A 50,556-nucleotide genomic window follows, 5' to 3' on the forward strand; every position below is an offset into this window, starting at 1 on the left:
TTTGATTTGCATTTCCCTTATGACTAAAGATGTTGAACATTTCTTTAGGTGTTTCTAAGCCATTCGGCATTCCTCAGCTGTGAATTCTTTGTTTGGCACTGAACCCCATTTTTTAATAGGGTTATTTGTCTCCCTGCAGTCTAACTTCTTGAGTTCTTTGTATATTTTGGATATAAGCCTCTATCTGTTGTAGGATTGGTAAAGATCTTTCCCAATCTGTTGCTTGCTGTAATAAACACAATCTTGCATATAATTAGTGTACCCTATTTTTTAAAAAGGATGAGAAGTGAATACTGCACATGAACTATGTATGAGCTACAAGAATTGGTGATTGTTGTCAGAAAGAATTCTAAATATGTGATAGGAGGCTGATAAAATTTCCCCATTTTGTGTTTCAGGCCATGGGACTATGTATAAAGGATTTTTGAGTATTTATTTCTGAATTATTATTTATAATAATATCTGGATATTAAAGATGTAGACAAAGTATACTGCATATGTTTTAAAATGCAGTGACATACATTCCTATGTGTAATTAGTATGAACTATGTATGCACAGGCTGCAAGCACTGGTGGTGATTATTGTTAGAAAGAGTTCCTAATCTATGACAGGAAGCTGGTCAAATCTGGTTGTAAATGTACGTTAAGTGTGAATCTTCTTCTCCAGCAACAATAAAAACAACCCAGGGAATCCTCTATTTCCAGTAATAAACACATTATGCTCTCTCGTTTCTAATCAAGCCGAACTAGGATAAATAATACAGCCCAGAGATTAGGGTTACATGATATCATGGAGAGCTGTGAGCTTCTCCATCCTAAGGCAAACTTGTGCTATGGCTCTCCAGGGGACTGGCTACCTAAATGAGTGCCCTGCTCTATCAAGCCAACATAAACATGGCTGGGAACAGGGCAGGGCTTTTATGGTTATCTGTCCCTAGAGACCTTGTTTGCTGGGAAAGGCAGTCTCACTACAGTGACCATTTGCTTGAGAGTCCCAGTTTCAGTGGCCTCTCACAGAGGGAACAGACTGGAGCCACTTGCCAGCTGACTAGGCTTCCCAAATGCAGGAGGTCTTCCAGGTAATGGGAACAGAAAGACAAACACTCTCCCAGGATCCTGATTTGTGTAGCTAAGCTTTAGCAGAGGTCACTGCTTCTCCCTTTAATTTGCCATCTTTTGAATGCAACTGTATTTTCCTGGGACAGCTTTGGAAGTTGGTCTGCTCTCCCATCTCCAGTGAACGTGTCAATCACTTCCACTCCCTCTCTCTCTCATTGAAATTCCATCCCCATCACTCATTGTTTTGCCTTCCATTTCCCATTTATTTAACCCAGTGTTTGTATGGTAAGGAGGAGGGAGTCAAGAAAAAAGTTGGGAGGAAAGAAAAGAGAAGTGAGATTTAGAAGAGAGATGGAGAACTTGCAAGTCCATTTGAAAAAAAAAAACATTTTTTACTTTATACTTTGTGTGTACAAGTGCTTTATCTGTGTACTACTTGTGTGCTTATTGACTGCAGAGGCCAGAAAAGAACATTAGATTCTCTGGAACACTGGAGTAATAGACCGTTTTAAGTTGATGTGTAGGAGACAGGAATTGAACCCGGGTCCTCTGGAAGAGTAGCCAGTGCTCTTAACTGCTCAGCCACCTCTCATGCCCTCAACAAGTCCTGTTTTCAAACTCCAAGCTTTCAGGCTAATAGCACCAAGTGACACACAGGGGACTGAGACCGGAGGTTGGCTATGTACCTAGAACTTTGCTTGATGTAGCTTCCTTGTCCATTCGTATTCCTTTACCTCGTTGTTATGAACCAACATTTTTACCTGCTCCCATTGTAATGTGACAAGTGTTTATTGAGAACACACTAAATACTGAATACTGTGTTAGGTGTTGACCAAGAATTGTCATACCTAATTCTCACAAAAGCACTCCCAGGTGCGAATGATCATTTACTCTGGAAAGGAGGAGCCAGTCCAAAGAGTGGATTGACTGGATGACTCAGATAGCAGCTGTTCTTCCTACTGGGCCCAATTTCCAATTAGAGAGTCTTTGAATGTTTCCTGTGGTGGAAAATTCTTTCTCTGGGAGCAGTTTTCATTTTTTTTTTTAGAAGAGCCATAATTGGTAGGAACAGAGTGTAAGAGATTAGATTGAGAAATGCCATGTTTGGGTAAAGAACAGGTACAGACATAAGGAAGGGGCCTGCCTCTCATGTAGGCCAGAGTACAACTTCCCTAGAGTGTCCTGAGTTGATATTGTGGGCCCTCAGGAGTTTCGTAAGGCTTGCTACGGATATTAATAGAACATCATATTTGAAATGTGGCAGGAATTTAGAAATTATCTTACTCAATCACAATCCTTCACTAAAGAGACTGCATGAACTCGGTAAGATCATCTAGTGTCAGAGTGAAAATCGTAGTTCATGGCCACCAAATTTCAACCTGTAACTCAGTAATACATTTGTGTGGGGTTCAGTAAGGCTGTTCTTGTGCTTTTCACCACATCCTTTGTCATTGTCCTAGTTAGGGTTTCATTGCTGTGAAGAGACAACATGACCAAGGAAACTCTTATAAAGAAAACATTAAATTGGGGCTAGCTTACAGTTTCAGAGGTTTAGTCCACTATCATCGTGGCAGGAAGCATAGCAGCCTGCAGGCAGACATGGTGTTGGAGGAGAAGCTGAGAGTTCTACACCTTGATCCAAAGGCAGCCAGGAGACTCTTCCACAGGCAGCCAGTGGAAGGGTGTTTTCTGCACTGGGTGGAGCTTGAGCATAGGACCTTAAAGTCCAATCCCACCATAGTGATGCACTTCTTCCAACAAGGCCACACATACTCCAAAAAGGCCTCACCTCTTAATAGTAATCACCACAGCCATCCTCTGAAGGAACATAACATTAGATAGAAGAGTAATTCTTTTTCTCTGTCCTCTTTGTCTGTTCTCTCTCTCTCTCTCTCTCTCTCTCTCTCTCTCTCTCTCTCTCTCTCACATACAGTTTCTCATATAACCTGTGGATTTACATTCACTATGTAATTGAGGCTGACCTTGGTCTCTTGCTACTCTGTCCTCCATCTCCAAAGTGCTGGGATTATATAGTGTCTCTGTGTTACCATGTCCACTTGGACAGTTCTTCAACACCCCTGCCCCCAACAAAGCCCATGATTGACAACATTGTGATGTGTTGCCCTAGGACTTGGTGACCCTGCTTCCCTAGATGGACCTTGGGGTTAAGAAGGCACGCAAACAATGACTCAGATTCTGGAAGTCAGGTGAAAAGCATAAGCAGACTTGTTTATTGCTATAGTAGAGAGTGCCTTTATACCCTCTGCCCATGTTCCCACTCTGGCACCAGCCGATTGGCTGCCCTTGGTGGTCACATGCTCTGTTTTTGATCATCTCCAGGTGTGGGTGTCAGGCAGGCTCTGGGATTTAATGTGGAAGTGGCTGCTGCGCATGCATGGGCCACTGTGTGTGTGTGTGGGGCAGTTGGGGGATGGAGGGGCACTAGTCAGAACATGCTCACTCACTCCTCCTACAGTAATGCATACTTGCAGGAGTCACAGTGGTAGGTCTTATGTTAAACACTGTTACCACAATGAGATAACAAGGGAATCAGGGAGAAAACTCTTGGAGGTGGTGGATACGTTTGTTGTATTGACTTTGTGATGCTAATGTCTAGCATGGGGACTGACATCTAGTTGTGTGCATGATTGTATCTCTTTGTGTTCGAATCATACATAACTGAATTAGGCAAAGAAAAGGTATCTTATATCATCAACAGCTATGTTCATCACCCTTGGAAAACATATGAGGGAAAAGATAATGAGTTAGCCCAGTAACCTCAGGTTAGATTGGCATCATATTCTTTTACTCTTTTTCCTTCCAGAAGAGACATGGAATCTTTGAAAACCAATGAACCTGTACTTACGTTTGAATTCAGGTGAAGAGGAGAGAGCGACTTCAGAAGGATCTGACTTTAAGTCTGGATTCCACCTCCCCCATTCACTGTGAGACTTGGGAAAGTTTACATAACTAACTCCCTATTTTCTTGGAAAAATGGTCCTCTTAATTGTTCTTTATTATATAAGTATATCTTAGCATAGGATCATAGTAAGTCCCCAGTAAATGCCACTTTTAAATGTAATATTAAAAAACTCAACTCACAGGTTTCTCAAACTTTTACCTTCTTTTCTTAACTCAGTCTTATGTGTCCCACATTACACTTCGATCCACCTCTTACTTCACCTGTAGGTATGACAGATATTTTCATTCACTTAATTTCCCAGCTCAACCATACACTTTTTGGTACTTTTCTGCTTTGGGACTTTCTTCAAAAGACACACTGAAAGAACCAGGGTAAGTCTTCAATAACATAGGAGTTCCACCTTAATTAAACATCTTAATCCATCCTTTGTCTAGGTAATTCCCCAAGACATATTTTAAAGTAGTGTTTAATACTCATTATTTACAGTAGTGACCTTGGTAATAACTATATGGAATATTCTACCTTCTGTGTCACTAATTTTGCTTTTTCTTCTTGTTTTCTGGAACCACATCTGGCTCTACTGCTCTTGAGTCCGAGTTTCAGATTGTTCTATGCATACCTAGCTCAAGATGCCAAGTATTTCTTATGTAAGACACTGCCTCATGTTTAAGTGATTCTCCTATGTTTGTAGATTTTTCTGAAGACCGTAGGCTAAAGACTAGCAGAGTGTACCGGTCATCACACAAAGTGAGATTCACTAATTTGTGGTGACTGAGGAGAACATATCAAAGGACTCAGTGTTTCTAAAGAAGAGATGTGATTGCATTTATAATGTGTGGTCTCTTATCTGTTATTCATTTGATGGTTTTGAAAGCAGAGGTTGTTCATCTGCCACATCCTTAGAATATGGGAGTCCGTGTAGCTAGAGATCAGTATGGTAACACATGGGCTGAAGAAACTAGAGCTTAGGTTGATTGGGACACCTATTAAAATTGGGCTGCTACAGTTAATTTCAGTATATTTACCTATACTGTATATCTATAACTATGTACATTTAACATGCTAGAGTTTTTCATGGTTTTGAGTTCAAGTTTTGGCTTTCCCTTCAGAGTTCAGCTGCCTTTAGGAACACCTTCTCTGTGTGTCAGATTTTCATGTCTTGGTTAGGTAAGAATCTCTAGATGGGAGCTGGAGAGAGAGCTCAGCAGTCAAAGGCACTGGCTACTTTTCCAGAGAACTGGAGTTCAGTAACTGACACTTACATGTATCCTATCTGTAACTTCTGCCCCAGGGGATCAGATGTCCTTTTCTGGTGTCAGAGAGCATTGAGTACATGTGGTGCAAAGATATTTATGAAGGCAAAACATTCATACATATAAAATAAAATAATAAATTTCAGAGATGATAATGGGTGAATAGGTAAAAAATAGAAAGGCATCTCTATATTACAGAGGACAGTCTGTTCTTTTTTTCCCAAATTCTACTGATTTAAATTTTAATATCACAAAAAATATCATCACAAATATATCTAGAAAAATGTATGTTCAGATATCTGGAGGCCATGTGCCATCCAAGTTTATCTAAAATGTTAGACATAAAAATGTCAAATGATTTTCCCACATCCACATGATGATTATTTTTATTACTCCAATCAGAAAGATCTTGTTAAACATTACATGATATTTACAACAATAAAGTTTGTTTAGAATTTTTTGTTTCTGATTTTGGTCTTGGAAATGAAGCCCATTTTAAAGCTATAGGTAGAAAATTGCCAAGAAAGTGCATAACTTACCTGAGGGTGTGAAATGACTGAAGCACCTTGCTGTCCTGTTGTCGGTTCATCCTGACTGCTACCTGACCCTTACAATCCTTCCTGAGATTATGCAGCTACCACCCTTCATGAGAGCTCTAAGAGGCTGTAACATGGGCCTGGTGTAACTGCAGCAGACTACTGGAACTTGGTATTTCAGACCCAATATCATCCTTTGGGACTTATTTTTATAAGCCTTAAAAATATATTTTTCTTTAACCTGCCATATTCAAACTTCTTCTTTCCACATTAATGATATATAATAGATATTTTACATTATTTTAAATGATTTTTTATTGTGGCAGATACATACTACATAAATCTCGGCATTTTAAGCATTATGCGTACATCAAATATATTAACATTATTTTGTAGGTGTCATTAATAACCTAATCTAAGAACATTTTCATCATCCACTCAATACAAAGGAATATTCTACATAAGTTCATTCAACATCTTTATAGTTGTGCAACCCATACCTGGCAGGCCCTTTGCACTGTTGGTAAAGAGGACTGGGGGAAATCACTCATGTCTCCCAACATTACTTATGAACATTAAAACAGTAAAAATAATACTGAACATTTTAAGATAAATTATTATGTTGTTTGATACCTAAGTCAAGAATCAGACAATATCTTATGTTATACATTTAAGAGATTTGACAGCTACAGGACACAATACAAAGAGGACACAATCAAGGATATGTAAGAGACTAAAAAATTTAAATCTCCCCTCTTCATATGAGAAGAAGCAGCTACTCTGTCATGCTGAACAGTTTGTTGCCCTCCACCAGGACAGAGTTAATCACTTACCACAAACACAAAGACGTCCATGCTAGCACACAGCAGAGAGAAAGCAGGATTTGTAATAGGCAGAGGAAATAGATGGCAGATGTTAAACAGGAAGCAATATAACATGGTGGTAAAGCAAATGTATTCAATTATCCAATTTAATTTAAAATCTTGGCACAGAACATTCAAGAAAGTTTCTTCACTCATTAAAGCCTTTGTCACATGTTGTGGCAGGCAACAGTGGTATCTTCCTTGGGAAAAGAACAAGATCACAGAAAGTCTGAAAAGCACTTAATGCAGGGACTGGAACACGTTACATGATACATTCATGAGCCATATTATTTAGAGCTCATATATGTTCCTGGGTAGTGAATAATAGCATTGAAATGAGTGAGGAAACCCTTGGCTACCATACTGTCAGCTCCATGTTTCACAATTCAGAAGTTAAACATTACAGATGGCGTTACAACAAAGGAAGTAGGAATAAAAAAAGTTGCTAGTAATTTCAACATATCTCATTCAAATCACAAACCAACAATTAGTTTAAATCACAAATCCTAGTTGTTTCATTTAGCATTATCAATGGGTCTCATTTTATAGCACAAGCTTTAAAACACATGATAGATTATTTCACATTGTATCCATGATGAAGATAAACCATACTTTAGTTCACTGTCCCATTCAGGTTAAAGCACTAATGTGCTTTTGGGTGACTGGAGTTAGGTGGGTGTGATGAATTATTAATTATTATATTAAGCCATGTAGGACAAGGGTGATAGAATGGTAAGGGTCACGTGTTTCCTCCAGCTTCAATGTCCTTGTCACAGCTGATCTTGAACATAGCCAGCACCCGTGTTCTGATCTGTTTGGTCTTAGCACCGTAGATGATGGGATTGATCACGGGAGGCAGCAGCAGGTAGACGTCGCCCATGAGAACATGCACAATGGGATCCAGGCTGTTTCCAAAACGGTGCACTACTGACAGGCCAATGAGTGGGACATAGAAAGCCAGGACTACACCAATGTGTGACACACAGGTTCCAAATGCCTTAGCTCGCTCAGACTTGGAAGGCAATTGCAGAACTGTTCGTATAATCAGGAAATAGGACAAGGAGATGAACATGACATCTACACCCATGACTAGCAGAATGGCAGTTAGACCATAGACTACATTGGGCAATGTGTCTGTATAGGCCAACTTCATCACATCCTGGTGGACACAATAGGAGTGGGAGAGCACATTGGAGTGGCAGAAGGCCAGTCGCTTGATCAGCAGTGGGAGTGGGAAAAAGAATAGGGATCCCCGGACCAGAGCCACCATGCCGATTTGGACTGTTACTGTATTGTTGAGCACAGCAGCGTGACGCAGTGGGTGGCAGATAGCCACATACCGGTCAAAGGCCATGGCCAGCAAGATGGTAGATTCAATTGCTGAGAGAGCGTGAATGAAGAACATCTGGGCGAGACAGGCATCAAAAGTAATCTCCCGGGAGTCAAACCAAAAGAGGGCGAGAATCTTGGGCATTGTAGAGGTGGACAAAGCCAGATCAATAGCTGCCAGCATGCAGAGAAAAAGATACATGGGCGCATGCAGGCTCCGCTCTGTCCTCACGATGAAGACCACAATGCAATTTCCAAACAATGCTACAGCGTACATGGAAAGTAGGGGGAAGCCAAACCAAAAGTGAGCTTCCTCCAGTCCTGGAATACCGATAAGCATGAAGGTGGCGTGAGTGAAGTTGCAGGAGCTCATCGCTGACACCAAGTGGGGCGGACTGGAAGAGGGAGAGGCCACAGGGACAGCCTGCAAGGACATGGAGCAGAATCAGAGAGTCCCTGGAACTTAGTGGTGTTAGCAGTCCCTCCCTTCTCACTCTTTCTCCACCCACACTCCAGCTCCTGCATAAGCTACAAGGCTCTCTGTTCCCACTGGAAGAAATGTGAGTGCTCCAAATTCTTTAACTACTATTACTAAGGTACATTTAAAAAATTTCAAAATAAAGCTTTGGGAGAAAAATACTTATCTCCAAAATGTGGCTTCCTCCATATTTCCTCAGAAATCTCTTCTCATCCCTACCGTCATTGTCTGGATATTAGGTACTCCCCTTCTCATAAAATCAAGGTCTTAACTCTCTTTTCAGATAAAGACGTCCTCCTTCCCCCTCTCTCCCCATTTCTTCTCCTCTGATGTCCCCATCTTTCACTGACACCACTTTTATTTCCATTTTTCTTCCTTCATATTTTCTCTTTCCCCCTCTCTTTTTATATTAATTGGAATTTCAGAAATATTCACTTTCACCACAGTGCAATCTGTGAGATGCAGTTATGAGAACCCTTCTGTTTGACTTTACATGGCTTGCCTAGGGTATGAGATAGGTAAGTAACAGATACATCAGAGCACTGTGGTAAAGGCTTGCAAAGGAATTCACTGACTGCAGGGAATGACAAAGACAGAGCAGTCGTCCTGGAAAAGATGGCCTTTACATCTCAATCTTGAAGCAGGAGCAGAACTAGGCAGACAGAAGAGGGCATAAAGGATCTTCCAAGGTAGAGAAAATAATTTTCAAACATTCAGGATTCTAGGTCCTTGGTTCTAAGGTTGGCAAAGGGGAGGGAGAAACCCAATAGCAACTCAGAAAGCAAAATGAAGCAGCTCCCTCTAATCATGGTTTTGCAGATGGAGGTGCTGACGAGATTCACCACCTCCTACGGGTCCTAGCGATTCCTATGGAATCCACACGATTCCTATGACAGCTCTTTGTTCCTGGTCACAGACATCTTTATGCTGGAAGTCACCTCCAAGGCTATTTCTTTGGCCCCTAGTTTGCAGTGTGTGTGTGTGTGTGTGTGTGTGTGTGTGTGTGTGTGTGTGTGTGTGTGTGTGTGTGTGTAAGCCCTGATTCGGGAAGAGGTATTACTGATTTTTACTATAATTCTGAGAGTTTTCCTAGGAACTTGTGCCGATAAATCATTCATATGAGGAGTTATTTCTTCTTCTTTTGTGTAGCATAACTTGTTTTGTTTTAACCCCATATCCCACCCACACACCTGAGCTCTCTGTCAAACACTTCCCCTGAGAAGCTCCCTCACGTCCTATTTTCAGAGCTGGTTAACATCAGGAGTGACCGGCCTGGCTCTGAGCATTTGGAGCTTTGCTGCTAAGAAGTGGAAGATGCAGGTGTCTTTGTTGACAGTATCCAGGGTATCCAGATTAATTTGTTTATCTTTCCCAGGATTGCACTCCCCTTCTAACCAAGGTCTTTAATAAAGCTTGTCCATGCTCTTTGCCTTAATGGAGAGAGTTTAGAGAACAATAAAATGAGAGCCTTTTAAAACTAGGTTGTCCCTATTTTGGATAAACAAAGACAAACAGATTAAGGACACAGAAATTACAAAATCCGTATCACTGATCTTGATTTTCGCCACCCGTATGGTTTGCATTAAGGTAAAGGAATAGTTTCTTACTGATAGTGAATTCCAAACCTGGCTACATTCTCCTATCAGAGAAAGCTGCATTCTTCAATGAGATGTAAGATGGCTTTTACCTTGAATCCGTTCATTCGTCTTTGTGTCTGTCATAAACAGCTCATGGGAAAGAATGCAAACATCTTAACAAAGGGCTGTATGTGGTATGGGGCAAAGCTAAGCAACTTTCCCTGGACAAAGACCATGTTACATGGCCACTGGACCCTAGAGAAATGGGGAAAATATGAGAAGAAGGTAGACTGGAAGGGTAACAAGAGGCAAAAATCACATTTCATGTTCTTAAGAACTTTGGTGTCACTGATACATTTAAGGGTCTGTCTCATCTACAGAGTCAGACACTTTCCTACTCCACTGCTCTGCAGAGTACCTGTGCAGCCTTTCTGGTACTTAAAGCACAGAACTAGATTCTGTTCTGTTTTGTGTTATTTTAAAGCAGGTAAAACAACTCTTTAAAAAGGCTACATAAAAAATTAGTGTACAAACATTAATATAAGCAATAAAATAGCAAGATTGTAGCATATGATAGCAGTCTAATATATTTCCCTAATGATAATAATGAAGTATCAGAATTTGGTCTTCCAAAACCATTTTTATTCACAATAGCACCAAAGATAATGCATTTAGCAAAAGACCAGACAAAAAATGTATACATTGTAGTCTTCAAACCATTACTGAAAGAAATTAAACACAATATTTAACGAATGGAATGATACCTAGTGCTCACGGATTTCAACACAAAACTGTGTTAAGATTACAGCTCTTCCCTAAGGTGATATGCAGATTTATTGTAATTGCTATTGAAGCTTTTTTAGGCAATCTAAACATTAGTTTTTTAAAGTTAACAAAGTAAAAGTATGATATTTTCATAGAAATGTTATTGTATGTTGTTTTACTTACCATGCTCTTGCTGATCCCCTCAACACCCTCAAATATTTTCTCCTCTGCTCCATGTCATATAAATTGCATAACCCTTTTCTATCTTATTTTAAAATCTCTTTCCTCTCCTCTGGTAGTTCCCTTCCTACTTTCAACACCACACACATGCACACACACACACACACACACACACACACACACACACACACACACACACACACACACACACACACCTAGACTGCATATGAGAGCATTTCCCATTCTGAGTCTAGTCTACTTTACTTAACATAAAGATCTCCAGTTCTATCTATTTTCCTGTAGATTGTATTGTTTCACTCTTTATAGTTGAACACAATTCTGTTACATACAACCCATCTTTCTAGAAATCATCAGGTAAGGCTCTGGGGCTCGCCTTAGAATGAAGCATGCAGGTGGGGTCTTCATGGACCCTTAATGTGGCAGGATCTTTGTGCTGCCAGACCCTTGGTAAGAGAGCACTCACCTGGAAATTGTGTTGTTCTGCTCCAGGAGGGCAGCTGGATCTGGCTTTCACTTTCTGGAACAGACCTCTTTATTATGCTACTCAGGAGGCTCAGGGAACAAGCTGCTGGAACACCAGCTGATGCTCTAGGGATCTGGCAGGCAGAGGAGTGAAATGCTCATGTCTACTTGTGTGCTTCTCTCACCAGCTTCCCATTTTTATGTCTAAGAAAGCAATCACAAAGGACCAAGGTCTCTGCTCCTATTCTCACAATGACACATGTGAGTCTCTTGATAACAAACATGTGTTCCCACTCCTCTAAGCTGATCTAATTTCCACAGTCAGCCACAAGGTTAGTGTTTCCTCATTTGATCTGCTAGACACAGCAGGCAAGGTGTATGAATAGTCATGATTATTGAACTCTTGGAGTTCACATCAGGCTTATAATCTAAGTAGGTACCTTAAAATGTAGCCTCACAGCTCAAAATAGGTCCATTCACATCTCCATAACTCTCTCCTACTTCTCTTTCAGTTTAAGCATAGCCCCTTATATAATGAAGTCATGTTTTATTATGCCCGTGACATGAGTAAAGACAGCCCTTTGGTCTATATCATACAGTGATAATATTAGATGGAGAATCTCATGCACTGTCTATTCATTCACATTCAACAGGTGTTTGCCAAGAGCCCGTAATTTTATAAGTAAAATAGAGGAAATTCCAAGGGTTATAAAGAATCCTTTTGATGAGATAGACAGAAACAAAATTAAATTAACATATTAACTAAATAGAAGGCTAGACAGTCATAACGATAAAAACAATGAAGAGGATAAGGAACATATTAATCTCAGGAGGAAGTAGGTGAGGCTGCCTGGTGGAGAGATACTTGAAGAGAGAAGAAGATATATTCATGTAAATATCAGGCGAAGACTGTTTCAGGAAGAAGGAACAGAGATGGCAAGTAAGTTTCTCAAGGAACAAGTATGTCCAGTGCTTAGGAACAAGGCAGGCAGTGTACTTGAATAGAGAGAAGAGGAAGGGCGAGAGGTTGGGATAAAGGAGGATTCTGTGAACTGCCCATATAGGAACTTATAGCATTAATCACTTTACATTCTTCCCTCAGACTGGGTGAGCTGAAGATCCTTCTATAGAACTAGATATAATTCTACAGACTAGTCACCACTACATGGGCTTGATTTTATTGATCAGTATTGTCTATTCTGTTTATTTTTAGGGGCGTTACACTTCAAACCTTTAAAACCTATCTAAAGTACCATATTCTCCAATAAGCAGTATTTCTAAGCTTAATTTCTTTTTCAGTGACATGTGCACTCCTTCAGAACTGGCCATGTATGTCTTTATCTTTGGTTGATATTTACCTTGTCTGATCTCCTATTCTTTCTAGGTTTGCCTCAAATATATCTCATCTTGTTATTGCCATTCTAAAAACAGAAACATGATTATTGCCTTGTTAATTATGTATCAAGACTTATGACATATCTATAATTAAGAATGTATTCATTCACTTATTGCTTAAAAGAATGTACTTTAATACTGGTTTTATGTAGACATCATATTGTTCTTAGAGAACACAGAGATGAATATAATTAAGTCACTGCCCTGAGATGCTGAAGTAACATCTAACACATCTTGACATAATAAGGCATAATAGCAAAATCAGTGATTTTAATGAGGACTTGATCAGAAATTTTAATCTAACCAGGAGTGAGTTCAAGAAAGAGGTCTTTAAAAAATAATTCAAACAAATGAGTATGGGTATTTGTATGTCTGTGTGCCTTGTGTCTGCAGAAGGCATTAGGTCCCCCTGGAACTAGAGTTACAGATGGTTGTAAGCTGTCATGTGGGTGCTGGGAATTAAACCCTAGTCCTCGGGAGAGTATTCAGTGTTCTTACTTGTTAAGCCATCTCTCCATGCCCCATCCCCAGAAGAGGATTTTTAAGCAGAGATAAGTCATAGCAGAAGGAAACAGAATTCTTTAAGTAGAGAGGTGGTGCTGGAGCAATACAAAGAGAAAAGAGAAAATGAGACGGCAGATCGATGTGATTTAAAGATAGGTTTTATTCAGTTGGCTTAGGAGAATGAACAAGGACATCAGAACTGTGTATATTAAATTACATTTCTACAAGTTGTTGGAAGGATGCATTCCAGGAAGATAAGATTAGATGTGCTCATGAATTTAAACTTAAATGGTATACTTTTTCCTTATCTTCTGTAGTTAACTCTTTAACCCATCTTGTCTAATTTTCCTTCTACATGTAATGTTCATGTGACTGTTATTACCTGCTTTCTAGGAAACTAGAGGACAGAGCATATTTGCTCTGCAAGTTACCCATTCTTAGAGTCAAGTTGCCCATTTGTAATTGTGGGAGCTCACAAGTTTCTAGGGATTGACAGTAGGGTTCACCACAAGTGAATGTGTAGATGTAAGCATGGGGGATATCTAGAAGTGTCATGAAAATCAGCGTCTGGCCTTTGAGATTGAGATTCTTTCTTATCCCCATTAAAATGATTCTCATTAGGATGAAATAGAATAAAAAGATATGGATGGAAGGGGAGGGTAGAATGGGAGGATCAAATGTGGAGGGGGAGGGGAGAAGGGATTATGGGAGACATAGCTAAAATTAAGGTACACTTGAGGGATAGTATGAACACCTAATATAGTAGAAACTTCCTAAAACATACATGCATGAGAGTGATCTAGATGAAATGACCAAATAATGGGCAGGCAGAGTCCCACCTGGCCATAATTAATAAAATAATAAAAATGTTCTTTAATATTTTGATATTATAATTACATCATTTTTCATTTTTCTTTCTTTTTCCAAAATCCCCATATGTATCCCTTCTTGCTCTCTTTCAAATACATGACCTATTTTTCATTAGTTGTTATAATATGTATATTTACATGTATATATATTGTACAGGTATAGGATGTATATAAATATATACATATGCATATATACATTTATAAGTGTATGATGTATAGGTATATGATATGTATGTAATGTTTAGGTATAGGTATAGGTACATGATGCATATGTATATGTGTATGATATATAGGTATAGATGTATATGTGTATGTGTATATAATGTATATTCCTAAATGCATGAATCCAACCAGCTCAATTGTACGCTGTTACAAATCTATGTTTTCAGGGCTGACCATTTGGTATTGGCTAGGGTGTACTCTTCTCCAATTTTAACTCCTTATGGGTTATTACTGTATGAAGAGCATGATCTGTGAGGTTCAGAGAACAGAAAGGGGTGGAAATAAACAGGAACTGGCATTTTTTCAAAATATAAATCATTCACACAGATGGTTCCATAACTATTTTTTTGCTTTTAATTCATGTTTATTAAGGAATATACAAGGGAAGTTTTATGTTGGAAAGGAGATAGAGATAAAAGGCTGCACAAAATTAGGGTAAAATGGTACCAAGCCAAATGATCAAAGGAAGGCATCTTGTATAGCATCCTTCAAAATGAGAAGCTTCATGAATAAATGTCTTGGAAACTGAGAAGGTTATTATGTACTTGTGTATCATCTGAATTCTTATATCGTTTAAGGTCTTATTAATTTATTTGTATATTAGTTCAACTGAGGTTGAAAGATAGTATAGAACTAGGTATGGTGGTACACACACCTGTAATTCCAGCTACTTCTAAGGTTGAGGTAAGTTCAGTGTTACCATGGGGTATATTGTGCAACTACTTAAAAACCAAACCAAACCAAAGCCATCAATACGAAGGAAAATATAAAAATACAGGGAGCCAGACACTATTAATAGAAGTGTAAAAACAAGACAACAGTGAATAAGACGCGAATTTAGTCTTGAGAACCGAGTGCAGAGCCCGTGTGGAAAACTCTGTTGAAATAGAATCTGAAGAGGATTATCATGAGAAATGAGCACATCCGGTTATGCTCTTGCATCCGGGTCGGGGAACAGGCAGATTGATGGGGTCAGGGATCCCCTAAATAAATCACCTCTCTTCTAAGTGAGGGGGTGATGATAGTGAATGCTATCATAGGTGGAGATAACAGCTTGTGCAAAAGCTTGAAGTGACAGAATACTTGGGATAAAATAAATGTAAGGTTCTCATCGGGCTTGGAGTACTATACAGAAGATAAAAATTTCTAAGAAGTAAATGGAGGCAGGACACCCAGAGATACAAATTCCTTATCCCCCCAAAACCATATCTTGTGACGGGGAAACAAAAACAAAACAAAACAAAAAATCCCCACCCACTCCCCGGTAATAGGTTAGGTTTTGAAAGTGCTAGGAATTAAATACAAAGAAGGTAAGGATTGGGGTAGATACTGTCAGGAGCTGAGGGAGAAATATTATTGTTATGATTATTATTCCTATAATGTTAGTGGTCCTGCAGTAAGGTACACTTAAATAAGAACCTCTATGAAGACAGGATGTAAGCTAAGCAGTAGATCTCTGGGAGAAAAACGTCACAGGCAGAAAAATGTTGAGTGTGAAATGGAATGCTGTGTAATGACCCAATGATATAAGAAGACATCAGGAGACTAATGTAGATTTATTAGGGTGATTGAAAGGACACTGGGGAAGAGAACTGCGATAGTGGTGGAGACTCAGAGCATATGGAGGACCTTACATGCTACTATAATTTTTCCTCTCGAGCACACAGAACCAATGAAAGTGTGTTAACAGGAAGTGATGTGATCTGCCACATGTACTAGAATAATTACTCTATGCACAAAGGAAGACGCTCCAGAAACTATTCACAGATGATTTTGGGTTCATGGTGATGACTAGTATCCTGGATGTGGCAGTGGAAGCTATGTAAGTGGTTGGATTCTAAATTTGTTGATAAACAGGTAAATGTGGAACAGGAGTAAAAGCAAGGCATAAGAGTTAACTACAAGTATTTCATCTCAGCAATTTGGGAAATAGAATTTCTAGATAAGCACATATTTTTATTGATGGGGCTATTAAGATTATCTAAGATGATTGTGAGACATCTGGATGCAAACATTGATACATATTGGATGATTGCTGACTACAAATATTAACTTGTGTTTGTTCAGTATCGATGGTATTTAATGTCATAATACAATATGAAGTGACCAGCAAAAGAATCACAAAAGGAAGAAGAGGCACAAGAACAAAGCTCTGGTATGTCTCGACACATGGAAATCAAGACAAGCAATCATTAAAAGAAAGGGTGATGTTCCTTCCTGAAGCTGTAAGTTGTAAAAATCCCAGTGTTAGGGATAGGATACCTCTTTTCTAGTTATTGGTAAATGGTGTCCCAGAGACCTCAAAATAGTGCAGGCTACTGTCACTGCTGTTAGAAGACGCCAAAACTTGATGGCAAAACCCTATTTCTGAAGATACCAACTCTTCAGTAATAGGACTTAGAGAAATAAAGCTGGTACTGACCTAGAAGCTTCCCCCTGCTGGGTGCTTTTCATAGTGCCAGAAGATGCCATCCAGGCTGCTAGGGGCAAAAGTCATTGTTCACCTTACCCAGCTGTGAACACCACAAGCTGCAATAATGATAGAACTTGCAAAATATACTCATGGGTGAAATCGTGGTAAAGAGTTTTTGGGGTGACCACCTTTTTTATATGTGCTTTAAGGCCAACTCCACGAGGTTTAGTTATGTCTGATGTAAATTTGACCAAGAACTCATGGTTGGGAAGACCATAGGTCCTAGGATTAAACTATTACTATCATTTTGCCAAATGGACATAGTATCAAACTATCAAACTACCTTCTAAATACACATCTCTAGACAGATAGAAGCTGTCAGTCTGCATCAGATAAGTTTCTTTGAACAGTAGATGGCAGATAGTTAGAAAATGCTGCCTACTTTTCCACAAAGGAATGATGTAATATGAAATTAATATGAAAATGTAACCGTTATGATGAGATAAGAATAAAAGGGTTATTGATAAAGTTAGAAAAACACCAGCTTAGAACAAACAGTGTGGAGGAAGAGGAACTCTAGACATAAGGCTATATATTGCTTCCCATTTATATGTCAGTGTCTCCTCATCTGTGAAATAAAGGGGCTAAAATAACTGACATTCAAGATGTAGTCTAGCATTACTTGACAACATGGCCTAAAACAGGCCTTCTAGCTCTAGGCTTTTATGATTCTATATTTCTTTAGACTGGAGAACTTTTATCACAGCTTTACGTATCTGCTTGGTCTTCACACTGTAGATGATGGGGTTCATGACAGGAGGGATCAGCAGGTAGGTGTTAGCAATCATGGTATGTACATAGGGTGGAGCTCGTTTCCCAAATCTGTGAACAAAGGACAAACTGATCAATGGAATATAGAATACAGCTACAGCCCCGATATGGGAGATACATGTGCTGAAGGATTTCTTCCTCTCCTCTGGGGATGCAATGCTGAGGACAGTTCTGATGATCAGGACATAGGAAAGGAGAATAAGGATTGAGTCCACACCAACAGTAGAGATCATGGCAGTCAGTCCAACCACATTGTTGATCCTGGTGTCTGTGCACGAGAGCTTCATGACATCGGGGTGGAAACAGTAGGAGTGGTGGAGCACGTGGCTACTGCAGAAGGTTAATCTTTTAAGAAGTGCAACCATTGGTGTCAACGTTACAGTCCCTCTGATGACAATTGCCACCCCAATTTGAGCTATTCTGGAGTCAGTTAAAATAGTGGCATACCTAAGAGGGTTGGAGATGGCCACATAGCGATCATAAGCCATAGCCAGTAGCACAGAGGATTCCATGACAGTGAAGAGCTTAATGAAGAACATCTGTGACAAGCAGGCATTGAAGCTAATCTCCCTGGCATTGAACCAGAATATCCCCAGCATGGTGACCATGGTGGATATGGAGAGCCCAAGGTCAGTGGTGGACAGCATGGAGAGGAAGTAATACATGGGCTCATGGAGGCTGGGCTGAGAGATAATGGCGAAGAGAATCAGACTGTTCCCTGACAAGGCAGTTGCATAGAGAAAGCAGAAGGGAATGGAGATCCAGGTGTGCAAGGCTTCCAGCCCGGGCACCCCAGTGAGCAGGAAAACGATGGAGGAAGCTGTGGTGTTCTGGAAGGTTGACATGCCAGATTGAAATTACAGAAGAGAGCTAAGACAAAAAAAGCTGTATTTCTTTGTGTATTCTCTTTATAAATAATCTCATCCAACATACATTGGATCAAAGATGAGCATCTATACAATATATAAAAAACAGAAATGACACCTTTAAATTGATAAAAATGTGTATAATATCAAGTGCTGCAAAATATTTTTCATTCTTGAAAGAAATGTCTCAACCCACAATTTTTCACCTTTGAGGCTTTCTGCTGCTGGCTGTCTATGTCTGTGTGATCTGTCCTTTTAATCTCCCAGCTGTAGATGGCACAGGAACACTAGTATCCACTTGACATAACATGTTAACACAGTCAACTATTTTTTTCTAGATTTTTGAATGACTAGTTCTTCACAATAGATTCTCTGCATGTCTTTTTGTGGAAACATACTGCCTGGGAGAAATAAAGAAATGTCTCTGTCTTGTTCTGCAGAGGAAGACGAATCTTCATTGAAAACAAATCAAACTTTTCTCTTCCTGAGTAGAAAATTTAGACTAGGCAGACAGGTATGCATGAATTTGAAATGGAGGTTTGGGGATAAACAGATTAAGTCTGTGGTTGGAGAGGGCTCGATGAGAAGTGGTCAGTTTGAGGTAGGTCCTTTGGTGGAAAAGGAAGGTATTAAGTGACAGACAGAAAGCATAGTATGTGAAGGGGTAAAGAGGGTTATCTAACTAAATCCAGAACACACGTATGCACACAGACACACAGACACACAGACACACACACACACACACACACTCACAAAGTTTCACTGTAATGGTCATCCTAGGAAACCTTACTAAACATAAATTGGGAAAATAATTGACATTTTTGGAGTTTTAGAAGAAAAAAGGCAAAAGTTATTTGAATTGAATATAGTTTGGGACTCTGATGTTTTCAGTAGTGAGTGTCCTCAGGGGACTAATGAAATTAATGTCGAAATGTATGATCATGCAAAGGAAAAGAATTAAGCATTGATATTGATGTAGTATATACTTCTAAACAGGTGCAAGAGTATATTCTAACTACTGTAACCACCCCCAAATGATAACAAATTGAGGTGGTAGATATGTATATATGAAATTAACTTGATTTGATCATTCCAGAATATCTATCTATCTATCTATCTATCTATCTATCTATCTATCTATCTATCTATTTATCTATCTATCTATCTATCTATCTATCTATCTATCTTTCTATTTATCTATCTATCCATCCATCCATTCATCCATCCATCTATCCATTCATCTATCTATCCATCTATCTGGAAATATCCATTGTATTTTATAAATATATACAATTATGATTTGTAATTTAAAAGAGAATTTTTTTAAAAAACTAGAATTTTAGAAATCAAAGAAAGTCAAGAAAGAAAGAAGAGCATCATCATAATGTGGCCATTCAATAGACTGGTAGAATAAGCAGTGAACATTTTTTGTGCATTGTCTGCATCGAAATGAAGAATGCTAAGACTTTTTAAATGCCATAAGAAAGACAATTGAGCAACCATTATCTTGCCATATATCCTCCTCTGATCTTGCCTCTCAGTCTCAGGGATATTTCTCAACTAACACTCATTTGCATACCTCTGTATTAGAAACTAAAGGATAACACAAAATCTTCCTTTGAAGAGTTCACAACTAAGAGAGGGTGAAATATCAGAGGGACTTTTGAGTAACTCCAAAGTGTAGTTGCACAACAGTGAACAATAGTGGCTAGGAATGCAGTGTCACCATGGATGCCTGTTACCTCCGGCCACCATGTCTTTTATTTCGCCTAGAATGTCTAAGTTGATATTTTTTAATCATTAAGTTTTGGGAAGTTTTGCAAAAGATGACTTTAAAAAGGCAAACTACTATGTGAATAATTTCTCTTTCATCCTGATTTCTTAGTAACTTGTTTAGCAATAATTTAATTTATTCATGCCCAGTTTTCTTTCCTCTTGATAATTTCCTCCTTCCTTTCTTGATGAAAGACGATAAACAAAGCAAACCGTGCAGTTTGACCTGATCCATATTTGATCTGGCAGCAGAGAATTCAAGTTGCCTGCTTTGCCTCAGTCTCACCTGGGCCATTCATCGCTCTTGGGCCAGAACTTTTTTATAATTTCTTTTTAGCCATGCTAGACCAAGAGCAGACTTGCTACCCCTTTTTACAGTCAGGAACTCTTTATAAGCCGTTGACCATCTGTCATAAACCTTTAGGTCAGTCAATAGTACGTATGTACTGGGTGCTCACAGAGTTGCTAGCTACTAAGGCATGAAGCAAATCTGGAATGATTGTGTCTGAGCTCTCCAAAGACATTGTCATAGACCACATACCCTATACTTGTAAGTCTCAAAGCATCTTCTGTAATACGAGTCTAGTGATTCTTATCAACACAGAAAATTGACTGCTTTTGAACGTAACTGGCACATTAGACACTGTATAGGTACAGTAAGAACCACAGGGTCATAGATGAAGAAATGGGGGGCTAATTGCAGAGTGCACTAAGGTAGGGGATATCTAAGAGATAGGTTATAGAAAGTACAGGGCCAAGTATCTGTGTTCTGTGTATGTGAATGGGTCTGGTTTAGGTGTTGAAAGGAATTAATTCTAGCAGATAGCAACAAAGTAGATGATTTATAATTAAACTTTTGGTGGTTAGATGTGAGTTTACAGGAGTGAAAACAGGATAAGTGTGCTCTGGACATAGAGAACATGAGAGGCGATAGGAGTAACAGATAATTATAGGAAAACCAAGAAAATGGATCCTTAGTGTGAGTATCCCTTAACGGAGGGAAAAAATGAGTGTATGAAAACAAGTATCTTGAATTTCTTCGAAAGGATAATGTGGTATATTTTGCAATGCAAAGCATCAAGAGCCAGGCATTTTCAAATATTTTATGAATAAGTAAACAAGCCACTGTCCATTTCTTCTAATTTAACTCCAACAGCATTCCTTTCCTTCTTTAGCCTTGTGCTCAGTGCCACTGGGTCCAATTCACAAGTTCCACCTCAACTCGTTAATGGAAGCTTTCCACACTTTAGTGTAGAGACTTTCAACATACTCATCTCAACTGGGACCCATCACTACCTGCCATTATTATCCACAGTGCTGAGGTAACATAGGGACCAGTCATAAATAGCATCTCTTCTTCGGTTTCCTTTTGGGTAATTTACAGTGAGCAAAGCAGAGTTTGAAAAACAATATGTTTTGGTTTCTTTTTCCTTCACCCTTGGTAACAAGTAAGATATTTCTCCACTGAGAACTCTCAGAAAATCTTTCAACTCAGTGACTAATGTATTTCTAAATATTCTGCATAAATTCCAGATAAGTTTTTCTCCCACTTACTCTTCCCTGATACTTTCTTTTTTCAGTTCCTTCATTGACGGTTTCTCTGATAGATTAATTCTTTCCACCATTTATTAGAGAGTACTGTTTCCTACCTTATAAATTGTGGTGCTGTAGAAAGTTTGGCTTTACTTATCCCTTCCTGAAGTCCATATCCTCTCCTAGAGATGACCTCTTTACGACCATGGTTTTAAGTAACACACATACATCCATTGGACTCATGCACCTACTTTCTAATGACAGCATTTCCTAATTTTGTATTTCAAAAGTTATCAGAAAGGTGGAAGGGTTAAACATGAAGGCAGTGGTGAGATGTGTACCAGGCTGAGGTGCTAAAATCTGCAATTTAGAGGAACTCAAGTCGCAGTTTAGAGAACCAATAAAAGCTCTTTGCTTCCGGTGGTTATAAAAAGCAAATAAAACATCTATTTTTGAGAGGCGTCATCTCAGTCCTCAGACACTACAACCTCCAGATGAGCCCAACAGAATGCATTTCCTTCTCCGTTTCCCATTTCTTCCACTTATCTGCCAATGGAATTAAGGTCTAACAATCATCTGATTAAAATTACTCATTTCCCTTCTCTCACCCCTCAGCCACATCTGTCTTTCCAGTCAAATACTCATTCAGTCATTTATTTATTTTACTATTTACTTCTCAGATGTCCGAGATGCCAGTTGGTACTCCGAGGTTATATTTTATCATACTTTTTGTTACATTAAAAAATTTGCATGCTCATTTCAGAAAATAACAGTACACCATATTTTCCAGGAATTATTCTGTATCTATTTTCTTCCTTTCACCAAGACAAGCTTTTACTATGTAGCCCAAGCTGGCTTGTAATTCACAATCCTATTGCCTTGGTCTCCTGAGCGTTGAGATTACAAGTATTCTTCTTTGTTTCTGCCTCTTTCAAACCATTCTCAGACCTGTCAGATTCACTTTCTTTAAGTCACACACAACGTCATTCTTTCTCATGTGGACTTTTCTATTAGACAACATGCTTTTGTGTTCACAGTAATATTGTAGCCTGTGTCTGCCTTTAGCTGATGATTTAGACCAACTCGGTGTCATCAGTGTGCTCCAAGCTGTTGCTGATGGTCGGTAGTGTGTGGCGGGCAAGGGTTGGATCTGTATTCAGACAATCCTTTGGAAGCCTCGTCAGCAATACAAATTATTCATCCTGTTAAATGCCTTTGTCAGATCAGCAAGCATTACTGTGCTAGTCTTAAGTTCCCACTATAGCGACATATAGCAGGCACTAATAGATTTACTTTAAAGCTACATTTTAGTGAAAAAAATACCCAGAACCAAATGTGAGAGGTTATGAAACATGCTCAGCATGACAGATACCAGTGAGAGCCATAGCCAGCATTCTGTCCCCAGGGTGTTAGTCCCAGTGTTCATACTCTTAATAGGTCTTACTTCACTGAAACCTATAAGCTTGTAAACTTCAATATAGTTTACTTATATGTAGGGCTAGATGTAAACTGACTAATAGAGCTCTGGCTTGCAAAAAAATGTTCACAACAGGTAATTTCTCTTCTTACTTTTATTTTTAAATTAAATTTATTTTCATTTACATTTTTTTTGAGACAGAGTCTCACGTATCACAGGTTGACTTTGAGCTAAGTATGTGGCCAACGGTCATCCTGAGCTCCTAGTCCTCCTATCTTCATCTTTCTAATGCTGGTATTTGCAAGCATGTAGCACTATGATGAGCTGCAAGCTTCTATCTTTTGCGTGAGTCATTGGATTTAGAAATGAGGTTAACTTATCGTGAGTAATGTATCAGCACACCCATTAAAGCGTTTGACTAAAGACAGGTGATGTGTCCCTGCCCAGCCCTCCAGCAGGCAGAACAAAGCGCTCATTCCCTGTAGACTTCCTGGGAATCCATAATTCAAAAATTTCCCATTCCCTTCAGTCCTCGATCCCATTATCTTATCTAATTCTGCACACCACAGTGCTAAGATAGTACAGCTCATTCGGAGGTAGGAGCTTCCACTGAACAAAATTTTACTCACAGAGCCCATCCAGCAGCAGTGAGTCCCTCTCAGGCTAACTCTGATGGTGGAGGGAGCTTCAGATTCCAGAGGAGGGTCCAGCTTAAGGTGAGATTTATGCAGCTTGTTTGGAGATCAGCACGGAGCCCAGGGACTAGTTCCCAGGGCAGTGCTAATTCACTGTGCCTCTAGGGTGTGGACACTCCCAGAGGACTTCACTTGCCTGATACAAGCTTTTTATATCTCTCGCAGGATGTGATTATGCGTACATGCTTTATGAGCTGTTGTAAAGTTTTGTCTTTGAGCTATTTCATTGGAAAGCTTTTTTAAATTAAAGCTTTATTGAGATATAGCACACCTATTATATAATTGACTCATTTATAATGTATAACTCAATAGTTTTAAAGAAAAAAAAATCACAGAATTATGCAGGAACCATCACCACAATCCAATTTAGGGAAACTTCACCACCTCAAAAATGCCATAACCATTAGCAAGCCATTGAGGTGAATTTGAAATTGAAATAGCATATGCTTAAAACATCTCCTGCTATGAGAATATGTTTACTTCGTTCTGCAATGTTTTAACCCCCTAGAGTCTGGCGTTATTCACAGCAACACTGGATCATTGGCTTACTGGGAATGCACTAGTGAAGTAGCTACCTCTTAAGATTAGGAAATAACTTGTACATTCATCCACGCGTATAGATTTCATAATGACACTGTATGTTCTAACTATTCTGGAAGTCCTAGAAATTAGTAAAAAGAAAAGAACATAGACCCACTGCCTAAACTTCTAATTTAGAAGAGAGACAGGCTAACAGTCACATGATAATCAGCATCAAAATTCTCTTAGAAGCAGGTGCTTTGTATACACAGTGGTAAAACATCTCAGTCCTTAATTTAGGCACACAGCAAATAAATACCTTTTTGTTTACTTTTCCATACTTTTACCTGCTTTCTTATTTTGATACCTGAAGTGGCAAGGTGAGGGAATAACTAGGATGATTTTGGGGGCATGTGTACTGTGTTTAAATCACGGGAGTATTATGTTAAGGGATCAGGGGAGGTAGGAGTTGTCTTTGGTTAGTGATGCCATCTACGGTGAGCTGACCACTGACGCCCTCAGTACTTACTACGCATTATTCACGGATTGGTTATACACATGGCTTCTTTAGTTGTTCCTGCAGTCCTACCAACTCAGGGCCATTTCTGGATTTATAGATCCTTAAGTTATTCCTGATTTCCCTCTCTTACAGCCTGCATCCATTACACTGACAAATTCTATCGAGAGTTGCGGACGTCGGTAGAATCTGGTCATTTTTCATCTTCTCCCCAAGTGCCACGTCTACCAAGTCTTCTGCTGTTCTACTAGCATAACATCAGCTGCCTCGTCGCCCTTTTCTATTTGCTTCCCACCAAGTATTTTCACCACCAAAATGTATTGTTCTGAGGTACTTTAGTTTTCTAAGGTTATAAAAACAACAATAATAAACCTGGGCATTATAAGTCTAAGATACTGTGCCAAGGGTTTGTGGACAGAATAATATCTCCCAAAGAGGGCCGTATTTTAATACTTAGAATCTGAATTGATATTTTACATGTCAAAGGGAGCTTTGCATATGTGATGAAAGCTAAAAGCTTTTAGATGAAGTTGTTTGGGTTGACTCCATATTTTCACATGCATCCTTATAAACGAAGAACTGAAGAGAAGGCTGCATACAAAGGGCTTGCCACCCTCTTTGCTGCCTTTGGAGATCACAAAAGGAGTACGAAAGTCAAGAGCAGTAGACAGTAGACAGACTTGAGTGGGACCTAATACTTGTTTCAAAATTCCCTTACAAAGTAGCCCCTCCCCCACCCCAGGATGGGGCCTCACTGTGTGTCTTTGACTGACCTGGAATTTGCTAGGTAGACTACATTATCTTCAAAGCATAGAGATTCAGCTTCCTCTGTCTCCTGAGTGTTGGGATTAAGAGTGTATGCCATCTTGCGTGACTACAGTGGCAGGATTCTTTATGGCATTTTCATATATACTTAGTCTTTGTGTATCTTCACCCCCATCCTCACCCCCATCTCTCTGCCTCTATACTTCTCAGATCTTCCTCCCACCCTGTTCCCCTTCTTCTGGGTCCTTGTCCCACTTGTTTCATTACCTTCTCTACTACTGTCTCTTAAAGCCAACTTTTTCCTTCTCCTCATGGTCTCTTTGTAGTTTCTCAAGTTCTATAAACACGTGCGGTGCGGTCAATTAAATAAATTGTGTGCGTGTGTTGTGTTGTGTGTGTGTTGTGTGTTTTGTGGGTGTGTGTGTTTGTTGTGTGTGTGGTGTGTGTGTTTGTGTGTGTGTGTGTGTGTGTGTGTGTATGGTATGTGTGTATGTGTGTGGTGTGTGTGTGTGTGTGTGTGGTGTGTGTGTGTGTGTGTGTGTGTGTGTGTGTGTGTGTGTGTGTGTGTGTGTGTGTGTGTATGTGTGTGTGTGTGTGTGTGTGTTACAGAGAGTTGCTTGGGAACTTTGAAGGTGTTTTCTCTAGCAGATTGGGCAGATTCTAAATCTCTGATTATCTTCCCTCGAGTCTCAGAAAAAAATCAGGAAAAATTATGTTTGTGTTCACATGGCTGAGATTTCTCTCCCAGAAAAATGGACTTACAGTAGTGCTAGCATGTGGCACCCACATGTAACACCAGTGTACATACATATATACCTTAGTATACAGACTTCAAAATAGGGCTCATCTTGTTTTCTTACCAGCTTAACAAAACTGTCAATGGTAATTTTATTAAGATTTCTGAAAACAGATCACAAGGCTCATCAATAAACTGACCAGAAAACATTTTATATTAGCATCAATATTGTTGAACTTGGGAAGCATATACGTCTGTAAGATCTTTAGGCTTCATATTGTATTTCTTTTTTATTATATTATTATTAATTATTTTTATTTAAATTATTTTATTTATTTACATTCCGGTCTACTCCCCCTCAGTCCCATAGTTCCTCATCCCATTCCTACTATGCCTTGCCTCTGAGAAGGTGTTACCCCCACCCCACCAGGCCTCCCCCTTTCCTGGGGCCTCAAGTCTCTTGATGATTAAGCATATCTTCTCCCACTGAGGCCAGACCAGATACATCTTTGCTACATATGTGCTAGGGGCCTGGGACCCGCCAGAGGTTTGGACCAGCCCGGGTAAGCTCCTAGTTGGTCGCTCAGTCTCTGAGAGCTATGTGGTGTCTGGGTTAGTTGAGACTGCTGGTTTTCCTATGGGGTCACTCTCCCTTTCAGCTTCTTCAATCCTTCGCCTAATTCAACCATAGGAGGTCCCTGATTTCAGTCCAATAGTTTGGGTGTAAGATTCTGCTTCTGTCTCAGTCTGCTGCTGTTAGGGGCTTTCAGAGGTCAGCCATGCCAGGCTCTTGTCCATAAGCACATCATAGTATTGTCAGGCTTTGGTGTCCCCCATGAGATAGATCCTGAGATGGGCTGGCCATTGGACCGTCTTTCCTGCCGTTTCTTCTTCTTCTTCTTCTTCTTTTTTTTTTTCTGTCTCTGTACTTCTTTTAGACAGAAACAACTCTGGGTCAGGAATTTTGACTGTGGGTTAGTAACCCTGTCCCTCCACTTGGGACCCTGTCTGTCTACAGGAGGTGGACACTTCGAGTTCCCTTTGTCCAGTGTTGGTCGTTTTAGCTAAGGTTACCCCCATTGAGTCCTGAGAATGTCTCACTTCCTGGGCCTCTGGTACTCTGTACAGGGTCACCCCCACCTCCCCCTCCCTGAGGCTGCTTGTTTCCATGTATTCTCTTGGCCCACTTGGCTTCACTCCTCTATCCTCCCCCACATCCGATCCTGCTCTCCTTTTCCCCTCCTTTCTCCCACTGTGAGCCTCCCTCCCTCCGCATCCCTTCATTATTTCCTTCCTACTTGTAAGTGAGGTTAAAGCTTCCTCACTTGGATATTTCTTCTTCTTACACTTCTTCAGTGTGTAGGTTTGTCCTAGGTATCCTTTGAGTTTTGACTAATATCTGCTTATCAGTGAATACATGCCATGCATGTCCTTTTGGGTCTGAGTTATCTCACTCAGGGTGATATTTTCTCATTCCATCCATTTGCCTGCAAAATTCATGATGTCCTCATTTTTAATAGCTGAATAGTATTGCATTGTGTAAATGGACCACATTTTCTGTATCCATCCTTAATTTGAGGGACATCTGGGTTGTTTCCAGCTTCTAGCTGTTACAAATAAGGCTGCTATGAACATGGGGGAGCACATATCTTGTGTTACAGTGGAGCATCTTTTGGGTATATGCCCAAGAGCTGGGTCTTCAGGTAGAACTATTTCTAATTTTCTGAGGAAGTGCTGTAGTACAAAGCAATAGTGATAAAAACTGCATGATATTGATACAGAGATAGACAAGTCAATCTAGGGAATTGAATTGAAGGCACAGAAGTAAACCAGTTAGACACTTGATCTTTGACAAAGAAGCAAAATGTACAGTGGAAAAAAAGAAAGCATTTTCAATAAATGGTGCTGGTCTAACTGGCTGTCTTTATGTAAGAAAATGAAACTAGATCCATATTTATCACCTTACACAAAGCTCAAGTCCAAGTGGATAAAGGACCTCAACATAAAACCAGATAAATAAAAACCTGAATAAAACCTGAATCTAATAGAAAAGAAAGTAGGGAAGAGCCTCGAACTCATTGGCACAGTGGAAATTTTTCTGAACCAGTGACTCAGGCGCTAAGATCAACAAGTGATAAATGGGACTGCATGAAACTGAAAAGCTTCTGTAAGGCAAAAGACACCATCATATTATGTTTCTTAAATTTGGTAACTTGAACTGGAAAGTCAGAATTCAATATGAGAAAAATGTTCTGTCTGGTTCTGAAATAAATCCCCTGTACTTAGTGTCAACATTTTACTGCAGTAAAATATTCTTGCCTATCAATTCAGTGAAATTTTTTAACTTACAATGTGCAATATTTTGTTGCTGTGTTACAGTGGGCTAAGCATTGTTATATAATGCTTGTATAAACTTTAAGAGATGGGATTTTCTAGCCTTTATTATTGTTTTAAATTGCCCATATATTCCATTTTTAAAAGTTTATTGAAAGAAAAATACCAAAACCTGCAGGCTATATTTTATGCACAGGAACACTGAATGCAGTATTATTTACAGTAGTTAAAATATAAGTAAAATTTTCAGTATATGGAATATATAAACTATTTATAGCTAGTCTTCTTCCAACATTAAGCTTCATGCATGTAACTGCTCACATGGATGGCTATGATAGACCAGAAAATAAGGGTCATATTCCAAAGTTCCTAAGGTAAATTGAACAATCTCAATTTAACGTGTCCAAATTGTAGGACTAAAGCAACAGCAGTGAATGGTAGAAATTGGTTATTGCAACAAAACTTTCTCCATTTAGTCCATCGTTTTAAGAAAACATCACAGTTCTATATCCCTTCCCAGCACCATGATCTGAGAGCACCACATTGTATCTATTTCCTGTGCCTGGCCATGTTGAATGATTAGAGGATTTCCTACCCTATTGTTCTGGCCAGCAGTGACCATGCAGTCCTTGTGTCTATAGAAACAAAGTCCACTTTCCCTTCGTCTTATGACCTTCTAGTGGTATTCCTAAAATTTTCATCTCTTTCCTCTGTTATGATCAAGCTTTGTGTATTCAAGTAGCAGAGTTTATTTTCCATTACAGAATCTGCTTAGCTTCTATTACTTAACCCTATTACTACTGATGCCCAAAATATACTGGTCGCACCTCGTGTTTTATATTGAAAAGATACCGAGGGTATAAAAGTGAACATAGCAGATACCTCCCCAGTGTTTGAAACAAACAAACAAAAAATTAAAACAAAAACAAAAACAAAAAAGAGATCAAAAGGTTACAAGGCTAGGACTTTGAGGACCCTAGGATGACAAAGAATTGAAAAGTCATGTTTGAACCAAACCTTAGCCGAACTTGGATGCTGGCTCTGCATCAGCTCCTATAACACCAGAGGGAGCCAGACTCCCAGGTGCTCTGAAACACCCAGGATCACAAGAGAGGCCACAACATCTGCCCCAACACTGGCCCCAACACCTGGAGTAACTGGGTCTCCAGGATCCAGGGAAACAGGAATCCCCACCCAGCCAGGGGTACGGGTCCCTTCTTGTCTGAACCAGTGCCCTGAGCAGACATTGGGTGCTGGCTTGCACCTAGTCCCACAACATACAGAGGAAGCCTGACTTTTTTAATTTAATAAAAAGTAAAGCTAATATGAACATAGTGAAAAGAAAAGAAAACAGTCATGTATAGGTCATATTTGTCTTCATATGATGGTGGCTTTATCTCTTGGAATCATGCAGTTCTTGAGAGTACATGATACATTTTTCACCTCAAAAGTCAGGAACACAGTATCTGGCATACAGTAGGCAATAAATAATATTTACTAAATTGCCATATTGAGAGCTATAGTCATAAAATAATAGTAATAGTGATTTTATAACATGTTTTGAGTGAATTGAATATGCTGTGTGTCCAACCTTCTCATGCATGAGTATTAGAACACCTCATGTGTCCACAGTCACATGAGAGGTGACATATCAATTGTAGGTAAAGGCTGTCTGGTTTCAAATATTTTGCGTCACTAACTAATGTAGTGTTTGTGACATATAATTATCATGCATATTCCTTGACATTTTTGTTCAACAGTATCATATACTTGGACTATATTAACACATTGTCCTCTCCTGCTCTCTGTCTCCCTTCTAGTGGTCCTCCTTCATTTCTTAGTTTCCCTTCTACTTTTCTATTTACTTGTTTCATCTATCTATCTATCTATCTATCTATCTATCTATCTATCTATCTATCTATCTATCTATCTATCTACCTACCTCTCTCTCTCTATCTACCTACCTATCTATCTCTCTCTCTATCTATCAATCACCTATCCATCTCTCATCTATCATCATTTATATATCCATTGATTAATTGTCTATCTATTATTACCTTTCTATACAGTTTGTATCTATATATATCATTCTTGGCTCAGATTACTTTTCTTAACAAGATAAACCTCAATTTCATTCATTCATTTTTCAGAAAATGACATCATTTCACTCTTCTTTAGGGCAGAATAAAGCTCCTTTGTGCATAGAAACAGGCAACATTCTCTGTTCCTTTTATTCTGTTAATGGTCACCAAATCAAGTCCATGACTTGACTTTTATGTTTAGGGATGAAAGAGCAGGAGGCACTGCAGTCCGTGTACTTAGGTTCCGTTGAGCATACCTAGAAGTGATGAAGCTGGACATGTGGTAGCTCTGTTTTTCTTGAGGACCTCCATACTGATTTCCATAGTTTTTTTTTTTTTCTTGGTTCTTTTTTTTCGGAGCTGGGGACCGAACCCAGGGCCTTGCGCTTCCTAGGCAAGAGCTCTACCACTGAGCCAAATCCCCAACCCCACTGATTTCCATAGTTTGTTGTACCCATTTACATTACCACTGGCAGAGTATAAACTTTCATTTTCCTCAGTATCCTTGCCAGTATTTATTGTTGTTTGATTTTAAGTAACAGCCAATCTGACAATGAGGTGGAATCACAGTCTAGTTCTGATTCACACTTTCCCATGGCAAAGGATGCTGGGGAATTTTTTTTGAATACTGGAATGTATTCAAAATATTCAAGTCATGAGACAGGCTGTAAAATAGAGGATTATCTGGTCAAAATGAATACTAATCAGTCTCTCCTTTGTCTGGGTATATACTAATGTTATTTCTTTAACTACTAAATAGTTTCATTCTTCGACATTCATATAGAAATAGATCTTGGCATTCTTATGACTGTGTCCCATATCCTACAACTGTGCTCATAGACCAGGATTATTGTCTTCAGCAGGGCAGTAAGATTTTATATTAATGTCCTGTAACAGTCTAGGCACCTCCTTTTACTTCAGTATCTTGGAAGCAACTATTTTGAACTGTGCATTTTTCCCATGGAGTGTCATACATTTCTTGGCACGTTTATCAAAAGCTTAAAAAATGCCTTTCCATCTGTTGAAGTGCTTTCTAGGGAAGGAGTGTTTCTGCTAGTCAAGATGATGCCCAAAAAGGAGAGCATATTTTCTTAGGTTCATGATGAACTAGATAAATAAAGAACATGTTTTTCTAGTCTTTCCCAGGGATCTAGACAAAAGAGGGATGTGAAGAAGGTTTTTGAAAATATCTTTGCTGCAGCTACTTTATTCAAAGGAGATATCCTTTTGAATAGTAGGTATCTTTTCAAAATAATATTCTCTATTTTAAAGTCACTGGATTCCCTAGCTACTATTAAGTGTTAGAGTCTTTAGTATCAACACAAAATCCCAAATCTACTTTTAAACAAGAGGTATTTGTTGTCATATAGGACATTCTCGATAATGGTAAAATCTTAATACAGTTTAGGAAAAGTTCTCAGATCGTCTTTGATAAATAGGCAAGTGATGCACAAAGAACTCACAGAATGCTGTAGTTTTCTTTTAGTTCGTTTTTTTTTAAAGTAAGTTGTTAGTTTCTTTGCCTCTGTGCACATGATCCACAATTTCTAAGGGTACTGAATACACAGGGAAAGATTTGAAATCTGAATCAAATAACTACACTTGGCTTCAGTGATCATAGTCACTCAGCAGCTCCTCTTCTGCATGCTTTCTATGTCTTAGGATGGTGAATGAAAGCTTATCAAACTCACGGTCAGTCAATCAAACCATTTCTCCTGGGCTTTGGCCCTATGCAGAGCTTTGTCCTTGGGAATCACGTCACTTCTGAATGAGCTTGGAAAGTGTAACGCGTCTACAGGATCTTTGAAGAAGTAAGAATAAAGTTAGACTAAAACCAAATATAATTATCAATTTGTTATTTGGAATACAAAGGGTTAGTAGGACAGAGCTACACAGAGTTCTCTCCTAGGAATTCAACTTTCTGCTGGGCAAAGTGCTCTCATCAGACAACCTCTGGATTCCTCATAAAACCTCCTCCTCTCAAGCCTTACAGTGTTCCCATTGCAAGTTTTTTTTTTCTCTTCTTGGGTTCTAGAAACTCAGAACCATTTTGGAGCCAGTGTCAGAAGTCAGGGCTGATATTGATCCTTTCTAGAAGAATCTCTTGGCCTGTAAGTTTTGGGATTAGCCTCTCTTTCTCCTCTCCTCTCTCCTCTCCTCTCCTCTCCTCTCCTCTCCTCTCTCCTCTCCTCTCCTCTCCTCTCCTCTCCACTCCTCTCCTCCCTTCTCCTTAATTCTCCTTCATTCTTCTTTTCTTTACTCTCTGATGAGCCTTTAAAGACAAGTCAACATGGTTAATGCCTCCCTCCTGGACTCATTTTGAAAATTCTATGCATGATGTCACTGTTTGAGAACACTGAAGACTTTAGGAATCCATTGGGTAATGTAAATTCTTAAGATTATTTATAAAAACTTATGTAGTTTAGAGGAATTGGTTAATATAAACCCATCAGTACTTAGCAACAGATAAAGTATAACAAGTTAATATGTTGGTTTAACATAAAATGTAACATTTAGAATAATTACTTCAAATATAGACTGTAATTGTAAATAACTATTGATTCATTTCACAAGTAAGGCTGTAAAAAGGAAACTATGAATTGCAAGAAAATGGATGGAACTGGAAAACGTTCTACTAAGTGAAGCAGCCTCAACTCAGAAAGACAAATACCACATTCTCCCTCATAGGTGTATCTAGCCTTCAATTTTTAAGCATGCATATCCAGGTGGAAGTAAATATAAAGGAAAAGAAACATGAAAGGAATCCACGTGACTGAGTAAAAACAACTTTAAGGGACAGAATGGAGAAGACAATGAAGGAAAATAGAAAGACCAAAGGGTACAGAGGAAAGTGACCAGTATGGTGAGGGGAGAGGGAAGCAACTGAAATGCAGAACATGTTTGAAGACCCCATATACAGCTCTGTCACTTTGCAAGGTTTAAAAATTACAATCAGCTGTAAGGGTTCTTTGGTAGAATTTTTGGGATAGCTTATGTATACTATCATATCATCTGCCAATAATAATACTTTGACTTCTTCCTTTCCAATTTGGACCTCCCTAACCTCCTTTAGTTGTCTTATTGCTTTAGCTAAGATTTTAACTATTATATTGCAGAGATACAGAAAAGTGGACAGTCTTGCCTTGTCCCTGATTTTAGTGGAATTGCTTTAATTTTCTCTCCATTTAATTTGACGTTGGCTATTGGTTTTCTTATATTGACTTTATAACATTTGGGTATGTGCCTTGTATCCCTGATCTCTCCAAGACTTTTATCATGAAGGGGTGCTGGATTTCATCAAAGGGATTTTCAACATCTAATGACATCATGTAGTTTTTTCATTTCAGTTTGACGAATATAGTGAACCATTCTTGCATCCCTAAGATGAAGCCTACTTGATCAATGTGGATGATATTTTTGATGTGTTTTTGGATTTGGTTTGTGGGTAGTTTATTGAGTGATTTTGCATCAGTGTTCATAAGGGAAACTGGTCTGAAGTTTTCTTTCTTTGTTGAGTCTTTGTGTGGTTTAATCATCAGGGTGAAAATAGTCTATCTACTTGATGCTCCTGGTAGTCAAATTATAGGGATATTTAACTCATAGTCTTTGTCTGGGAGGATCATCAGTGTGGGTGAGAGTTTTTTATTATGCCTAGGGATAGTTATTTCAGGGATTAAGAGAGGGCTTGGTGCTTAAGAGCACTTACTACTCTTTGGTTTCTAGTATCCACACTAGGCAGTTCACAAACATGCATAACTCTAGTGCATAGAAATTTACACAGGCACTCATACATACACAGAAATAAAATACATAAGATTTAAAAATAATAGCTGTTTGATGTTTGCTCATTTGTTTTAGAGGTGGATTAGGAATCAGTAACTTACACTCCTCTTATTACAAATACTCAAATAAGTTTACATACATTTATTTCCAAATGAGGGTCTCTTTCTTACACACAGGGAGAGAAGAGGGAGAGAGAGAGGGAGAGGGAAAGAGGAGGGTAGAAGAAGGGGACAGAGGGGTAAGGGAGAGGGAAAAAGAGAGAAAGAGAGGAGGGAGAGAAAGAGAGGGAGGGAGGGAAAGAGGGAGGGAGGGAGGGAGGGAGGGAGAGGGGAGGGGAGGAGGGAGAGGGGGAGGGAGAGGGAGAGGGAGAGGGAGAGGGGGAGAGGTGTTGGGAATGTTGAATTGAGAGGCAATGGCAACCAAAACAAAATCTGTAGGTTTTAGAGTCCTGGACCTTAACTGAAAGATAAGGTTGACATTTTTACTTACAACACTTCATGGAAGAATTGAGACAAGAGCCTATCAATGCATCCATGCTTGTAGTGCTTGGCATTTGCAAAATGATGAAAGTGGCTGGAGTCACAGGACCCGTGGGGGAAAAGATAAGATAATAAATCTAAAAGAAGTAAATCTGAGAGCAGAGTACTAGAAGTTTAGGAGGGTTTAGGAAATAAAGCAAAAGAAACCAATTCTTTTCTTTTGTCAAGGCCACCAAGGTGAAAATGACTGAGGGACCTATTTCTTTAGACCTAAACCTCAAAGTCATGGAGGATGCTCCAAAAGACATCTAATAGTGAATGAATTTCTTTTGAAAAATAGTAAAGGCCAAATTACTCACTTATTTATATGTTATGATTCCCCAGAAAGAGACAGAGAGACTTGTGGTTAGATCTGAACTATCCTGTAGGGGTCCCAGCTAGGTGCTGAGAGTAGGCAGTGGGAACTTTAAGAGGTGGGCCATAGCAAGAGGCATTTAGTTCTTACTGACATGCTCTCGAGACTCATCATGGGATAATTTTTCCCCTTTTGATTTTTTTTTTTTTTTTTATGAAATGCTTCTACCATGTTGAGCTGCCATGGGACGAAAATAACAGAAATGCTTAGCTCCAGACTGAAACATCTAAAACAGCCCAGGCAAACCTTGCTTCTTCATAAGCCTAATGGAAAGGCTTCCAGTTTGGATCATTTCCTGTTTTTCTCTACTCTAACATCACAGACATGGCCCTCAAATGTCACACCTTTAGTTGATTCTTCCACTCAAGTCTAGATTCATGCCGTTTCTGTGTTTTTGTTCTCAGGCTCATCTTCAGGCTTTAATGTTGTGACACACCTGATTTTAACTCATATATATATATATATATATATATATATATATATATCACATTGTAATCATGTGTATCAGTGAATGGAAGGGGCAGACATTTATATTAAAATCAAGCATCCTGAAGAGAAAACTATGGCATAAGAAAGTTTGAGAAGCAAATAAAGTAGTGTGCTCAATCCTTCAGTTTTATGTGCCTAAACACAGAAAAAGGAGACTCCTTCTTACTCTAACATTAATATTTCTTTGTAAAGTAGAAAAATCATGATGTTTGCTAAGGCAGTTCTGCATCAGTGATTTTTCCATAAGCTTCCAATGAGTTGTTAGATCTTGGCAAGGTCATCTTTTTAAATCATCCTTCTGCAGGCAGAATTTTCCTTAAACATAATTAGATTTCTGATTATTACCTGTGTAAACAACCCTTTTCCTTCTATCAACCAGGGTGTGTGTGTGTGTGTGTGTGTGTGTGTGTGTGTGTGTGTGTGTGTCGCTTTAAAGTTTTTCTTTTATGTATGTTGGTGTTCTGCCTCCATGTATGTCTAGTATGAGGGTGTCATGTACTCTGGAGCCAGAATTATAGAGAGTTGTCAAATGCCATGTGGATGGTGGGAATTAAATCTAGGTCCTTTGGAAGAGTAGCCAGTGCTCTTAACTGCTGAGCCATCTCTCTTGCCCCTTATTATAGGTTTTGTTCTTTGTACTTGTTTGTGTGTGTGCACGCGTGTGTGCTTGCATGAGTGTACAGATGTGCTCATGCATGTACTATGGCTGTGGAAGGAGGTCAACTTGCTGAAGTAGGTTATCTTTTTATACCCTGTGGGTTCTTGGCATTGAACTTAGGTCAACAGGCTTGGCTTCACTTGCCTTTCCCACTCAGCCATCTTGCCAGCCCTCATTACCAAATTTAGTCTACGTTTTAATGTAAGAACACAGATGCCCATGCATAATATAATTCAGATCTGACAGCTTGGGTGTCTATACAGATATTAGTGCTGTTTCTTCCTCAAATTCACCTGTGTTCAGCTTGATATGTAACACATAAGTGGACCTTTCCATTGAAGATGACAGACAAGAACTATTTCTTCATTGTTTCTAAATTGCCTGATATGTAGCAGAAAATGGAAGCATTTATTTTTTCTATCATTACAGGATGTGTGCCTTTTCCCCTAAGATATCTTCTTCCTTCAGTCACCATGCCATCCTTCAACCAGAGCACTGCCTACCCACCAGTCTTCTTCCTCACTGGCATTCCTGGTCTTGAGACTTCTCACACCTGGCTTTCCATCCCTTTCTGTTGTTTGTATGCCATTGCCATCTCTGGGAACAGCATGATCCTCTTTATCATCATCACTGAGTCAAGCCTCCATGAACCCATGTACTATTTCCTGTCCATGCTCTCCTTCACAGACCTGGGTCTGTGCCTTTCCACATTGGTAACTGTGTTGGGCATCTTCTGGTTTAATGTTCGAGAAATTAGCTTTGACGCATGCATTGGCCAAATGTTCTTTATCCATGGCTTCACATTCATGGAATCCTCAGTCCTCTTGGTGATGGCCTTTGACCGATTTATTGCCATCTGTAACCCTCTGAGGTATGCTATGATCTTAACCAATTCACGAATCACTGCCGTGGGTTTTGCAATCATAATTAGAGGAACCACAGCTCTTGTTCCTTTACTACTGCTCCTCAAGCGTCTGTCTTTTTGTCGTAGCCGTGTGCTCCACCATTCCTACTGCTTCCATCCTGATGTGATGAAGCTTTCATGCTCAGATACCAGGGTCAACAGTGCCTTTGGCTTGGCCATTGTCATTTCTACTGCAGGCTTGGACTCTGTCTTGATCCTGCTCTCTTATGTTCTAATCATTCATTCTGTACTTTGCATTGCATCCAAGGAGGAGCGGAAAAAGGCATTTGGTACCTGTGTCTCCCATCTCAGTGCCGTTGCCATTTTCTACATCCCTATGATCAGCCTGTCATTGGTGCACAGATTTGGAAAGCATGCCCCTCCCTTTGTGCATACTCTAATTGCCAATGTGTATCTGCTCATTCCTCCTGTAATGAACCCCATAATCTACAGCGTGAAAACCAAACAAATTCGCAAGGCCATGCTTAAAGTATTCTTTGTTAAGCCATCTTAGGAAAGTTTTAAAGTTTTTTTTTTTTTTTTAAAGAGAGTCTCCCTTGAATTTCTGTTTTATTATTCACTTGAGTGATTTAACACCATAGCTTGAAAGAACCTGCTAATAAATACATTTCATTTATTCTAGTGTTGTAAGTTCCTGCCTGCAGAGTTGGTTGCCTAATGACAGAGATATCATGTTGTCTAGTTATCATGCAATCGTGACATTTGTACCTGTTATAACATGCTAAAGCATGTTTATGGTCATTGGTAAATTGATTTGAGTCCTCCAGATTATATAACTATTAATGGCTCATATAATAAAGACCCTAAAATATGTTTCAATAATTGTGTAATTTACATAGTACCTTTAAAATGATAATTATTGCCAATCATATATTCAGAGTTGAATAAGATGTAAAAGTAGAATCACTGAAGAATGGATGAGAAAAAGTGATTGAAATGAGTTCTTTTCTAGTTCTCTAAGGAAGCTTTGTGATCTCTTTGTAAAATGCAAGACCTAGCAATGTATTGTCTAAAATGTACCCCAGGAAACCGTCCCCTGATTTGATCATTACACAGTGCAGTTATACATCGAAACTAAAGTTCTGTCACATAATTGTACAGTTATTCCAGCTTAATCTAAAATTTAAAAATAATATAAGACATTAAAATCCTAACTATACTAATTTTATCATTATGCACTGAGTACATTTACTGAATGATCACCCTGTACTCCAGAATATTTTTTCACATTTCATTTGTCCAGGTATATTTTGAACACTGTCCCAATATATTTAAGAAAACAGACCGTTTAGTCTCAAACACATTTAGATGATAAATCTTGTTCTTCTAATATGAATATATAGCTGTATATTTTAGTTAATTTAAATTCACCAGATTTTCATTTTAGACTTCAGTCAACCTGCTTTTAAGAATGAGGATTTTGTTATATATAGAAAGCAATGAAATATACAACTCACACAAAAACTTGAAACATTGAAAAACAATGTTACACCACATTAGCATGAACTGCTCATTCCTTGTCATCCCTGATGCTACCATGTAAGACAAAGGGAAACAAAATGTCATATAAGGGAGTCAGGAAACCTCAGATATGTGGAATGTGAGCTTCAGTATTCTTCTTTTTTTTATTGGATACTTTTAAATTTACATTTTAAATGTTATTCCCTTTCCCAGTTTCCTGTCCATAAGCCCCCTATCCTATTCCCCTCCCTTCTACTATGAGGGTGTTCCCTCTCCCCAATCACCCCCCTTCCTACCCTGACATTCCTCTACACTGGGGAATGACAAGGGATGAGCAGCTCATGCTAACATGGTGTAACATTGTTTTTCAATATGTTTCAGCCTTGGCAGGACCAAGGGCTTCTCCTCCCATTGGTGTCCAGCAAGACCATCCTCTGCTACATATGCAGCTAGAGCTATGGGTATGTCCATGTGTACTCTTTGGATAGTGGTTTAGTCCCTGGGAGCTCTGGTTGGTTGGTATTGTTGCAAACCCCTTCAGCTCATTCAAACCTTTCTCTAATTCCACCAATGGGGACCCCATTCTCAGAATATCTTAATTAAAAATAATTAATGGAAACAAATAGTTTGTGATAAAGCACTGATTTTTACATCTAGTTCTTGATGGAGAAAGACTATGTTCTGTTCTCTGTATCAATCTAGTGCAAAACTCTAGAATATGTTAAATCCTTAAAGTGACTTCTTGAAAAAGTTAATAAAGATTGTTTGCTGTCTATGGAGCAGTAATGACAGAAACATCTTTCTAAAGGTTATAGGGCAATGGACTCAAAGCAGCTATGCTTCCCTGCATAATACCTACACAAGATCAAGACACTCAGAATTGCATTCTAGAATAGATGGGGAGGGGGGTTTTACAAATGAGCATTTATATGACGATTCTCTGACGCTGGAAGAAAGAATTGTAGTACTATTTCTTCATGGAAGCCGAAGGAACTCACAATGAGGATGAGGGAAAGGAAACCATAAAGTAGAATGAGCCCCTGGGAGCTTCATCCTCCGGGATCCACATCATCTCCATCTGGGGTTTTCTGATGAAGAGATTTCAGAAAGCCCGAGACAGCTCTCCCCATAAATGTTCTGTATCCCTGTGCAGAAGAACTCAGCATCTCAGCCGGCTCCAAGAGAAAGGCACAAAAGAACAATCTGTGTAATTGTAAGTACAGCTGTTGCATTCAGGAAAACAATAGACTTTACCTCTGCTGTTTCTCATGAGAATAAAAAGACTTTATTAGCCTCATGGAGGTCTTCTGGGTTCCTAAGGAAACCTAGAAAAATCAGAAATCTGTAACTTTGGGCCATCTATTCTATTTCAGTGAGTTTAGTGGTGATACAGTACAATCGTCTTGCTTCACAAAGGAGATTAGAGCACCATTACAATTTTGAGTTTTCTGGGTGGTTTAAGAACATTCAAAACTGCCATCTAAAACTGGCTGCCACTCCTTCACTATGTGCACTGCTCCAACATTGTCATCTTCATTGGCTATTCTTGTACACCTCCCATATTCTGTTTGACTGTTATCACATTGATTCTTCACAAATGGTACCATGTTAACACCCACATACCATTGCTGACCTACCAAAATTCATAAAAGTGGAAGGTTATGTACTCATTTGGAGAACTCAGTCTAGTTGAAGGCAGAGTTTTATGGGACCTAGGGTTGCCCAGGATTCTAACAATTTTGCTGCATCATTGGGCAAAGAAAAGACAATTCAAATTAGTTAAGCATAGGAACTTTGGTACTGAGTTAAAGTTTAGCTGAGATGTCATCATCTTAGTATAAGTAGGCCATTTAATAAAGGGTTGGACAGAGAGGGGGGTTTATCATGCAGTACAAACCAGGGTCATCCATAAACAATCCCAAAAGTTTTACACACACACACACACACACACACACACACACACACACACACACAAAGACACAAAAACACACACATGGAAGGGGAGACGTACATAATACATACATACAGACACACACATGGAAGGGGAGATATACATATATATATACATACACACACATACATATAGGGTTGAGACTATGAATAAACTCCATGAATCACATAAAACTTTCTGGTAGAGAGCATGGGGATATAGCTCAGTTGGTAGCCTTCACCACCCCCTAGTTTTGACCCACAACACTGCATAAATGAGGTAAAGAGGGATGAAATGTCATACCCTTGCATTTCCAGTGTTGTAGAGTTGAAGGCAGGAGGATCTGAAATTTAAGGTCATTCTTGTCTACACAGAGAGTTCGATACCTGCATAAAATATATGAGACCCTGTCTCACTTAGGAGGGACCTGAAGAGACAGCTCAGTGAGTAAGAGATGTTGTTATGCAAGCATGTAGATGGAAGTTTGAATCTCCAGTACCCATGTAAAATGCCAGCACTATGGCCAACAGATAGGGAGTTTGTGGAGGCTTCCTAGCTGACAGTCTTGTCCCATGATCAGTGAGAATTCTTGTCTGGGGAGAATAAGATGAAAAGTGCTAGAGATTACACCTGAAGTGTTTGTTCCCCTGTCAAATGTATGTGCACCCCCCATATGTGAATACATTTACACAGACAGACACACACAGAGACAGACAGACAATCAGACACACACACACACACACACACAAACACACACACACACACACACACATCTTCTAAGTAATGCAATCTGAATGAGAACTTTTGAAGTACAGGAGAGAGGAGGTGCCAAAGGTCATACACTGAGGTCCTGAGCTAAGTTCAGAATTACTGGTCAGTTCTTTAAATATTTAGACTATATAAATGTTAACCTTACACTATTTTGTTTTCATTTGTTATAATATGATGGAAGGCATTAATGAATAATGAGAGCCTGAAGAGATGGCTCAGTGGCTAAAAGGAGAGTCCAAGTTTGTTTTTTCAGCATCAATGGTAAGGGGCTCACAACAGTCTCTAACTCCAATTCCAGGGTGTTCAATGGCTTTGGCCTCTGTAGACACCCGCACTAGCCTATACAACCCCACCTTTTATAGACAGACATTTAAAAATAAGATGTATCTTTTCAAAAGAATATAAATGATTAATAAGCAAGGTGTCCACCTACCACCAACTTATTTTATTTAGAGAGGTATATTTTCAGATAGTGTGTCTATCAAACAATAGAATAAACTTTAATCTGTATGTACGAATCTAAAAGAATATACATAACTCAGAGGAAATGTTTTCTTGTGATTTGACCTTGTCAAGGTGATGCCACTGAGTGTTTCCATAAGCAGAAATTTATGTTGAATTTATCAATAACTCTATGGGTCAGATGGAGAGTCTAAAGAGCTTAGCCCCATTTAGAAAAGAGAAAGCTACACCATTTAAGTAAAGTACTTCAGAATGCAGGAGTTTGGTCAAGTAAGGGAAACCTCAGGTTGAGCTTGTCAGAGTTTGAGCTTTCCCAGTTTGGGAAAATGATTTTAGCAGTGTGATACTGAGTGTGACTTCATGCTGAGGGCAGGTGAATAGGGGGAGTGTGCAGGCCTGTTTGCAAAGACTCCACTGGCACCAGTGGGGAGAAAGTCGGGAAACTGGCACCGCAAGGCAAGAAATTACTTTCAGCAACATTTCTATTCTTCTTGATGCAAATACTTTATAAAGTGGTGATCATGGAATGAGAGGAAAAATATGCTCAATAAATGGTCACTATATGTACATACATATACATATATGCACATAAAAATTAATGAAAAAGGAGGCTATGGATTTGACAGAGGGGTATAAAGGAAGGTTTGGAGGAAATAAAGGGAAAGGCAAAATGATACAATTATGTTATAATTTTAAAAAGAAATAATAAAAAAGGGTTTAGAGAGTTGGCGGCTCCATTACTTGTGGCAGAATTCTCAGAGGACTGAGTCCAGTGATCTAATCAATCACAGGAGTTTTTGGAGAGAAGGTGAAGCTACAGAGGGTTCTCGTTTTGTATTTGAAGAGGTACAAAATCATGTTGTGAGAGAACCTCATGCATGAGCCCGAAGGTGGCACTGAGGATGCACGAGTCTCCTCCTCCACCCATCAGCCAGCAAGAGACTAGAGACCTCAAATTTATACCACAAATTCTGCTTTCTGAGATCCTGAGTTGAGGAGACAGTTTTGCTACACTCCAACACAGATAATTGTAAGGAATGTACGTTGTTTCAAACCACTGAAGTCTTAATACTTTAAAATGTAGCCAGACAGAGGTCATGCTATGCAGCAGAGTGCTTCATGTCAGTTGAGGCCAGATTTCTTTTTTTTTTAATTCTAGATATTTTTATTAACAATTATGGGCATACCATTGCATTATTATTCTTTAAGCCTGATTTTATCTTTTTGAAAAGACTGTAAAAATCTTTAGTTATAAAAAGGTTTACTCTTACTTTTTTCTTTTTTCTTTTTCTTCCATTTTTATTAAATTGGGTATTTCTTATTTACATTTTAAATGTGATTCCCTTTCCCGGATTCCTATCCATCAGCCTCCTAACCCCTCCCTCTACTTCTATATGGGGGTTCTTCTCCCCATCCACCCCCATTACTGCCCCCCTAATCCCCTACACTGGGGGTCCAACCTTGGCAGGACCAAGGGCTTCCCCTTCCACTGGTGCCCCAACAAGGTTATTCACTGCTACCTATGCAGTTGGAGTCCAGGGTCAGTCCATGAATTTCTACTTCATGAACCATTGTTGTAGAAAGACAGGCAACATGCTGTGAGTGGTAAAGGAAAGACATTACAAGGAGCAGGATGATGGAGGGAAGTATTTTAGAGTGGAATATAGATTGCTGAGGAAATTGGCATTATTGTACAGATTTTTGTTATGGTATGTTTTTCTTTTCCCCTCCTCCCCTCTCTTTCCCCCTCCCTCCCACCAACCCACACTCTTACCTTCTTTCCATTCCTTTCTTGTTTTCTTTCTTTTCTTTTTCTGGAGCTGAGACAGACCCCCAGAGCTCCACACTAACTATATAATGTTCTCCCAATGAACCACATCTCTTGCCCTCCTTAACTTTTTCACTATGGCAAGGAAGTCAAACTTTATCTGGTCTCCTTGTCACCCCCTTCTAAAATACATAACCCTATTGCTCCCTCTTATGTTTTCATATGCTTCCAAAAACTGATTCCACATGAAAAAGAAAACTCATGGTTTATGCCTTTCTGAGTCTGACTTAATTCACCTAGCATATTATGTTTGTATAAAATTCATCCTTATATAATTCTTCATTTCATGACTTTGTTTCTCTAAGGGAATGGTCTTCCTCTCCAGTTGTTCCTCCAGTTTTCCTACTCCATTTGTAATAAACCATCATTTGTAACAGCTATTGTCTTCCAGGAATGTTTACCAGTGAAGTGACCCACTTTGTACTGGATATATCATCATTAAATATATACTATCATTGTAGGACTCTCAACTAAAAATACGGAAGTTTGAACTCAATATGTCAACCTCAGAGAACACCACAGCTTCCTCCATCGTTTTCCTGCTCACTGGGGTGCCCGGGCTGGAAGCCTTGCACACCTGGATCTCCATTCCCTTCTGCTTTCTCTATGCAACGGCCCTGTCAGGGAACAGCCTGATTCTCTTCGCCATTATCTCTCAGCCCAGCCTCCACGAGCCCATGTATTACTTCCTCTCCATGCTGTCCACCACTGACCTTGGGCTCTCCATATCCACCATGGTCACCATGCTGGGGATATTCTGGTTCAATGCCAGGGAGATCAGCTTCAATGCCTGCTTGTCACAGATGTTCTTCATTCAACTCTTCACTGTCATGGAATCCTCAGTGTTGCTGGCTATGGCTTATGATCGCTATGTGGCCATCACCAACCCTCTTAGGTATGCTTCAGTCTTAACTGACCTTAAAATAGTAGTAATTGGAGTAGCAATCATCACCCGTGGAACCCTAATCCAGACTCCCCTTGCAGTGCTTCTGAAAAGACTGTCCTACTGTAGAAGCCATGTGCTCCACCACTCCTACTGCTTCCACCCCGATATCATGAAGCTCTCGTGCACAGACACCAGGATCAACAGTGCAGTTGGGCTCACTGCCCTGATCTCCACTGCTGGAGTTGACTCTGTCTTCATTGTCCTTTCCTATGTCCTGATCATTAGAACTGTGCTCAGCATTGCTTCCCCAGAAGAGAGGAAGAAAGCCTTCAGCACGTGTATCTCCCATATTGGGGCTGTGGCTGTGTTCTATATTCCACTGCTCAGTCTGTCCTTTGTCCACAGATTTGGGAGACGAGCTCCACCATATGTGCATACTCTGATTGCCAACGCCTACCTGCTGATCCCTCCTGTCATGAACCCCATCATCTACAGTGTGAAGACCAAGCAGATCTGGAAGGCTGTGCTGAGAGTTCTCTCTTCCAGCATGGCAAAGAGCTAGATGGCTGTTTCATATGGCACTTTGTGGAAAAAGAAAGTGACCTTTAAGGAGGTTATAATGCTGAGATACATTGTAACATTTTCACATTGGTAGTTATCAAAGTGATAGATTTGGTTGGCAGAAGGAATGTCTGAGCCAAAAGAGACTAATGTAAACTCCAGATTTTCAAAATATCAGTGTTCCCTAAAAATATCATGATAGAACTGTCTTTCTTCCTTCTTAATGGAAGATTTCAATGATACTGATATCCAACTCTTTTCTCTAGTGACAGAAATGCCATCACTTCTATTCATAAGTGGAAATAAAATATAACATCATTCCAAATTACAAAATGTTATCACCCAAATATACCATGGCAACCATCATTGTTCATTATTACTTAATTGGACAAATATCTCTGATTCTCAAATCTCTTATTGAACAGGTAGTATCATCAGGGATCTAACGTATTTGGTCAATCATAACTTCATCTCTTCAGAGAAGATATTTTGTGAAGGTCACTGATGAAAAGTAACTTTTAGTTCTGACTCTTGTATATAGTTTATATCCTAACATCGTGTGTGGGGCTGGGCCTCTGCATTTGCAGTGCTGCTCAGTTGCAGGCAAGAGGACCAGAAGGTCAGGTCATTTTGGTCATTTTGAGACATCAAAGATAATTAATGTTTTTTTGAGGGATAATCTTTACAACAAAGACATATTTATATTTATGAAGAAACAAACAGGAATGTTTTAATGTGCGTTTTTGTACTTGTCTTGGATCTTTCTTAAGGCAAAGTGTAGGTTGCTAATGAGTATATTTCTCACTCTTTAGACTGGAAGATAGAAATCACACTCTTGATGAAAGAGGAATTATTTCATTCAACACAATAGACAGCAGGCATTTAAGGGCAAAAATGCAAAGGGGATGGAAGTAATAAAAGTCACAACTGTGACAGTTCTTGTATCTAGTTGTTTTAGAAGCAAAGTTGAGATATTAGCATCCTTAGGATCTTTTGATAGTTACCCAGGAGCTAAGGTTACATCCTGCAATTCTATGTTATTGACAGGTTCATCCTGGTACTTCAGGGACTTAGATAATGGGTCATCTAGGGTCAATCCCTAACGTCAGAAGAAGGGATATTCCCTAGTTAAAGCCCATTTGTCAGAAGTAAGAAGAAGATTTCTCATGGATGTGAACTCCAGTTGTTGTAAGGAAATAGGAAGGACACTTCTCCTTTCCTCTTACTAGACAACTAGAGGAAGGCCTTTTATATAAAGAAGCTTTTGAAATAAATTCATACTTAAAATCTTTAGTATTTGAATACATACATAGCATAGATTAGAGAGCCTATTCGTACAAATTATGCCACTTCATATTCATAGCAACCATGTCAGAAAGAGAAGCACGTGAGACTATTTTTGTGTTTTTTCTTTGTTTTTATTGAAAATATTTTTAACATATACCTTCATTATGGTTTTATCCCCCTCGACTCCTCTCAGATCATTCCATTCCCCACCCCCAAACTCCAGCCTTCTTTCTCTATCTCTTTAGAAAACAAACAGGGAAACAAAAACAGCAAGCAAGCCAGAAAAAACAAAGTAAAACCAGGAAGCACAAGAAATGGACACACACACACACACACACACACACACACACACACACACACACACACACCAGAAACAAAAAATTCTTATAAAAATACAAAATCAGAAACCATAAATCAGTTAAACGTATTAGTAAAATATCAGTAAAACAAGCCCTCCCCCAAAAAACAAAGCCCAAAGAAAGTAATATGAGACAGAAGTCTACAAAAAGATCATTGAGTTCATATTTTTGTTGCCTGTCTCCTAGTGGGTATGTGGGTATGATGCCTACCCTTATGTGGGCTTAATACATCAAGTGAGTTCCATTTCAGAAAACTAACTTTTCCTTTGTGTGTGTGTATCATATGAAATGAGGTTTTAGGTTAGAATGGAGTCTTATGTATGCTTCCTCTCTTGGTGATGGGACCCCCTCCGGTTTGAACCTGTGTAGGCCCTGTGCACTCAGTCTCTGAGTTCATATGTGCATTGCCCTGTTAGTGTCAGTGGACATTATTTCCTTGGTGGCATCCATCCCCTCTGTGTCATCTCCTGCATAGCTCCCTGAACCCTGAGGGGAAGGTTTTGATAAAGACATCCCACTTAGGACTGACTGTTCCAAAGCCTCCTACTCTCAGCACACTATCCAGCTGTGGATCCCTGTGCTAATTACCATCTGCTGCAGGAAGAATTTTCTTGATGATGGCTGAGTGAAGCACTGATCTAGGAGTACAGCAGGATGCCGTTTTATTGCTGTGTTCCTTTAGAAAATCAATAGTATTTGAATATTTCCCAGGTCCATGGCCTATCTAAGTCTCAGGTTCCTGGGAATTCCTGTATTTTGTCACACAAGTTTTGCTTTAAAATAAGTTTAAATTTAAAAAAGCATTTTAGAGAAATTGAGTGTATATTGCTCGACAGCCATTTTCCTGACCATTCATGCTTTTGCATCAGTAAAGGACTCTTTATGCATTAAGACACCAATGTGAATGCGTTAGTGTTTATCACTAGATATCCTTATGTGTGTGTTTAACTTAATTATCTACCCTTTTCAATTTTAGAATGACATCAAGACTAAATCTAACCTCTTGCTCATATGTTTTCAGAAGATTACTAAGTTAACTTTCACTCACATGCAACTTTATTGTTGTTGTACACAAACCTTCCTGTAGTACCTGTTTTGTCTGTTACAAGCATTAACAATTCTGATATGAAAATAATTATTGAATGAATAGAAGCATTAATGAGTCCAATGAAAATATATTAAAAGCAAGAATTCTTTTTGTAGATAAAAAGTAATATTAATAAATTAAAGGTAAGAACCGATATCAAAAAATTTTCTCAATCTCAAATTTCTTTGCAATGTGGGTATGTGCATGTACAAAAACTAGGGAGAACCAGCTGTCAGTTAACTAAATATCAGCCAAGCTTTCTGAAATGGAAATTCAAAGAACCTGTACAGGTGATACTGCCCCACTGATTTTTCTCATCAGCTTCCAATGAGTTGCTTTTCTCTTGAGCTCATTAAGTTGTCCTTCTGTAGGCAGAATTTCCCTAAAACAGAATCAGGCTCTCAACTATTACCTGCATAAACAAAACTTTTTCTTTTATCACCATTAAAGTCTAAATGTTTAGATTTTTCTACCCAATGGTAACAAGTATTTGTTCAATCACAAGTACTTTACATTATTCCCATTCATGTTTATGTCTTATTGTCCTATTTTCATTTACATAAGAACTTATAAATCAGAATGTCCTTCAGAATTTTTGGTCTCAGAAGCTGAGAAGTAGGGAAAAGCAGGGAAAACTACCTCATGTGCTGGCTTATTGTTTCCCAGAGATATCCTGCCTGCTCTCTGATTGTCAAAGAACTGGGTTATATTTTCCACTGTTTACTTAATCTCTTCTTTTAAATGTGTGTGCGTAAATACACTGAGGCCTAGAGAGAAGGCAGTGTGGACTTCTTTGCTTTGAGAGCATGAGACTCTTCACAGAGGTCACTTTATTCCTTTTCCAGGAAAAGCCATGCTTTCCCTTGAAGCACTGGGTCAGGATCTAGTTCTCCAATGAGCCTAAGTTGTGAGGTAAGTAGCAGAGGTTGGAAGTTTTTCTGTTCTCTGTTGTTAAAAGTTGTTTGCCTTTCCCCCAAGGGCATCCACTTCTTTCTGTGGCTATGCCATCCTTCAACTAGAGCAGTGCCCTCCCACCACTCATTCTTCCCCACTGGCATTCTAGGTCTTGAGATCTCCCACAAATGGACTTCTGTCTCTTTCTGCATGACATTATTACCTTTGGGAATGGCATAGTCTTCTTTATCATCATCACTGAGTCAAGCCCCCAGGAACCCATGTCCTATTTCCTGTTCATGCTGTCCTTCTCCAACCTGGGTCTGTGCCTTTCTGTGTTAGTCATTTTGTTGGTCACCATCTGGTCTGTTGTTTGAGAAATTAGCCTTTTAAAAACAATATTTAGGGCTGTAGAAATGGCTCAGTGGTTAAGAGCACTGGCTGGTCTTCCAGAGACCCTGAGTTCAGATCCCAGCAACCACATGGTGGCTCACAACCATTTGTAATGAGATCTGATGCCCTCTTCTGGTGTGTCTGTAGATAGCTACAGTGTGCTTATAATCAATCAATCAATCAATCTTTAAAAAACAATATTTAATTCTTGAAAATTTGTATAGTTATATAATGCTATTTGATCACACCCATCTAGCACTACCTCCTCTTGACATCCCTTAGTGCCCCACTTACTCCTAAGTTTGGAAAGATCTAAGAGATGGCTGAGGACAAATGTCATGAAAGGGGACTTGTGGATAGGACATGCTGTTACACAATCAACTCATAGGAAGTATGGTTACATACACAAAACTTGCATAGATCAAGCAAGTCAAACTTGCAATATGAATGAGAAAAGAGCTCAAGGAAGTCATTTTAATGCCTGTATTGGCCAAATATTGTTATTCATGTCTTCACATTCATGGAATCTTCAGTTTGCCTAGTGATAGCCTTTGACCTCTTCACTGTCATCTGCAACTCACTGAGGTATGTCATGATCTCAATAGTTCACAATCATTGCAGTGGGTTTTGCACATGTAGTCATGAGTATGACAGCTCCTGTTCTTTGACTCCTACTCTTCAAGCATCTGTGTTTTTCTTGTAGCCACATTCTTCCTCATTCTTATGTTCAGATCATCCACTCTGTGCTCTGCAGTGCATCCAGGGAGGGGTGGGAAAAGATCTGTGATACTTGCTTATCCCATCTCAGTGCTGCTGCCATCCCTTACAGTAACGTAGTCTCTGTCTGGTGCAGAGATTTGGGAAGCAAGATGCCCCCTTTCTGAACATCCCATTGTTGGTGTTTATCTCTTATCCTTCACAAATGAATCTTATAATTTAACAACATGATAGACATAAAAATCAAAGCCCCTG

At 39.2% G+C, this 50,556-nt stretch overlaps 4 protein-coding genes across 5 annotated transcripts; 2 read left to right on the plus strand and 2 right to left on the minus strand.

The window, feature by feature from the left end:
* Nucleotides 1-6,061: 6,061 nt before the first annotated feature.
* Nucleotides 6,062-24,045, minus strand: LOC116891808 (olfactory receptor 51E2). 2 transcript variants are annotated; one of them, XM_032893164.1, is made up of 3 exons: nt 23,899-24,045; nt 11,448-11,580; nt 6,062-8,387 (listed from the first exon to the last, which is right to left on the minus strand). In XM_032893164.1, the coding sequence occupies exon 3, from the start codon at nt 8,334-8,336 to the stop codon at nt 7,374-7,376; it is 963 nt and encodes a 320-aa protein (XP_032749055.1). In that variant the 5' UTR covers nt 8,337-8,387; nt 11,448-11,580; nt 23,899-24,045; the 3' UTR covers nt 6,062-7,373. The 2 variants fall into 2 exon arrangements, with proteins under 2 accessions (XP_032749055.1, XP_032749056.1); XM_032893165.1 differs by lacking the exon at nt 23,899-24,045 and adding an exon at nt 16,859-17,337.
* LOC116891809 (olfactory receptor 51F2-like) lies at nt 17,581-18,525 on the minus strand. Its single transcript, XM_032893166.1, has one exon. It carries the CDS (start codon nt 18,523-18,525, stop codon nt 17,581-17,583), a length of 945 nt encoding a protein of 314 aa, XP_032749057.1.
* Nucleotides 24,046-37,213: 13,168 nt separating the features above from the next.
* Nucleotides 37,214-38,158, plus strand: LOC116894052 (olfactory receptor 51F2-like). The gene has a single exon (XM_032895773.1). It carries the CDS (start codon nt 37,214-37,216, stop codon nt 38,156-38,158), a length of 945 nt encoding a protein of 314 aa, XP_032751664.1.
* A 6,456-nt stretch (nt 38,159-44,614) lies between these two features.
* Nucleotides 44,615-45,565, plus strand: LOC116894053 (olfactory receptor 51F2-like). The gene has a single exon (XM_032895775.1). It carries the CDS (start codon nt 44,615-44,617, stop codon nt 45,563-45,565), a length of 951 nt encoding a protein of 316 aa, XP_032751666.1.
* The last annotated feature ends 4,991 nt before the right edge of the window (nt 45,566-50,556 follow it).

This window comes from Rattus rattus, chromosome 2 (assembly GCF_011064425.1).
Source record: "Rattus rattus isolate New Zealand chromosome 2, Rrattus_CSIRO_v1, whole genome shotgun sequence".
NCBI classification, from domain to species: domain Eukaryota; kingdom Metazoa; phylum Chordata; class Mammalia; order Rodentia; family Muridae; genus Rattus; species Rattus rattus.

Bases quoted from the DNA above. Each gene is read 5' to 3' on its own strand.
- LOC116891808 (XM_032893164.1), bottom strand. From the start codon at position 8,336: ATGAGCTCCTGCAACTTCACTCACGCCACCTTCATGCTTATCGGTATT.
- LOC116891809 (XM_032893166.1), bottom strand. From the start codon at position 18,525: ATGTCAACCTTCCAGAACACCACAGCTTCCTCCATCGTTTTCCTGCTC.
- LOC116894052 (XM_032895773.1), top strand. From the start codon at position 37,214: ATGCCATCCTTCAACCAGAGCACTGCCTACCCACCAGTCTTCTTCCTC.
- LOC116894053 (XM_032895775.1), top strand. From the start codon at position 44,615: ATGTCAACCTCAGAGAACACCACAGCTTCCTCCATCGTTTTCCTGCTC.